General features: G+C 41.6%; 3 protein-coding genes across 8 annotated transcripts in view; 1 reads left to right on the forward strand and 2 right to left on the reverse strand.

Moving 5' to 3' along the window:
• The window catches only part of FAH (fumarylacetoacetate hydrolase), a 17595-nt gene extending 15512 nt beyond the window's left edge, over nt 1-2083 (reverse strand). Inside the window, exon 1 of the mRNA XM_054836325.1 lies at nt 1899-2083. Coding sequence (XP_054692300.1) covers nt 1899-1979 — 81 coding nt within the window. The 5' untranslated portion in view covers nt 1980-2083. The remainder of the gene's footprint in view (nt 1-1898) is intronic.
• A 3089-nt stretch (nt 2084-5172) lies between these two features.
• On the reverse strand, nt 5173-43382 carry ZFAND6 (zinc finger AN1-type containing 6). 6 transcript variants are annotated; one of them, XM_054836331.1, is made up of 8 exons: nt 43244-43382; nt 40213-40305; nt 17276-17446; nt 15963-16074; nt 13695-13795; nt 6760-6873; nt 6233-6279; nt 6011-6150 (listed from the first exon to the last, which is right to left on the reverse strand). In XM_054836331.1, the coding sequence occupies exons 3-7, from the start codon at nt 17424-17426 to the stop codon at nt 6245-6247; spliced, it is 513 nt and encodes a 170-aa protein (XP_054692306.1). In that variant the 5' UTR covers nt 17427-17446; nt 40213-40305; nt 43244-43382; the 3' UTR covers nt 6011-6150; nt 6233-6244. The 6 variants fall into 6 exon arrangements, with proteins under 6 accessions (XP_054692301.1, XP_054692302.1, XP_054692305.1 ...); XM_054836326.1 differs by lacking the exon at nt 6233-6279 and having other exon boundaries at nt 5173-6150; nt 43244-43380; XM_054836327.1 differs by lacking the exon at nt 6233-6279 and having other exon boundaries at nt 5173-6150; nt 43248-43370.
• Nucleotides 43383-70749: 27367 nt separating this feature from the next.
• BCL2A1 (BCL2 related protein A1) overlaps nt 70750-72089 on the forward strand; it is a 2747-nt gene continuing 1407 nt past the window's right edge. Inside the window, exon 1 of the mRNA XM_054837225.1 lies at nt 70750-71193. Coding sequence (XP_054693200.1) covers nt 70774-71193 — 420 coding nt within the window. The 5' untranslated portion in view covers nt 70750-70773. The remainder of the gene's footprint in view (nt 71194-72089) is intronic.

The raw sequence follows: 72089 nt of genomic DNA on the forward strand, positions 1-72089 counted from the left end.
ATCTTGCACAGCCACGTTATTTCTGTACCACGTCAAACGAGGCTGCCCTACGCAACCCATCCTCGTGCCATGCGAGGACCCCACGGCTTGCACGCAAACCCTAGTCTAGATCCTCGCTACAGGAACAGCTTCCCTCACGGAGGGTAGATGGCGGCTGCGTTCGCCGGGCAGATGCAACCCAAGACACAAAGACCCCGTTCATCCGCCGCGGCTCTCGCAGGGCCGGCGCCAGGCGCGTGCGGAGCCCGCGGTGACGGCAGGGGAGCAGCACGGACGATCCCAGTGCAGCTCTGCTGCAGCTGTACGGGGAGGGGGGGTATAAAAACGCTGCAGCGTTCAAAGACAAATTTCAATTATTCATGTCTTTAGGCAAATAAAGACCAACTAGTTATAGTCATTATGAAAACCAGCTTACCAAAAGGGAATAATCATCTATGAAAATCCATGCTATTAAACCTATTTTTTAACCTTTAATTTCTAAACAAGATTCCAAATGCGATAATAAGTATTTATTCAGCAAACATTCCTGCAGTAGAAAACTAAAGGTCACATCAGGTTAATCTGTAACTGGAATAGTCAGGAATGACATCAGCTACTTTAGCTTGAAATCATTAAAACATTGGGCTACTTTTAGACATTATTTTCCTAAATAATTTCTGTAAGTCCTTGCCTGTCTTTTCATAGGGTCTGAGGGAAGATGTTTTCTTCAGAGAACAGTTACTGGAGAAGGTGGAAAAATAATCCCCACTAGCTAGATAACAACGCACGCATCTAGGAAAAGATTAAACAAACCATCTCAGTTTTATCTTTGGAAATACCAGATCAGAAAACACAATCTTCTGGTTTAAATTCTTTTTTAAAAAAAAAAACCTGCACGGATAAGTTGAGACAGCAGAAACCAGGAGATAATCATGAAGTTTCCGCAAGCAATGATAAATAAATCCTCCGCTTTTTCCTTCCAGGCTGCGGCTCTTGGCTCGTTTCCCTTTCTGCAGGGGGGCACATCTCCGGGGCTCCATCCCACCAGGCTCCCGCAGGTGTGAGGTCCAGCCTGGCTGGGCTCAGTTCTCAGGAAAAGGGGAATTGGGAGCTACCTCCTTGGAAGAAAGGTTGAACCACACTTTCTTATGTGATCATAAAATACAAGGCCTGAAGCTGGCTGAATCCATAGCCTTTGGGCACAGCTTTAAACGTAACACACGTTTAGATGTTTAACGCAGCATTGCATAAACGTATGCCAAATAAAACACAACAGGTCAGCTGCAAAGACAGAAATGAAACTCGCATTTTGTGCCCTGGTTTAATGCTTTTGCAGCCACCAAAGCAGCTCGCCACGACCAGGCTCTTAACAGAGCAGACGATGACATTGGCTTGCAAATCCGGTGTTTTCAGTACAGGCATCACTTTTCCTGCACGTCAGTTTGCGCTGTGCAAGAGGGACCGGACGCTACAGAATTAACGGTAGAAGAAATAAATATCTAATGTGGTTTCTTAAGGGTGACAGTGTGATTACACTCAGTCACAGAGAAAATGTGGGACTGAGTTAAAAAGTCAGTGTAAACTGTGATGTCCCTCTTAGAGTGAAAGGATCTAGCACAGATTTAATGATTTCACAGTCCAGAAGTACAAACACTATGGTATGTATTAGCCAAAGTACTTCTCGTAAGTATTAACGCTTTTCATTTCTTCTGTGCAATCTCAAAGAAGCCGCCATCAGAATAACCCCATTAAGAAAAAAGCCAATGCAGCAGCTACGGTTTTGCTGTCAAATCAGAAAGGCTGTGCAAACATCTCAGGCCAGGAAGTTTTCCTTTATCTCAGGTTGCCGGGAATTTCTGCTCTTATTCATAACCTCTGAGCAATTACACACCCCAAGGACATAGTTTACTATTACTTACCTCCTCCTTAGTGGAGAAAACCCCATAGGGGAGATTTTGTAGAGGAAAATCCGAGTCCCTGTCTACCTGGATGAAAGACATGCTGAGCGCCGCGCAGTTCCTGCTGACGGACAAGAGCCCCCTCCTCCCGAGGTGCTGTGCGCCTTCCTAGGAGGAAGATCCTCTCCAGATGTTGTAACCCAGAGCACAGAAGCACCAAATCCCACCCTCCATCCTCAGCCCCAGACCAATAGCAGAGCCATCTCCATCCCACCCCTCTGCCGCAGCGGCCCCAGTTAATTAGTGCCAGAGTTTTTTCATGAGTCAGCAGCTGTTAACTGTTCCCAGCGAGGTAGGGACCGCTGGAGAAACAGGCTCTTCCTGCTCAATAAACCCTCACGTGAAACCAGGGCTGTCTATTTGACAGGTACGTGGCTGCGGGTGAGATCTGAGCAGACAGCCAAGACCAGAGGTAACTCCGCTCATTCACCTTCTGGGGGTCGCTTACGTGCCAGAGCAACGGTGAGGTGATCGTGCCCACATTGAGCAGTTCTTCCAGCAGCTCAGCAATCCTTGGGACACTGCACAACTTTGTGTGCTTTTTAGTTCTGTAATGCCGCACCTGAGTCCTTCCATTTTCTCCAGATAGTTCCAGCATCTTAAAAACAGAGATATATGTGCAACCAACCCTAAAGAGCAGGGAGGCTTGCCTTTCTGCTCCCAGCCCCAGCCTTCTCCCACCTGCAGCAGAAAATTCACCCACATCCAGGAAAAGTAGAAACCAATGAGGGAATATCCTTGAAGTTAGATCTCAATAGCAAAGACCACCCCTTTGCAAAAAAATGGTTAGATGCTTGTGACTGCCAAAGCCAAAGAACTGGCTTCCTGCTTTTTTTTTTTCCTTTTATTTGTTTTTGGCAGAGAAGACTCATTAGAAGTACTGCAGCAAGCTGTAGAGCCAGATATTCAGTGTAAGATGACACACCACCACTGACAAGAGCCCATCTGTGACAGCTCCTCACTAGTGGGGACACAAGCTCACATGGAGCCATTTGAAAAGGGTTTTTACTTAAATAATACAGTGCCTAGCACAAACTTCTGTACAATTTCCTGTAAAATTCCTGTACCTAAGGTACAAATCAATTCCAACAATTGGTAGAAATGTTTTTAATGCAGAAGTTTCATGCCAAGGTAATATAACTTGGGTGTATAACCTGCTTATTCCAAAACCAAAACCATCTTGAAAGCATGTTTCAAATACACACTGTGCATCTTGAGAAGACAGATTTACTTAAGTGTTGTGTAGTACTGTGCATGTGCTGGTATTAAAATGTTCATCAGCTAACCTCAAGCTGATGACACAAAATACAAGGCTTCGCTGATGATCTAGATCAAGCAGCAGATCAACCACCATGAGAACAGAGAGCCAACACCACAGCAAAGAAAGATGACACACAACTCTTCAGTGTGAGGGAAAGGTGGAGTTCCAGCCTAAACAGAGGCTAACATGAGGGCCGCAGACTCTTTCCCTGTCCTTAACTCCGAGCAATCTGCAAAGGGGGTTTATTCGATTGCTTTGACAGCAATACATGCAGAAGCAGAATTGCCCGGTGCTATCTGCCACAGCCCTGCAAGGAAAGCTTCCTCATGGCATGGCCACGTCTCCTACTGTACCATTGAGGGCCAAAAGAGCTGTTGCTTTATAACAGGTGGTGGTAAAGGGAGCACGTGAATTCCCAAGGCAGTCACTTTCCTTGTTCCTTCTTTTTTCTGGGACACCAGAAAATAAAAACAGGACTGGTTTTCCCCCCCATTGTGAAATCTTCAGTGTCTCCTGTACTTGGCCACAAGTACCACTGTCAGATGAAAGGCAGGCTGGAGGGGAGGGCATGTAGGGGAGAGAGAAGGACACTTCTAGGAAAAGGGAGAGAGAGAGCTTAGAAACATGGAAGAAGGAGTCAACCTGAGAAGAGAAGAATTAGAGAATAGGGAAGTAGCAGCAAAAGAGAAAGCAAACTGAGAAACACCCACAAAAGATGACGCTGCTGCTCTTCCACACTGTGCTGTGTAAGAGGAAGTTCAGCAAATGCTCTGAGGAAATACAGGATCTTTGACCCATAAAAAAGGGAGACTATTACCAAAACTTGCCAGAAAGAGGTATTTATTCCCTCCCTTACTATAAAAACCATGTGCGCTTCATAGATTGTGATTAAGCCATTTTTGCAAGCACAAGATACTTCATTTATTATTGGGTCTTGCAGATTACTTTCCATAGCTATCTGATAGAAAAAGCTCCTTCTGCTGCATAATGTTTATATGCTAAATGTAGTACTTTATCTACTAATTGCCAGCCATAGCTTTTAAAGAGCATTCAGAATTTTAAAGGATGTAGCCAGCTTTGATTAAAAATTTAACATTTTAAATAAAGCCACGCAATCTCATTTATTTCAGAAATGCTTGAAAGCAGTAGCAAGTCACCCAGTGAAATTTCAACTGCAGATCAGTACCATCTGGAGAGGAATTAGTTCTACTTTAGTGTACTGTTCCGTCTGGTGATAAGCAGCACTGGCTGAAGTTACCATGGTACTACATAAACCACTCAGCCTTTGCATTATATGGACAACCACAGTGGTTGAATGGTTGAGGCAGACTCTGACCTGACAAGATAAGCACTCTTAATTAAAAGAAAGTTACTGAGCACCCTCACAAGACAATAAAAGAATAATTCTTCCCACCCCCAAACGGGGATCACATACAAGCCCATAGATCAGCTAAGGAGCACATGGGAGGTGGCCGTGGCAGTGTTCAACCTTGAAGTCTACAGATTTCAGACCTCAGAAGTAAGGACATCTCACTGGAGAAACTGTCTCAAGAACCATCCTCTCACCTAACTTCAAGGAAGCCTGTGCAGTGCTGTGTCAGCTACTGGATCACAAACCCCACAGCAGTGTTTCCTAGAACCAGAATCACATGCACAGACACACAGCCTGCTCACATCTGTTTTACCTCTAGGCCCGCCCCCAGCTGAAGTATGTTGTCACAAGTGACCCCAACTCCTGCATGAGTGACACACACAGGAAGCACAGAGAACTCCTTGGGAAGAATGTATCAACGCACAATGTAGAACACTTCTGGGAACTGTAGCCTCTCTGATAATTACAGGTGAAAAGGTAAACATAAATCATAAGTTAGCTGGCATTGGGATATAGACGGTCTCTGTGAATGCACATGCTGTAAGTAAAGGAACCACCAATGAAAGGTCCCCATGAAAATAAAGCAAGAGAAATCCAAATTACAGATGCTAGTGACAGCCACAGGGGCTCCAATTTTTTTAAATTTTATTTAATCAAAGTTAAGACGTGGATAAACATAAATACAGCACAGGTACTTCAGATCATTCTTCATATTTGTGTACAGACAGACTGATGGATGTAATCCCAATGAAACCTGCAGTCAATGAAGTGCATACAGCCTTCCCCCCACACACACAAAAACAAAAACCAATTTAAAAAAAACAAAAACAAAAAACCACGCAGACAATCTCAGCACACACTCTCGTTACAAATGATTCATACATAAATAGGTAGAGGGTGCAAACAAGCTAATATGCGAACATGTATAACCTCTCGTTAATGGGAAAAAAACCAGAAGCAGCCATAATGATTAAAATACATTCAGTTACTGATAACTAGTTGTGCCATACAAGGCATTATCAAAAAAAGGAAATTGTGCTGCAGAGAAAAGCTATATACAACAAGAAAATAAACTGCAAAGTTAACGCATGCATGTTTTATCCTGGAAAAGCACAGCCCTCCAATATTTTCTCCACGTTTGTTATAAAAGCCCTCTGCACTCAACTAAAATTAAAATGATCTTAAAGGATAATACTTGTAAAGTTTACTTAAGTCTTCAGCCACAGAAAATTGCAATGAAAATAAATGTTCAGAGTCATTTTCAAAACAAAAAAAACAAAAAACAAAAGATCTATTAATCTGATGACATGCATGATTAAAAGGTCTAGGCAAGATACACTGCTCTACATTCCTGATGACTAAGGAAAAAAGCTCAAGTCAATTTAATCTGCAGATGGTCAGAGGATTTTGTATTCCAGCAGAAGCAGCAGTTCAGATCTTCTGGATCTTTTCCCCAACAACTACAGGATTCTCTTTTCTGATTTTCTCAGCAGCATCAGCTTTGTAATTGTAAGAGCAACTGTGTACGTCTGAATAACGGTGCATACCACAATACACGTTTCCACACCGACACTCAAACCCTGTGGATAGAAATATTAGCTTAGATATTTCAATATTCCTAATTATACTGGTTTGTTTTAAATCCTGAATGTGTTCACTCACTAGCAATAAATCTCAGTCACCAGTGTCAATCAGCCAAAGAGCCTCTGCTGCAGAAAGCATAAGAATCACAAATAATACACTTAAGTAATTACAGTAAGATTTGACTTGACCATTCCTTCCTATCACATGGTACACTAACACAAAAACACATTCCTGGAGATGACCTGCTCTTTTTCTTTGTTTATGAATCTTCACCCCACAGAACTCAAGTTTTCTTGGGCCTTTCACTGAACCACTGCAAAAGTGGTTAGTGAACAGCAGCAAACTATCATCCAATTCCTCAGCTAAGCAGACTTCCAAAGGGAAGTATTTGGAATTATGCATTTCACTTAAAGACAGAAAGTTGAAAAACAAAATAAAACATGAATGACTAAATCTAGCAAGAGCCAAGCTGAAAGCAGCTTTGACCAAGTTTTATTTCAAATCAACATCAAGATGACCATGCCCCATTTTCCCCTTAAGAGAAGAACCTTTCCAAGGTCCAAAGCCTAAACAAGTCTAAGAAAAGTGAAATCAGAATTTCTTACCAGTAAGTCCAACCTTCTTCCTGCACATGAAACAACGATTCTTTTTCTGTTTTGGTTTGTCAAGTGACTTGTCTTGTTCTTCAGGCGTAGGCTCTGCGTTCTCTGACACTGAAGCTAATATTAAAACAGTTAATAAGAACAATGCAAAAAAAAAAAAAGTCTGTCTCTCCCTTTCCTCTGTTTTAAGTTATTCTAAAGCCCACGTTGTAAATTTAGGTTCTGGGGTTAGCCACTTTGCTGCAGCTTCCACGTCAGAAGTGGAATGGATTCTCAGTAGTGGTACTGCAACTCCCTCCTTCCAGACCTTCAATCTAATTTAAGGAGAGAATGTGCTGAATGCTCAAAGTTCACAATACAAAAATATCATCATGAAACAGAATAATAAAAAATTAGGTTTAAGAGTAAGATTCAGTGCTGTCAGGTTCGGGAAGAGAATCCAACACCAAGCGTTTCCCCATCAGCATTACTAGTCTGGTTCCTAAAATCTGCTTGTAAAAAGCATCATATTTGTTGCAATCAGTTGAATAAAACACTCCCTTTCAAATACTGAATCAACATTATTTTTGCTGAAAGTTGCAGTACTAAGGCCACACAAAATGCAGTGTTTCAGAACAAACTCTACCACTGTGACGCTGCTGCTCTTGCACACCTGGAAAAAGCCTACACAAGGGCTAGTCACTACCTAGGGTGAGACACCACTAGTTGAAGATACATAGACTTACAGGGAGGGAGTACACTACCCTGAAACCCAGAAGGAAGCAGGTAAACACCTCATTTTAAAGACACTTTTGCTAAGACAACTTTCAACCTACTTTACTATTCTCTCACATCTAAAAGGGATAGGTTACAGGTTGTGTGGGAGAACATAAAGAAGTAGTCGTAGTATTTGCCTGACCCAGGTAAAAAAAGAAATTGGCTCGTTTTCCTCAAGTATTTGCACATTCCTTACATTACAGAACAGAAATAGAAACCAAAAAACCCAACTTAATTTCAAGAAGGGCTAAGAGCCAATCTCTGCCTACCAGCCATTGCTAGATCACAGCGGGACAAGTCTCCAGTGAGTAAGGTACACAGAAGCCAGGAGTATTTGCGGCAAAGACCAAAAACAAGCTCCAGCCAGGAGGAGTGGCAACGGAAGCAGAGCTAGAACCAATGCTGTAAAGAAGGGAATACAACAGCAAGCCCAGACGTTTGTCAGGGAAAAAGCTGCAGGCATCTCTGTGCAGCTGGACTTTTGTTAGGCAGACTGTCAGATGCAGTTCTGTGCTAGTTCTATGCCAGCCAACTGCTATACTGCACAACAATTCTGGTGGAGTTTTTTTCCTGTGCTGTTATTCTGAAGATTTTTTTCTTTTTTAAAGGAAAGGGCACTTTGCGCTTTTGCAATATATCAAAACACCATAGTCTATCAAGCAACATCAACAGGGAGCAATATACCTGACCAACCACCAAAGACTTTGCCTGAGTAGACAGTATATTGCAAAGGTTAATCTAGCTGAGATATACTGTTATACCTGGTTTAGTAAATCCTTTAAAAATCACCATCTATGTTAGAAGCAGAGCTTTTCTTTGTCCTGAATTTATAAGAATTGATAGTTTGCAAAAAAGGTTCAATGGCTTTAAATGGCTGTTAAAGGGCACATTTCTGAGTGGACAGATAATATCCAAAGGTTTGCAAGACAGGAATAAAAAGTAGTAAGGATTAAAAGATGCAAGATAAGTATCAGAAGTGGTAACACTGTAAGTGTTCATTTGAGTAAGTCTTATGCAGAACAGCCATCGCAGTTCTTACTAATTCATTAAGAAAGCTTCATGGCATGAATTTGTGTTTAGCTGGTGACATTCTCAAGTTTGTACTTCCTGTTGTAGCAAAATCCAGTTACCTCAATATAAGTTTTGCTACAAGCCTCTGCAACTATTAGCTGAATTTTGGAAAAACTGGCACTGTTCCCTGCATAACAAGGCTCTCCAATACACACATACTTAGATTTTCTTTGTGCATATGGCTCTCGCATTAAAAAGGTTTAAAAATATTTAAGGGATGCGGTTCACTGTAGAACTGAGTGGGAAGATTCTTCTACTGCTGCCACGAGTCACTTTATCTACTGTAGTAACCATAAATTTTAGAGCTCAATTTGCTTTGGCATAGAAGCCAGAGATTTGACTCAAAATCCTCTACAATAATCATGAATCCCCTAACCACTAAGCCACCTTCAGATGACAAAGTGCTGGTGTTTAGAGTCCAGTCCATAAGCTAGCTGTGACAAAGGCAATAGAAAAAAGCCAGGTAAAATGCAATACCATCCAGCTTGAAGCTCGCAGGAAACATGTTGCAGCCACTCCCGTACTTTGTCTGGATTCCAGGATGCTGCTGCCTGCTTTGCTTGAACTGACTCCCTCCCTTCCCCCAGCCTGGCCGTTAGCTGGAGGACAGAAGCACTGGCAGCACCAGTACAAGCTGCCAACTAACCAAAAAGGAATAAAACATAAGCGCACACTCATTTTTCTGGAGCTGACAAGTTGAGCTGGCCGCTAGAAGTTCCCAGTTTTACAGAGCATGTTCTTAGCTGATCAAAACAAGCAGAGCCTGGATTTCCTCCTGAAGGCAGAAGCTTTTGCTGCAGCTTTGCTCATGCCAACGCTGCTTGAACTTGGCGTACTCTCACTGACCGTGAAAACGGCACCCATGAGATAAAGACACTCCAGACCTTGCATCCCTGCAGGCACACCACAGCACTACGTGCATTTGCTGTAAGACTCCTAACATCTCATCTGTTCTCTCCTCTCTCCCTACGCTGGATGTTTTATGTTTATCGCCCCTGTATTACCAGGCAGAGCTTCTCAAAGAAAAAGGTTCCTCATTCCCCCAGGAAGAGTGTGAACAGCTACATTTACCTCTTAAGTGCATCTGACCAGACCTAGGAAGAAGAATACCCACTCCTCCAGAGGAATGAAATGTGAAGTTAATCCTAAACAGAAGATCACTACTTCCTAACATTTTAATACTAAATTGAAGTAATCAGCCTAAAATACACTGTTTCAGTGTTAGGAAGAGGCAAATTAAGTAAGAGCACACTTACCTACAGAATCTAGTTTTAAATCTTACTCGAATGTTTCTTCTCTCCCTGGAGCTTTCATTCAGTAAATCAGGATATCCTACATTATTTTCTATGCTTGTATCATGATCATACTCTACCTCTGAGCCCCTGGTACTGTCACAAAAATCTGAAGTATCCATCAATTGCTTTCTAGTTCTGTCTAGTGAGCTAGACCTGATAAGGTCCACTGAAGTTGATGCCATTAGTTCAACAGCATTCACCTTAGATCCAGGTTATCACCATGTAAAATTCTGTAGCAATTTACTTGTTTTAATATTGTGAGGGTTTTTAACTTAGTCAGCAATGACTGAATTTTTAAACTGTTTTACCTCACAAAAATCTTAGATATCTGAGTGCAAAACCAGGTGGTTTCATTAGAAGTCATGCACTTTTTAGCTAGTTAGCTAAATCTTACTTTTAGTATTTTGATTCTTCAAAATACTAACCACATCACATTACACAACTGATTGCATTTTGCAATGCTAATATATGGACCTCTCCAATTCAGCAATGAGTTCCAAAATCAGAGCAGCTGTTTTGATTCTCTGAAGTTTTCAGCCTCAGAGAGGCTAAAAGCTCACCATTATACTTTTAGCCCTATGTTCTTGAGTTGCAAGAGCTCCATAACATACGTGGTAGAGTACTCCTGCCTTCCATGACAAGTTGCATTTACCTTTAAAAACCTCCCTGAAATATAAAGCATGAATCCTAACCTGGATGGTTTTACAGTCATTAATCCTAAAGAAGTGAAGCACCTCTTCACCCACACGCAGGCTTGCTGGGAGGCAGTACCATTAATCTCCTGGCTAGCAAATAAGGAATCCTGACTGGCTAATCCCAACAGGGCTGTAACGTTGGCCAAAAGGTGCAACAGCCCATGAGGCAACCTAAAATGAGTTGGAGATATGCTCAAAACAGAAGAGAGCTGCTACAAAAGCTGGATTGTACCTTAATGCATTTCATTTTAGGTCATCATTAATATGTTCATGATATTTAAGAACATTAAACTTAAAAATAGTATCTATTAGCCACTACCTAGTGTCTGGGCTTTTTGCAGTGTTCAGAACCTACAAGCATTATGACACAATCACTAGATGTAAAATCTAGATTTATTAACATATTCTATAGTTTTCCGCTATTTCTTTTGCAATGCATAAATCCAAAGAACACAAATCTGAACTACTCTTTGGGATTTTTATCCTTTTGTTAGTTTTAGCTTGTCTGCAAACAGCAAGGACTGTGTGCACGCAGCTCAAGTCCCATTTATCTGTCTGCTTTAAAAAATAATAATAGTAATCTAAGAAAGCCTAACTACTCACCCAATCTTTCATTCATTGTTATTGTAGCCTAGTAAATGTTGTTAAATGGCAAATTAAGGGGACCTCAACTACATACAACTACAATAGACCAACTTATTATACAAGTAGCATAAAGCAATTGGCTCTAGAACAGACATCCCAATGAAGCAAGATTTTTATCAGAATAATACTGAACAAATGATCAAAGCAGACATAATTTCTTTTTTCCTCCCCTACATCAACAGAAGTAGCATTATAAACTCTTCAGTCTGGGACCAACAACCACAGTTCTGTGACTTTTTTCTTTAAATGCTACAAAGCCAGACAATACTAAATAACCTTGATTCACACATTTCTATTACATCCTTGTCAGCAGCCTAAAATTAAAATTCTGAATCATGTGGAGAAACAAAAAAACCCACAAACCCCACACTTTAGGATGCAGAATTGTGACATCTATTCAATGAAATCCATTTAGCATCCATTATAAGCTGCTTTCTTTACAAACTTACAGTTTCAAAGCAAAATACTTTAAAACTGGAAACACTAAATTTCCTGTGATTTTCAGCTAAGGGGTAGCACAGAAGCAACTCGTCAGGAAACGAGGCTGACCCTGCCACAGTGAGTTATAAATAGGGATTGTAATTTAGAACTGCAATTACATGGTGGTGGTGTTCCTAGTTTAGAAATCACTATGGTACAAAGAAAGGACACAGCTGAGTACTCTAAACACCTGATATAGGTTGATCCTTGACACGTATACTGTAAAATGTGAATACACCCCTGAAATCAAAGCTTCTAGTTGAGAAACCTATCTTCTCACAGGGAGAATTAGCTGTAGAGGCGAAGAATTAGAAGTAGCTTGAATTTATCTGAATGGATAAGAAGAGAGATGTTCCTCTGAAAACTTGCTGGGAAAAGTCTTTTCACAGGCCCAAGTAACCTCACAGTACAAGCATCAAGACAGGGCAGTAGGAAGCTCAGCTTAAAGAAGTTGCCTTTATATTCTCTGATATATGCCACATCCACATCAGCATAAACCTGCAGTGCAGTATTCACGTGCTTGACTGAGGTGTTCTACTTCTGAGGTTCCCAGAAAGGGATGTACCCGCATGGGATCTGGGTTATAGCTAGCACACAGCACATCCCTGGTTCCCCATACTGCGGAAGAGGGGTGAAAGTAGAACCGTATCTGTGCTACTCTGAGGCGTATCAACTCAAAATCTAGCTTGCAAACCTATGTCTGCTGTGCAAATACAAAGAACTTAAGCAGCATAAGCCTTTTCAGCACTTGCTCTTCTCAACCTGGGTAAGGTCTGCCATTATTGATCAGTACTAAGAACATGCCTTATGTGCACGTATTGTCAAAACCAAGACAAGAGCTGTCAGCTCCAGGAAACAAACTAAATAGCAGGTATTAGAACATATGTCTAGAATGTATCTTTTTAAGAGTAAATCTTTTCTCTGAGTTTTACAGCTACTGTTTGTGTGACTGAGGAGGTGACCTTATTCAGCGCAGTAGCTAAATAATGACTCTTCTATTCTACCCTACGAAAAGGGAGAGCTGAGGTTTAGAAAAGTATCTGAAAAGGAGAACTTTGATACCAGAGGTACAATGAAAGAACTTGTATTTAGCATGTTAGAGTGGAATTACATGTTCTATCTGTGGAAAACCCAAACTCCTATATTTAAACTAGTCTACAGAAACATAACTCTACCCAGTAAAGCCTTAGCTGCGTCAGCAGAACTAAAGGCAGAATTCTTACTGACTTACCTTTAAATACCTTTTATAATGTCTACGGATTACAAGTCTGAGCAAATTTTGTATACTATCTGGCATTTTTGCATTTTCCTAAGAAATACTATTAAAAACTCTTTAGTTTTAAGCTCTGCAAGCCTGCACATAAAAAGGAAAAAAAAGAGAAAAAACCTTTACATTGTACTAGCAATACAGATTTTAGGCCAATATATTTAAGATCACTCAGCCACTTCCCTTCAAGCAACCAGAGTTTGTGGTTTTGTAACTTCATATTTGATAAAGTAAATTTCAGTGGGTCAAAATATTACACCACTACAGTTCATAGGTGAAAGGTTCTTTTATAGGTGTTTCATGTTCATCTAAGAATAGCATTAGTATCTTGTAATAGCTATGTCATAACACCCTCTATCACAAATATGCTCATAAACTTCTGTGCCATTTGCTGAAAATGACTACTCTGAGAAGTAACAGATATTCAAAACTCTCACATGTAATACTGTGGCATAAAGACTGAACAGCAGATTGATTTATGATGTGCATTTCCAACCCCAATTAACACATTTGTTATGACAGATACTGAAATTGACAGTTAAACAATAAAAGTTTTCAGTTTAAGACGTGCCTTTTAAGAAAAGAAAGTTTATCCTTGGTTTTGCCTCCTGATTTCATAGAATATCTGGGTTTGAGAATAATCCATCTCTTGAACAGGTGTATATTAAGAACAGTCAGAGTTTTAAGAACATTATTCCTAAGTTCTCTCTCTGAAAACTAGGCACCAACCTTGCAAATCTTGTGTCTCAGGTATTGTTTTGTCCACAGCCGTACTATCCGGTTGGGATGGTGCTACAGATTCTGTTAAAAGTGACTGACTTGACACAGGGCTGGGGGGCAAAAAAAGAAGTTATGATTTTTATGAGGCATGTCCATGTTCTATACAGCATTCCTGAAAGACAGACAGTAGAGTACATCCTGATGAAAGACCATGCCAAAACATTTCACTCTGAAGTTGTTTCTGTAACCAATTAAAAATGTCGCAGTGTCTAAGAATACTGGACAATTTGAATTGATGAAAAAGTTAAACATTTTTGCATTCATATTGAATGCAATAAACCAGTTCAACTATAAAAAAAGGAAAAAACAATATTTTGGGGTAGTTTGGCATACCATCCTTCCACACAGAAGCAACAATGCAACATTCAATATACAAGGATTTTTATAACATAAGTCAGCAAGATAATTGTAGAGGAGCTACTTTTGGTGTTCTAGTGATACGAACAAGAAAATTGCAGCATGCCAATGTTTCCAGTAATAAAGCATCTGCAGCTGTACACAGAACCCCTTAGATTTTTGCAGCGTGAAGCGGTGCTGGCCAAACTTCCCAACCCTGTCAGCCATACTGCTAAAACCACATAATGGCTGAAAACTCAGATGCCCTGGACGGTTACGGGAGAGAGATTTGGTACCAGCAGTCACTTGCAGCCAAACTGCTCATTCAGCAGCTCTACTATGGAACAAGACAGAGCTGAAGTACCAAGTGAGAGGTAGCACTACCCCACTTGCCCAATTTGTTTCTCCCTTTCCATTTAGGGATTCACTGTGAATTCAAAAAGCTGTATTATCCAGCAGCCCAGGAACCAGCAAAGCCCTACCAGTAGTCCATGATACAACCAGGGCATTGGAGTTGCACTGTTAATTCTCAAGAATTGCATGTAGGTCTTGAACTGCACGTTTGGCCACCTACAAAAGGGCATTGCCAATTTACTAGATGTTTCCTCAGAGTATTGTAACTTTGAGGTATTACCAGAGACTGAAGCTGAATCCCTGCTTTTATTTTGGAAAAAAACACAAGTGACACTGATTTTTTTGAAGTGCAAGTCTAAGAGCAACCATCCACTCATTTCTCCTGCTACCAGTAATCAAGCCAGTGATCAAAGAGATACTTTTTTCCTCTTTCATGGTATTATAAAGGTTGTGTGAGAAAACAAACCCAAGGCGCTGTAATTGGTTCACCTCTGTGCATTGACCTGGATGATTTATTTTTTTTTTCTAAACACATACCAGCAGAGTTGCATCAGGGTGAGATACCTATTTTCTACCCCAGTTAGAAATTCCAGAATGGAAAGACCAAATATAGCACCAAACATGGCACCTAGCACTCAGTTTATATGCAGGATCCTAGCATGAGATAACACCTCCTATAAAAAGCTAAGGAGCAGAAAACAGCCTGAACAGAATCAGCCAACAATAACTGATGAAATCACCCTTGGCCTGTGTTTTACTACATTCTGATTTTTAAAGGAAAGTCGGAATGAACACTGCAAGTTAGCTTCCATAGTATACCACAGTAACACTTTTCACTCAAAAAAATTTCCAAAGCACTTCAGTCACTGTTGGTTGTTGTGTCATGCTAAATTGAAATGCAGTCACTAAATATAAACAAATATTTAGCTTTTAGAAATGGAGAGCACTTAGTAAGTCTGAGTGATTTACAAGAGGACGTTATGTCTCCTTGAATAATCCAGTTGGAAACTATTTGTTTAATAAGAAATCAGTTCAGTAGCACAACTTGTACTAAGATTCAGATATCTTTCCCCTGTTCTAGTAAGCTCCACTTTTCATGATAAAACTAGTTTGTTAACACATTATCATACATTTATTTATGAGAGCTCCAGTCAGCAGCTTTCTGCCATTTTACAAAATCCTCAAATTTTTAAGATGGGAAGAGCTTTCTTTTGGTAAATGTGCAAGCAAGTGCATGTTGTAGAGTCAGAAGACTAGCCAGACAAATCTCTGTAGAGCAGCATGAAGCTGGCAATGCTCCCATTTGAAGCTAAATTCTAAAGATGAATTTGCATTTGAATGGAAGATGTAGCTAACAGATCAGCTACTATTTACTGTGAGATCCCATGCTTTAAAGTTAGCAGTTAAACCTTACAGTTTTCCTAATCCAGGTCCTAGCATTTAATTAAGCAGCATCAGTACACTTCATTTAATCATTCTGATACAGATTTTTACATAAAAACAGAGTAACAGACAGAAAAAGCTTACCTTGGCTGCATAGATGGAGTCGATGTAGAATCTAAAGTTGACTGAGTTTCCTGGGCGCTGCCTTCTGTGCACTGAACCGGTAAGGACTCAGTTATACTACTGACAGAAGTTGCTGGAAGGAAGACACTAATGTAAAATGTGTTACACTACTTCCTGGGATTACACAAGTTATACAATGCAATTATTCTTCGACCCTCATGCCACCAGCCAGGAAAGTAATTGAATCTCAACCTGTATCATAGTGCAACATAATTTTACAAAAAGTATTTATGTTTGGCCACGTTTTGATCACATTCCAGCCCCAGGCCCCTAGAAGTTACAAAGCACAAGATTTTGAAGCTGGAGCTTTAAAATAGTTAGTGTTTTCTGCTAATTAAAGCATCTACAAACAGCTTTCTCAGCATAAACTGCAGTATTCTGACACGGTAAGTTTGTTTTTTGTTTAAAAAACAAAAAGGATCTGTGAGAAACAGTAATGTAGCATCCTAATGCCAACTTAGGATCCATTTTTAAGTTGTAGAACCCAGATTTCAATGGAAGCTATTGCTTCAATTTTAAAAGTCAAGTTAAAAGGGAAGTGTTCAAAAGTGCATTATGAGATTCCTTGCTGTCAGTATGCAGCCAAGCCAGAAGAGACATTTCAGGAGCTCCAGGGAAGCACTCCCTAACTCTCCTTCCCCCAGCAGAACATACTGAAGTTGAAAACATCAGGGTGAACAGAGCAGAGAAAGGGTTCGTCTTTCTGAGGGCACTACCATTAATTTAAGGGAGGAAGAGCCCTCAAGCTTTTTCTAGAGAATGAATGCAGGAAGACAGCACTTATTTCAACAGGAAATCTGCTTTATAGGACAGACCATAGTACATGGGGCACTGGGCCAAAAAGAACAAAAAGTATCTCTATCTGAAGTTAGGAGAAATTAACCTGTAGATATTTAAGAATAATCTTTCAGCATCAGGCTGCAGAAATTAAATATCTGTATTTTAAATGCTTTTCACAAACATTCCCCAAGCTAAATGTTATCTCTACTGTCAGTAATTTCAGGAAAAATATGTTGGTATAGTATTTTTCTGCATTTTTGCATCTTAAAATTGGAAACAGATTAACACAAAAGGTATTAGCAAGAGTCTACTTCTGAGCACAATAATCACAGCATGATTATATTATGAGCATTTCATCCAAGTTCGTTCCATAAGGTAAGATGGTTGGCACTAATGCTCCTATACTTTTAGTATTTGGTTGTGATCAGGAAGCAAGGTGCTGTCTACTGTGTCATTCCAAGTTGTTCAAACACAGGTACGTTAGTGTCACTTACCAGGAGGGCTAATTCTACCATTACTGTTCTGCCTTTGAAGATGTTCTTTGTAGCACACTGAACACATGCCATTTGTACGAGGATTCCCATAAAATCCGCAACCAGTGGAACAAAGCATAGGCACTTGGCTACGGTTAGTTTCTTGAGCCATTTTCCCTTCTTCTACAAAACCTGAAATTGAGACATACAACCCAGTATTTAGAGGCTTGAGAAAACCCTTCTTTTGCAGTTGACATTTGAAAATCTGGAATTTCCTATAGCTCAGCAAACAGACTTTCTAGAAAAGATGCCTTTTGGGTAACTCAATGCCCTTACCTAAAAGGTCTATAAAGTCCATCCAATAATACAAATACAGCCATATGTATGCTTTGCATGATCCGTGCATAGAGACCCTTCCAACCCCACCATTTTATGGTCAGTATACAGCCCACAAAGAAAAGTAATTTTAAAAAATATTGGAAGCCTTACTGCTTCTAGCAGCAAGTTATGGGTAGGGAGGGGGACACCTACACTGAACTCTTCTTGAAACTTGAACACCCAATACTGTGAATGAGAACTATAAAATGAAAGACAAGCATGGTAACATGCTTACTTACTGCATAATAATTATAATTAACAACAGTCACATGAATTCACAAGTTACTATTTAGTCACCATGTCCTTAGTGAAGGACAACACAACTGCTTACCACAAAACCTGTATTACGATTTTTCACATGCAAAAAGAAAATCATCCTTTTCAGTCAAAAATATTTGACTAGGCATATATACCTCCTATATATCAAATTTTGTGTGAAAATATACTAAAAATGAGAAATGAGAGATAAATATCAAGGCAACTCATAAAACATCCTTAGATTTAGTGTTCATAAACACTGTATTTTTTTTGTCCCTAGCTTGTAAGGAGCTGTAAACCTTATTAATACAAAAAAATTACACCAAACAACCATTTTCAACAGTGTTCTGATCCTCCTAACAATTGTCAGTGGTCTAACTTGTAAATCAGTTATTGACATCTATCACTCAGTGAGATAAAACTTTTTTTTTTGCCTTCCCCCTCCCTTTTTTGTTTCAGTTTTGAAAGAAAAATAACTTCCTCATTAAGAAACTAAGTATCTCAAGGTACTATTTCATTCAAGATCAACTTAGGTCTACCATTTTATACTTTTTGGTTAAAAATTAGGCTGAAGCATGGATAAATTTAATTCTTGCAAGTCAAATCAAAGACAAGCAATATTACTGGAAAAAAGTAATCTTTCAAGTAACATCAGTATATATTGCAAAAGCAAAGAAAATAAAATCCAGAGGGGAAGGGGTTTCAAGATACTTGAATATGTCACCAAGTGCCAAGTTATAAAACTAGATTAAACCTCAGTAAGAAGTACACCAGGGTAAAAAGATTTCATTTTACATAAGATGTATTTGAAGCCAAATCAAAATAATGGGAGACTCCTTTGTATTTTAGACAAATATCCTCTCACACCCATGTCCATTGCATTTTGTTTTTATTTCCCTAAAGCATATGAAATTGATACCTCAAAAGCAAACCTCTAGGTTGCAAAGCTAACAGCAACACAGAAACACTAGTCAAGTCTTCTGTTCACAGCAATAAGGTACACTAAGGATGAGAAAGTATTCAAGATACAAGACAAGGAAGATATACAGGCAGGAAGACAAAATATCTCTGATAGTATCTTACTCAGCTTCAACATGCAATTAAGCTTATTTCAGCTGTTTGACTGCACTCCCCCACCCCAATATAGACACATTTACTTTCCACATACAAAGCCCCCATTGACCTCAAACGACAGCTAAATTTGATTTTGCTGAAGTACTGTACTTGTAGCTGAAAGAGCACTTTCATTCCTGCCTTTCTCCAGACAGCCCTTTAGAATGAAACTGCAAGTAGCACATGTGGGAATTCAATTCTTATGCTGGGCCCAACATTCAGCAAAGCCATTTTTCAGGAGAATGTAAATGAACATGAGTTTTCTGTGCTTTGGTAACGCAAACCAATTTAAAGATGAAACCTTACGCAAGTCACTTTTGGCACAGAACGTTTAAGATTGAATCTATATTAGCCCTTGAAATATTCTGTCCAATGAGGGTTTTTTTAATTAGTCTTTCAATGTCACAATACAAGTATTAATCCTTTTAGACAGCAGCACATTAAAAGAACCCTACCACACTAACTTTCAAATTTACCATGATTACCTTTCTGTTCAACAGTTAGCTTCAAGCAGCACACAGGAACTCAATAACAGCACCAGTTACTGCTAATTTTCTTATTCCTCAACACAACCATTGCATTAGCACCTGGTCCCTTCAGCAATCACAGCATAATAATTTCTAACATGGACGTAAAAAAAGTCTGCTCCAATTCAATAAACAAATTGTGAAAGGTGCACAAAGATGCCCAGAAGAAAAACGAGAAAAGCTGGACTGAGTTCCAGCTAAGCGAGTTCCCAAGTTCATTAACCAGCGGATCCTGCCACCAGCCAAAGCACAAGCCACTGGCATGAGGCTCCAGAACACTTAAATCTCCAAGGGGAAGTGCCAGGGATTCTTCTGAAGAATTTTAATAAAAGCCACAGGAAGTGGAAAATCCTTCATTGGTTGCTAATATTTGGGGAATAAAATGGAGAAGGGATAGTATCAAACTGATGCAGTGTTATGAAGTCAAATGAGAAGAAGTTGAACCAATACAATACCTCACTGCATTCAGGAGGGGGACAACTGCATACACTCCCCCACACCAGTGCTCAGTTGGACCCTCACTGACTGACCCAATTAGTTCCCTGATCCAGAAGGAAGAAGAAAAAAAAACCTCCATCACCACCATTGCAAGTTTTCTGACATGTGACCAGGGAGGACAACACACATTTTAACAGCCTGTAGGCTGCTGAGATGGTTGAACTGTTCTATCTGAACCCTAAAGCCACAGAATGCCAAACCAGTATAATAAGCTCTTGCTCCACAGCTTCTCATTCCCTCTCCTGTGCTGTTCCCTCCCTCTCACATACACTGAAATGAATCAAGGAAGTGATCAAACTTAGAAATTAGTTTTAACAGACTGGTTTCCGAGCTTGTGGTTGACACGTGTGCTGTTTGGGCACGAGAGAGGATCTAGCTGAAGACACACGTAGAACCACTTGTTTCAGCACAAGAGCGGGCTTAAAGCATTAGGAGAACCACTAGCCAAAACCAGGTAATGAAAATAAGGGACTAGAGATCCAAGTGCTGGCGGTTCTTGCCACTGCACTTCTGACATGCCTCTCTGTCCACATCCACTACGGCAGGAGGGCAAAAGCCAAGATGACACAGCACTGTGCCTCGGGGACTTCTCGCTCGGGCACCGTAGGAGTCAAACAGCCACAAGCAGAGCAGCAGGACTCTGTCCCTATCTCAGCAAACATGAAAAGCAGGAGATCACTGAACAGATGTTTTAGGGGGGAGGGAAGACCTCCCCCCACCCTAGTTCTTGGCGCAGCTTCAGATGATTTTTGTTTCAGAATTGCCCATAATTCTTCATGCAGGAAGATCTACAGCATTGCTGAGCCCAACCATCACATAAGCCAGTAATGGCAGGCTGTCAGTGAAATTGCAGCCTTGGAAGCACTGTGAAAGGGCTGAGCCTTCTCTTAGCCCCAGCCCCTGCTGCATGCCCCCGCCTCTTCCTAAAGTCAGATCAGCTCATCCATCTGATGGAAAAACAGGAATATTTATTCTGGTGGACTGGAGGGCTTGCTGATCTGACAGAAGACCAACTCTAGAAAATTGACATACAGTGCAAAGGAAGTGACAAGGCTAAGAATAGGATGACCCTTTTTAGGGGCAGCTGCCCTTGCTGAGCATCCAACCTACCATACAACAAATCCCAAGTGCATACCCTATCCATAGTTTCAAAACTGGTCTCCAAGCTTGGCTTCAGTACAAAACTTGAAGAAACTTCATAGCTGAAGTGACAACAAGGTCTTAGGGTCAACATGGCTACATATATGTCTTGTTTGGTTTGACATGTCACAAAACAAACATGGAGCTTGGAAAACTGCTGGAAACACCTCTAAGCTCTGCCTGTTCCCCCCCTGAGCTGTGCTTGCAGAACATTCAGAGGGTCATCCCATCACTTTGAATGCAGAATTGATTAATCTTAAAGCAAAAAAACTAAATTCTTTACAGTATATTAAGCATGTTCCGTGCTTCACTTTACACTACAGTTGTATAACCAGTTGTACGAGCACTAAGGAGAAGGAAGCATACTAGAGGGAAGGGCAAGAGCCTTAAACCACCTCCCTCAACGCAACCTCAGAACATTCACTTTGTTGAAGATTATGGAATAAATGGCCTCTCTTATTACCTAAAAATTGCTAAGCTTAAGCTGCAATTACATCTGATAATTTTCAAAAATATTTATTGTCACTAGAAGCATGGTAGCACACAGCTCTGCAGGCCAAGTCCCTCTTTTCCTATGAATTTGGTGCTTAAAGTCTACCCATTCCTGTTACTCCTGTCATACACAACTTCACGCATCTAATAAGGCCTGCTTACTGCTGCTGCTACAGGTCGCCCCTCATCAGTGCACATCATCAGGGAGTATGTTATTCTCCGTACCAAGCAACAACCACAATAAATCATATAAAGGACATTCCCAATTATAAAATGTATATAGAGCTGAAGCTGTGGAAACGCTAACGCAGGGTAAGTCTTTTGGACATCAGGTTCTCTGCGAAAAGAGCCGCCTCTTCCAATACTCTGCAAAACAAGTAGCAAAATACTTGTGTATATCCCTTCCCCACAGAGCAGATACCAGTCTTTTTTTCTCCCTCCTCCTCCTTTTCCTTTTAATTAAAATGTTTATATGCTACCAGTTTCAAATAACTGATACCCTAGCTTTATAGGCTTCAAATGTTAATCAGTAAGATCAGAGAGAGCAGCATTTAGCAGGATTAAACGCACAAGGTTTAGGAATAATCTCTTCCCCTCTGCTTCAAAAAGAAAAAACCAACAAAAAAACCCCAACAACTCACACACAGAAGCCAGCTTCTCTTCATCTGTCTTCCCCAAAGAAAGAGGTCTCTTGAATTTTAGTTGTCCTCATACTTCAAGTTGCGGTAGGGAAAGTGAGCAGACCCTCACATCCACTGCCCCAACTGAAGTACAGTCCTGTCTTCTGCAAACACTCCTAAAATTCATGACTGGTATGAGAAGGATCCCTCCCAAATGCTAACACTGAAGCAGAGGAGACCACCCAAACAGCATTCTGCTTCAGCTGCAGTACCAAGCCAGACACAGTTTGAACCATACTTGATGCCAGCTTTGAAATGCTTCTCAAAGAGAAAGCAGAGCATTTAGTGTAAGCTACAGTCTTCACTGTCAAAGATCAACTGATAAATTTCAGCTGATGCTCACCTCAAAGGATGAATCCAATTTTTAACAAATGATTAAAAATATTTCCATCACCTTTGTAACAAAGCAGTTCAGCACTGATTTAAGTAGCACCAGTACTAATGGTCATTTTCCCCTTGTGCTAATGAAGCAAGGAAGAAACTGCAAAAATTGTAATTTGTGCTGCTTAAAAATATAAAGCTTCATCCCAGGCAAAAATAAAAGCAAGATATGAAGTTGTGTTGACAAACATACATTTCATTTTACAACATGTACTGGTACAGATATCTGATACCACTTGTATCACCATATGAAAAGGCATGTTGGTATAAAAAACAATAAACAAAAAATTGGAAATGCATTCCTCTACAGGCTTATCAACACAAATGGCAAATAAAGGCCTAAGAAAAGACCTCTGTTGAATCTTGCTGCAGAAGTTACCAAAGCAGCAACTATGTTCAAGGATAGTGCTTCATAGAAGAATTTACAGAGACGCAGCTCCTCAGGTGTCCTGCTGGAAGCAGGATACTGCGCAAGGTATAAAGCACTAAACTCACAAATTAATAGAAAGTTACAGAACAGTCCTGTTTTCAGTCCATCGCTCACTTCCAAAAGACCCCAATTTACATTCACTGAGCAGTCACTTGTAGCTGCTTTAAGGCATTACCATGTCCTGGCAACTTGCTATGGAGCCAAGAACTGTCAGATCTGAATAGGGGCCTCACAGCCATTACAGTTCAGCCCAGCTTGCTGGTTGCAGTCATTTCATCTCCAGCTCACCCTGGCTAAAACACTACAGCTGGTTCAGATTTGCCAGCATAGCTACATGTGTAGTTACACTCTGACCCAGTTTCATCAGAACGCTTTGAGTTAAAAGTGAATATGGTTAAGGCCCAACTATGCGAGCAGATCTGTAAGGGCTCTGACCTCTTTGTTCCTGGAGCAGCAGAACACACAGCTGCTGCATTTTTCAAAACACAGGAGTTATCCAACTTCCTCAGCACCAAGAGAATCCATGCATTTTAAAGCTTTCAATTCATTCCAGTAGGCCTCCAGTTTTCTTCCTGCTCACAACTAAATACAGTTTTAAGTTGCAATTTGAACTACTGAAGTAGAATTTATATAATGACTTAATATCAAAACCAAAACATTCAAACTAGTGACCAAAGACTTACATAAGATGTTCTCTCAACTCACTTGACAAGTCATCCAATATCTACAGTCTATTCCTGTTGAACAGCTTTTTATTTTTGTTTCATGAATAGACTTATTTTAGGCTAAAATCAAGCACTTCAATATTAGACACTCCTAGGAGAAACTTTACAAAAAGATGGAGAGAGTTACAGAAGTCTTTTCTTCACTTCTAAGCAGTCAGCAAGTTTAAATCCTTCAGTACAAGAATAATAAATAACTAAAATGTGGACCCTCAAGAAAGCTGCATTCCCTGTACAGTACAAATCCCAGATTTAATATGGCAGAAAGACTGAAAAAAAAAAAAATCACACTGGTGGGGAAAAAAAAGCCACACATATGAGAGAAAGTGCAATCTCAGAAGTGGCAGATGGACAGAAAAGAGTTCAGATCTTAGGGAGGGAAGACACATTAGCAACTTTCATAACTCATCTAAGCCAGAATATCATACTACCAATGTTACATCATTATACAACCCAGGAACACTTGGTATAGACAAAGCCTCTAGTGTTAAAGCACGTATATTGCTCAACTACAGCTGTCTGCTCTTGTACTCAAGGTTACATGAGGAACAAGAGAACATTTCACTACAACCTCTTCACTCTTACTAGGCAAGAACAAAGACGTACAGATTCTATACTGATATCAAGAAATCACTGATAATAAGGATTCAGCTTTCTATGCTTGTCTGCATACACTATTAATAGATGTTACTTTGAAACTGTAATTACTAATTGTGGCCACGTTCAACCTTTGCAAAGTACGGATTACTAGAACCAAAAGATTAACTGCTGTAAAACAGGGTACCTCAGAAACTCTCATTCATCTCATGCAAATGCATCACATTACTTGCAGTGACCGTTTAAAGTCTACAAACAAAAACCAGAAGTATAAGCAAGTTTTTCTTATTTAATTTCCAAACTTTTTAGTATAGCCATCATACAAAAAAATAAGGGGGGGGTGATTCCGTGAAGTTCACTACTCTACTGAAGATTAATCCTAAAAAAATGAGCAATTTAACAGGTACATTTTATTGTCTAGTAGGAGGAATCATGTTTTGTTTATGTGGGATTTCAAAGAGGCAGGGTACAGACAAAAGGAGTTTCATGAAAGTGTTGGAATTCCAGAAAGCTGCCACACAGAGCTATCAGCTTTCACTACGGGATGGTTGGGTTTTTGCAGGACTGACCCCTACTTTATGCTGGAGCATCTGGTAACTGCTGCAGCACCTAAAAGACTAAATGCAGCACTCTGTATACAGCCTTCAAGAATTTTCCCCCTATTTATCACGTATTTCAGTTTGAGTCTAAAGCAGCAAAATACAACTCAAGATGCCAAGGATTATCACTGTTAGTACATTTAAGCATGTACATTTGGACTACTTAGTTGTTCAAGACTAACACTGCAGCACCACCAGAATTAGGCCCTTGCATATGACAGTATCTAAACTTTTTGAAATTGAAAAAACATCATTTTTTCTCTTCGAAAACTTAATAGCCTCTTACTTATTCCCCAGCATCACAATACACTTGTAGGGAACCCCAGTTAATCCAGGAAACTCCAGCCAAAAGAAGTACATAGATGCTTTCAGAAAGAGCACCACTAGCGTGTTCTAAGTTTCCACCTCTTCAGTGACGACTATCAGAAAATCTGAGCTGACAAAGCTACCTTTTTGGAGAGGTCAACCTGAATGCAAGTGGAAAAAAAAAAAACTAAACCAAAACCCACAGGCACCACAAAAGTCCCTTCTAAGGTTCAAGAGAAGAAACAGCAAATAACCCTTGGAGCTGGACACGCTTGTTTACAGCAAGACACAACAGGGACCTTCAATAAAGATAACTAGTTAAACATTAAAAGCACTGAGAGCAACACTGTAACTATAGTTGTTCTGTACAAAGTAAAGAATTTCTGGGTGAATTACAGACCAAGAAAAGTGAACATGAGAAAACAGCATGTCACATGTTTCAGGAAGCTGTTTTTGTACTGGTATCTCTGGGAGAGTCATGGTGAGGCAAGTCCAAGAGGCATATCTGAGGAATGCAGAGAGGACCCTGGCCAGCTGACCTACCAGCCACGCTGTCCTACCCAAAGCACTGCATGTCCATACACAAGCCAGAGGACAGACCAAAGCATTTTTCTCCCAAAATGTGAGGTTGTACTTACTCAGTTTAGCCTAGCCAGATCACTCAAGACTTAAGGCTAGAGGCAGACGGGCTCAGCAGGTCCACTTTTGGAAGATGGTTGTCTCTATGACAAGACTGCCACAGAAACCTTACACGAAGTTACACTTATGATAGAACATGCAACCACTAATAGAAGAGCATAGTTTTAGGTAGTGCTTGCTCTGGCGTCTCTGCTCAAGAGAAATAAAAATTCAGGAGTTACACCCATTAGAAAAATCAAACCATCTCAGTAATTGCTTGTCAGCAGTCTGCTATGTCAACTTGCACAAACCACAGTTTCCATCACGTGTAGCTGAACTGGTGTTGAGCTGGGCTAGTTGCAGACACTGCTTGAGGAGCCCTTTTCTTTCCTCTAGAGTTTGTGCTATCTCATAGCTGTACTTCAGCATTAAGGTGCCTAAGCCAAAGACTGCAGGAATCCTCAAGTTGCTCACCATATTTCTACACAGCCCTATAAATTTAGAGTTTACTTGAAATCTGACAGATTACTTATCTTTTGTAGAGCATTTTAAAAGAAGACATTTCTACTCTGAAACAGGCAAGACAAGAGTACATTCTGCTTTCTTTGGAATCATATATTGAAGTTGGCCATTTCAGAAATCAGAGGTTGTGTAAAATTGGAATCAGGAGATTCTGAAGTTCTTTACATTCCTTTAAGATACCAGACCAAAGTTTAAGGGATGCAGAAGGAGGGCAACTCCATAAACTATCTTTGATGCTGTATTTTAAAACAGGTTTGGCTTTACAAACTGATGAAAAAATAATCTGCAAGAAGGATTCAAACACTTACAAGATTACCCATATAATTACTGAAAGAATAGATATAGATTCAGTAATCGCTTCTTTTGAGCTTCAGTGAATAAGTAATCTTCTCTCAATACAGCATAAGTTTCACTTATTTTAAGCATATCAAACCCAGAAGAGATAAAAGCCGCTTTAACACAAGTTCCCAAAATAGACAGCTTCTTGTTAACAAAACACCTGTTGCTGAGAACCGACAGTAAGCACAAAATACATTATAATTTGTTTTTGTAAACAGCACTATGTAGAATTTTAATTAGCTTCTAATGCTACAGCTCTACATGGGCCTAATGCTAAGGGAGGTCCTGCTCTAATATCAGGGTTCCTAGCTGTTAATAAATAAAACTATCATCATCATCATTTCTGGCTAGAGCATCTTGAATTCAACTTAACTTCCAAGAACATTGTGATTATCATGCATGATGTCTTGCTCTATTTAGAATTATGCACTACGTCTAATTTAAGTGTTCAAAATTATACAATACCCTTACTGTGGTTTGATGGGGAACTCAACCTAAAGCTAAAGCCTGACCAAACAAAGAGGGTATTTAAGGACAAGTTTTCAGCAGAAGAGGTGTAAGTATGATGTTTCCCTGTGGCAAAGCTGCATTCTTCATCTTTTGCAACGCACTTAAATTTAGCCAAAGGACTCAAAGGTGCTACTTTATTTTAGCCCTAATGCTATTCTAGGGGGTTCTGTTGTTGTTTTTTCCTTAATTATTTCAATCACTGGGGAAGCCAGGTTACATGATCCCAAACTGGGATGTCTAAATACTAAAATCTATCATCCTGCACAAAGCATAGAAAAATACTATACAATTGATCAGCAGCCACCATGCTGGGCAACTGATATTTATCCATCACTTTAATATACTGTCAGAGTTCACTGAAGATACAAATATACCAACTGGTCACACTATGAAGTTTTGCATCTTTCCTTAGTTTTCTCTCAACTGTCACCTTACACTGCCTGAAACACTGCAAGGTGTAAATGTCCAAGTGCAACTAATATACATGTATCCAATATATATTTATATACAATCAATGCAATGGTTTCATGATGTAGGTAATTTGGGGCTTTAGATACTTCTGTCACAGTGTTTCTGGGTCAGGAACTGCTTTATCTTAAAGACTTCATTCTTCAAAAGCTTGGACTGGTTCTTGTATCTGGTTTATGGTGCAGCTCTACAGCTCTGTGCCAGAAGAGTCAAGGTTAACAGTGTGCTGCAGGAGGAAGATGGAACTACCTAGTTAGTATCAGAACTGAACTCTACAGCATAGCCTGACTCATAGTACAAGCCAAGGAAAAATGCATGCATCACTAAGAGGTCAGAGTAAAAATTGACACAAGGCAACTCTTTCTTAGCCTTATCCAAGATAGTGTCAGATTCATAGAAAGGGCTAAGGAACGATGAGAAATTTGCAGAGCATAAGGCACTCTCCTTTCTGAAGGTTTCCAAAACTAGACCACTTGCTCAGATGGAGAGGTCGTTACACTGTGTAGAAAAAGCTTAAAAACTACTGGAAGAAACTTGATTGAGGACAACTGGCATTCTTCCCACTGCCATTATGGAACAGAAAATAGGTTCGGGTTTTTTTATATTTCTTTCCTAAGCCCATACAGAACAGACTGCACATATTTCAGTTTCTCAACTGATGAGAAAGCCAGAGCTGACAGCTTTCGAGTAAAAGTCTGCATTGCAAACATTGTGCTTTAATCACTAGGGCATGCTTTTTACCTACTAACACTCCAGGTACAACTCTGTAAACTGCCTTTCTGATAACCAAGTTTGCTATTCATTCTGTTTTCAGACAAGATTGAGCTATGTGAGCATGCATTTCTAGTACAATGTCTCCCCCACTTACTGCCCAGAGCACTTAGATCAGCAAGTCAAAAGCACAATAGCCTATAAATAGCATGGCTGGATGCCACCGTCTCCCTATTTATTACGATAGTACCTTTGTACAGAGTTCTTTTTACAATTCTACATAGAAAAATACAGCCATAAATGGCTCTAAGGGAGGGACTTGTATCCAAAAGGGCAAAACTGTTTAGTGCCATGGGATTCCCCCTTTTTCCTCAAGCCACGTAAACAGAAATTTGCATTTTTAGAAGCATTTTGAACAATAACTCTTCAAGTACATTTGACTTCTCTTTTTATCCTTTTGCCATAGTGATTGTATTCTGCTAGAGAACAGATCGACACATGACAGAGTAACAGCACTTTCTAGAGAAAAGAAAATTCGTGATATAAAGGAGAAGTAGACACACACAGAAAACACAAGCCAGATCTTCAATTATTTTGCTTGGCATATTAAAGCCTGTATCACAGTTTAGATTAGATGAAGGGGGAACAAAATCTGCTCACAAGATACTGAGCCTCAACTGTCAGCAAGGTATGGCTTTCTATCATGATGCTCATTCCCTTCCATTCACAAACACAGCCCAATGGGGCTTCTACCAGGAAACAATGGAAAAAGAGCACAATATATTCCCTTTTATTACAGTATAAAGTCAGCAACAAGAGGGAGATCAGCAAAACCAGTGCCCTTCAGCTTGGCCTAAAGATGCATTCACAGGCAGCGCAGCTTCTGCATTACACAAGTACTATGTCCTTGCTATGGCTTGAAAAATAAAAGCTCAATGCCCTAATGCTATCTCCCAGAAATCTCTTCTATCTCACACTCCTTTTGTGAGGACAAAAGGGCCTACACTCCTGTTGAGGAATATTTGTATCCCTTACATTAAAAAAAAAAAAAATCACTAATTTTAACCCATAACCCTGGGTTTCAAGAGAAGACTTTCCCATTTTAATAACTAACTTGATGCTGCTTAAGGAAATCCAGCAATATTGCAATGAGCATTTTATACTGTACATGTCATCCTGCCTAAGTTCACCAGATAGAGCTATCAGGCCATACAAAGAAGTTTCAATAAATTCTTCATCTTGGGCCTTGACAGTCTGAGAAATTAGGATGTCAGAGCTGCAGCAAGGACAGAGGTATTCCTCAACAGAGCAGACTGATATTTCAAGCATTCTGATTGTGCAGTGGGGGATATGAGGTAGCACATAGAAGGATAAGTAGGTAGCAGCTAATCAGGGATTTATTTATATACAGAATGACTAGGTATAAACTTAAAACCATGGGTCACAGTCACATTATGACTTTGCAGAATAACAGGCTAATTCTTGCAGTAAGAGAGACCATAAGTAACAGTCAAAAGTTTCATAGACACTAAGTTAGAGAAAAGCAAATGCAGGAAGGCAACACCATCAACTGAGAACCAGAGTGTGAAATTAGACTTTTTGGTGTTGTTTTCAGAAAAATTTTCTAAAGCCAGTCGATTACACCACTGCTATGCATAGGAATTTTAAATCACAAAGCACTAAGTCAACTTTGACTAGACTTACTAGGAAGGCAAACATGCACAGCTGACAGGCCAGTCCACAACAAATCAAATACTCCTTGATCTCAGCACTAGTCTCAGCCCCTGCATGGTTTGTCACACTCAGCTGACAATTTGTTTGTTATGTAACTAATAATACACCTACCTTGACCTACTGTTACTAATGCTGCCTTCCTCCTCTCCCAGGATACTTTAAACCCTATGAATACACGCCAAGATTCAAAACAATCTTATTGAGCAATTCTAAAGTCTATTCCCTAAAAAAGTTCATTAAGTCCTTCCATATTACCACAATTTTTTTTTTTTTTTTGCAAGTTAGTAATCAAATGTTTTGGTATCATAAAACACTAAAATAATTACTTTTCTAGTTACTTTTCCACCAGGACAATAACATTTGATAATTAATTCTAATTAATACCTACAAAATCACTTTATTCAAGGACTTCACACCAATATCCAACAGTACGTCATACAGGATATCTGGATAACCCCAACATAAGAAGTCCGGTGAAGTTCACTTAGAAAACTCTCCTGTATCAGCAACAAAAGCTACCTTGTAAGCTTCTGACCTGACTCTGAAAGAGCTAGGCAGGAAGAACAATCTCCAACTGTTCCAGTTTAACACTCAAAACACAGCCACTCCTCTTGCCCCACCTTGACCAGAGAATCATAGAACAGTTTGGGTTGGAAGTGACCTTTAAAGGTCATCTAGTCCACCCCCCCTGCAATGAGCAGGGACATCTTCAACTAGATCAGGTTGCTCAGAGCCCCATTCAACCTGACCTTGAATGTTTCCAGGGATAGAGCATCTACCACCCCTCTGGGCAACCTGTTCCAGTGTTTTACCACCCTCAGTGTAAAAAATGTCTTCCTTATATCTAGTCTAAATCTACCCTCTTTTAGTTTAAAACCATTATCCCTTGTCCTATTGCAACAGGCCCTGCTAAAAAGTTTTGATAATGGTGCAGATTCTAACACAAGGTCATTCTGTTGCACAGAAAGCATTCTGCTACATAACACTACATTGCATTACAGGCCTTAATTCTATATGATGATTTTAGAAAAACATCTTAAATTCATATAGGAGGTAGTAGAGAAACGATTTTATCCTTCTTCACAGTCTCATCTCTCTCCTGCCACCCCATCCTCAAAACCAGCATGATCAACAATTCAAATGTTTTCTTCTGACAATCTAACTCAAAGATAACCTCTATGTAAAAAAGGCATGAATGTCTGATTTAGGTACAGAAGTTCTACATTTTTGCCTGTAGAATCAGTGGTTCTTCTTGCCTCTCACCTCCAAATATAATTTAAAACCTTAAGTGGAAAATATCTGCCTTCACCACGCAATATTCTGCTTTCATCAGCCCAATTACATTCAATGACACACACATGAAAACCATCTAGCCTTCTCCCTTGTTCAAGCTAATGGCTAAACTTAAGCCATTGGCTAAAATAAAAAAAAAATACACACATCCAATGCAAAATGTTTAAACAAGCTGCAAGCACCTCACTTCTGTCCTCAAAAATACTCCTATTAAGCTCCCACTCCAATTTGATTTATTAAGTTTATATTTGTTTCCTTAATCCTTCACATAGCTAAAAATGCATTAGCATCATGAATCACAGGACACACCAGTCCAGTGTTGTCTTAAACCCTGGGCTAGTTAAACTGTTCAGGTGGTTGCCAGGGCCTGCCAAGTCAGCCATACTGTTTATAGTTTAGTTCTCCAGATACAGGATTATTACGTTTCAGACTGACAAATACCATATCCTGAAGGTTAGAGTGCTGTGATACAAATACATCCTGACAGGGCAGAATGGCTGAGCAGGGGTGGTCTTCAGTGTGGAGACAGTTTAGACTTCTGCAAGACTGCTGAACCATTAAGTTAAAGGAAGAGCTGTGCATTGAATAAAACTGCTGCTTAAAAAGGAGCTATTTTTAGGAAATACTCAAACACGAGTGTTCATTTGTATAAGTAATACTCAAAAGATTGTCTTAAGTTGATCTAAATGGAGCAGAAGATGGATCAAGTTAGGATTTAACTCAGTTTATCTCAATGCATAATTTAATAGCAAAAAAGTTACTTTTCAAACGAAAAAACCCTCAGTTTCTGTCAACAACTGAAGAATGAGCAAGAAAACACAAGTTGATCAAGGAGAAATTATTTTTACACTGTCAAAGCTTTGTTTTTGCTAATCTCTATTTAGCTCAAAAGCCCTATAAACACAGTTGGAAGAAGGGATCTGTTAAAAATATATCACCCCACCCCTTCAATTAAGGGCTGAGAAGCTTATGACACATCTGAGACATCCAACAAGAACAGGGAAGAAGGACTTAATGTTCCTGATATTTCTAAAGGTAAAAAAAAAAATAAGCAGGTTTAAAAATCCCAAACATTTCATGCCTCTCTTAAATGGATTTTAAAGCAAGAACAGATCCAAGCTATTTTTATTCCTTTGTAGGTCATGTGTAATTAACTGCTTATTTTCACAAAACCTTATTACAGTGTAAACATCACTGGCCAGATCACCTGCCCCACCCAGACTGAGCTCCACTCCACAGGAGGCCAACTATCTCCACAAGGAGAGCGTGTATCTGCACAAGAGGGCTGTCCCTCCAGTACCGATCTGCCCTGCAACAGCACAGCCTCAACCATCATCAGCTCCCAAGCTTGCCCCTTCACCGTGTCTCTCCTAGAAACTGCGAGCAAACTAGTTAACAGGCCTAACCCAACGTCTGAAGCTACGGGCAGATGTCTCTTTTTGGATATAGCTGAAACTCTCCAAGATGACATTATTTCTCTCCCCCACTCCCTTCTGCCTTGGGCACACAGCAATTAAAAGAAATGATCACTAAACCACTTGGGAAATAGGGGGAGGAAGAGGAGGAAAAGAGCCAGTTGGGTTGGCTCGAGCCACTAATTTAAAACAATTTAAGTTAGCCTAGAAGACTTGGCCTCCAGCGCTCACACGACCCACTCTGCTGGAAGCATGGCAGGAGGCCCCTGGGTGTAGCAGTGGGCACTCCACGAGCAGGGATCTGAAGCCCACGTTGCTGTTTGCAGGACGGACATCTGCCCTCCCTAAGGCTCTGGGCATGTTTTACTAAAATCATCCCATGGGAGGCATGCAGCCTTCTCCAAGCAGTATTAAACAGAACCAGAGCATAGGGTTACTGTCCCAGCACATGGTGGGCCACCCACTTCACGACACTGGGAAATACCACCAAGCAGTCAGTGGACCACAGAGCACAGATCCCCTTTGCCTCATAAACAGGGGACATAAAATTTCATCCTGCATTTTGTATGCAGGTTTACAATCACTTTAAGAATCTCTTATTCACATCAGAGATGTACATTCCATCCTGGCACAAGAAGCAGACACATAAATCCCACAGCACACAACACATTCACAGTGTTTAAGATCTGCAGATGGAGCATGTGCAGGAGAAGGTTTTATGAACAAGCACTGGAACAACCAATCTTCACGCAGGGACAACACGGGTCCTGCCAGCGACGGCTTTGAATGCAGGCAAGAAACATTTGCTGCAGCCTGAATACAGAAGTTGTACAGCTGTGCCAGCAAAGTGGTATGTTTATCCTTTAGGGCAGATTTGCTTTCTACAAACAGCCTGCATTGGAATTGTATACATGTGGTGAGAAAGTTGAGCATTTCACTTCTGTGTTGAATAAATCAGGAAAATTGGTCCCAGATAATACATCTCTCCTAAAGTTGGGGGGTAGAGGGGACCCAAGAAGAATGGCTACTCAGTCATCAAGCAATATGTTGCCACACATATTCAGCTTTTTCCCCTGTTGTTAAGCAAAACTAGCTTTTGGCATAAACATATTTCATAGCACACAAATACCTAAGTTTGCTTCCTTTTGTTTAAGAAAGTCTAATACACATACTCATAAGTCTATAGAAATTATAGCAAACAATACTATTCTTTCCCTCACCTCAGACATCTGATCTAGCCACTCAGTCTAGGCCTAGCATCACTTGTAAGTTAAGAAATGAATCAAAATTAAGGTTAAACACTTACGTATGCCAGTCTTAAATATTTCCCCTGACACATGAGATCTGGCCCACCTCTCAGCTAAAAGACTATAGTCACTGCTCATTCTAAAGTAGTATTTCCAGGGTTTAAATACAATCTAGAACTTTTTTTAAAAAAAATGTCATAAACAGATAAAAACAGATAGCAAGAGTGAATTAGTAATTCAGGCCTATAAGCCACTTGAGCATGGCAAGATGCCAGTGTGTAAAGACACTTTGACATATATAAAAGTAATCCATATCCAGCATTTTGGGAGAAAACAAAATGTCTCAAATTAAAACTGAAAGAATGAGGTATACTTTAATAACCACACTTGTTTACATTCAGTAAAGGTCTGAGCAATTGCTTTCCACTGCCATTTAGAAGACTGTTGCTCAATTTTCACATCCATTCTTCTATCATCTTGACTAATCATATAAATCCCATCAAACTCAACAAGTATTAGGGCCATGAGTATTTCTTTCCAATTCTCAGGAGCGGCTGTATATAGACACAAGTGTTTCTATAAAAAACAGGAAATATTTAGGGAAGTAAGAAAATATATTCACCATTCTGAAAGCATTGTTCTGTGCGTGGTCTCATCTAACATACTTGTCAAAGAAACAGAAAGGATAACAATTAAAAGAGTCTCCATTCTCATTAGAAACCCTTTGCTTCCCGACCTACCACTTCCTGCTCTCCTCCCTCTCACCCTGTCCCATGCCACCCATGACAAATCTTTCTTTTCCTGTTCCTGAAGACCTTTCAGATGCAGAAAGTGTAACTAAAAATACCATCTATGATAAGTCTGGTACAGAAACTGAAAATAATTTTCCCTCAAAGTAAACATCTGCTATTATCAGGCAATACAGTATTCAAAAGAGATTCTGACCAATTCCAAAGAAAAAAAAATCTGCTGCTCCCCCTTTTTTTTTTTGGGGGGGGGGGGGGGGGGACGACACGGGGACGGGGATGTGGGCAGGACACAACTGGAAGGGTAGTAGCTGCAACACAGGGCAATAACACTTAATTTTCCTGCCTGTGTTTGTAATCAGAGCTCTGACAGACCCAGATATTCTGCAAAACTCATTAAAAAGAGAAAAATTGCAATGTTTTACATATAGTTTTCACATATCTTTGTTCTAAATGCTAGAGATCTGCGAGACATTCATCTCATCAAGAATATACAGACAACAGCACAGCAGTCTTCAGTGATACAACAAAAGACAATTTAAGACAAATGACTTAGAGCAAATGCTATCACTGAATAATCCCATAGCAGCTGTCATAATTAGTTAGCCCAAATCTCATCAGAATCAGAGAAGTCAGAGTTAAAATCGAGCTCTCTTCCTGTAACATTGTGTAACTCCAAACCAGCAGCATTATCCTCGCTATTTTAGAATTAACATTTCTTCATAAGATAAGGTGGAACAACTCGATCCTTCCCCGCAAAAAAACCCGGTGCAAGCCAACAGATGACAAAAGAAACTCGGTCAAGTTTGAGCCTCTCAACACCTTATTTCCTGTCTAAAGAGCCCTTTTGTTCTGCTTCCCTGCATAAATGTTAATATTCTGCCATCATTACAAAACGAAACAATGAAAAAAAATACCCCACGCACATGAACTTCACTGCCCCAGAGGGTGAAATAACGCCACACGACGCGATTAGAACCGGAAAATTCCTACCAACAAAATCTCCACAATTTTCTGTTTGCTTCACCCCAGATTAACTTCACTTGAAGCTGTACTTCGGCGCAACCTAGCCTGGACGCAGAGCCCCGCCTCCCCCGCTCCTATTGGTCGATGCGAGGGAACCCCGCCCCTCTAGCCAGGCTCCGCTCGCCGATTGGCGGAGCGGCGTATCCATTATTTAAAGAACTTTTCCTTGCTAGCAGGTTAGGCTGGGAGGGTTAGAACACCCTGGGCAAGCTGATTCTTAAAGGGACAGGACCCCGCTCCCGGCTGTGACAAACTACAACCTTCGGCGACGCGTCGCCCCGAGCGAGCTCCACCGAGTGCCCCTGCGAGCGGCTGCGGCCGGCCAGACCCCCCCCCCCCCTCCCCGGCAGCCCCTCCGCACCTCCCGGCAGCGCCGGCCCCCGCGGGGCACCTACCCCTGGCCGGCACGCTGCTCTCCAGCCGGACGGGCTGAGGGCGGAGAGGAGGAGAGCACCCAGCGGGCTGGAGACGCTTCTCCCGCTGCAATTACACAACTGCCGCTTGCTCCGCTTCCAGGATAAAATTAGATGTGGGTTTTGAGCCCATCCACTCGTAAAGAGTGACTGGAGTTACCCTGGGAAGCCGGACACCCTATATAAATTAGTAACCCCGGCTAAGAATACGTTGGGTTGCCAGTTGCAAAGACTCTTCCACCAATGCAAAGGATGAGTCAGCAGCAGAGGAGCTCCGCAGGAAGTGGCTGTCTCCAGCTCACAAGGTACCATGGCTTCTGCCAGAAACTTTTCCTGCTTGTTCAGGCTTCACTCGACTGAACAAATTTGCAAGATACCGTTCACATTCTGACAACGAACGTTTCTCACAGCACAGCTTCCTCTTAACACGAGGCAAAAACCTGTCATCTAGATTAAAAGTGTTTCTTTTTCCTCAGCGTAAACACTGATGTAGTTCCCTACCCATCTATCAAGTGAAGAGCCTGGAACATGCAAGAGGAGTAAAAACAAAACAAGGCTTAATAAATGTTTCACAACTGCAGATACGACACCTCACTTGAGAAAAACTTTGCCCCTTTCCAAACAACACAGGAAAGAGCCAGAACGCAGTCAGTGTTCCCTCCTGCACCCACAAGGTATCATCATAGTTACACAAGACTTATCTGGTTAGCAAGGTTGCCTTATATAAAACATTTTTATGTGTTTAGTGTAAAATAACTAAAAATATTAAGCTAGAAGAAGATATAGCACTTGTCAGCATAAGCACATTTGGGTCGTTTTTGTACTTGTGCAGGGGAAGAGAGGAAAAACTCCTCGTTTCTGGTTCTCACCACCTTTCCTCTAGCCAGTGCTGGGGCAGCCTGCCTTCCCCTACCACCTATACCACAAAATGGGTATCTGTTTAACTTTCCTAATGCAGATTAATCAAGTCCAAGACAGTTTAGCATACTGCTTTACTACTAATACCACCCAATGTCAGGAAAATATTTACAGCTAAGTAGTCCCTTGAGCTGTGATACACACACACCAAAAAGAGCATTAAAAACACCTTCAGGAAGGACACGTGATTCCTCTAAAACAGCCCAATAGCACATTTGTCTTACCCTCTATTTTAGAGCAAACTATCTTGCCACAAACCCAAATAGGCCTGAAAACCAGCAATTAGTACGGTTCTAAGTTAATAAGTATGAAACACTACAAGAACAGAATTAACAAGATTTACATAACTTCCCCTACAGAAGCTAAAATATAAGCTGAAAGAACCAGACCTCAACCCTTGCACCTGAATTCAGTGCCCTGCAAGAGTCAGTACTGCTAGAAGTTTACCAGGTCCCCTGAGGATAACCGTGAGGCCACACTTACGTGACGCTTTTCTGACCAAACGTTATCTAAGCAACAAAACCAAGAACATAGTTCATGCAAATAAAACATACCAGTAAAGCATCCTCTAAGTATCTCAGTAACCAATCTTGGAAAGCTTCAATTTAGAGCACATTAATTTTAGGCCCATAAAAACAACAGCAGAAGTCACAAGTCTTACCAACCAAACTGCCTAGTGCTAGAAGACGACATGCCAACCCCCAAGTCTGTGTTACTGTTTGGCTACTTTCGAAAGGGGAGAAAAAACCTCAAACACATTATCCCAAAACCCTCCAGCTCTATATGCCATCACAGAAGTCTAGCTACCTCACAACTGTAGTGGTGATGAAAAATAATTTTTATCATCAAACATTCTACACTTCAGCTTATGCTTCTGTTACACAGCAGCTCCTTATCACTGCCAGGGAGAGGTTTCATCCCTTTTTCTCCCCACCTTTCCCCTCCCTGTCATGCAGTCTGGCCCACTCCCTTAGCCCAGCTCTGGTGTTCATCAGACCCTTCCATCTGCCTCTGAGTCACTGATCTGGCAGAAGTTTGGCCAGTTTCTGATAAACAAGAACATGGCTTACTCAGAGCAAAAGGGGAATGGCAAAGCAGATTCTCCTCCATTCAGCACTGTGACTTCCTTGATTTGCTTACCTTATCTCATTTAAAAACAAACAAAAAACCCCACACGACACAAAACTATCATACTAACAACGTCCCAAGAGTAATTTGCTATCCTCACAGAAGTAAAAGATCCCCAAAAAGTCTGTGAAGTGGGGTATCAAGACTAAGTTCACAGCTGAGCCTATCTCACTGGACTAGAAGTCATGGGTAAACACATCTGTACCTAGATGTTGGTAAGTCAGATAGTAACTTGAATACCAATTTTCTTCTATCCCATGCTGAAGCTGAAGGAGATCCAGTGAAATTAGACATTAAAATGCCTAATTTATACGCTCAGTTTCTGCACATAAGCCACCTATTTTCCCTGTAAACACACACACATTTTGGAGAAAACGCAGAGGCACCATTTCAAGGCCAAGGTTCAAGTTATGCCTTTGCTACTCTTGCAATATCTGTAGCAATACAGAAAAAACCCAAACTAGCAGATTGCAGCTGCAAGTACATTACATAGGGAAGCTTTGACAGCAGTGTGAAAAAGATTCAGTTTGCTGCTACTGAACTTTGCACTGAGGACAGTAACAAGAGAAAGCACCTGACTCTCATTTGACTATTGTAATCATGGAACAGCTAAAAGGCCATTTGTTCTGTAATCTTGCATATACAGAAGACAGCAAGTTTGGAGGACTTGACAGCTCAAGAGATCAAGAACAGAGCCTTTCATCTTTAAGTCACCAGTTCAAACAGAGACCAGAATAGTAGTGATCAAAAGCTACACGTGATGGCTGTTCAGGGATTAGATGAAGAGATGGTTACTCGCTGTCCAGTTCCCAACAGATCAGTGTGAATCACAAGAGCTTTCTTCACAATTTGGCACCTGTTTTTCACAGTCTTGAATACATTATACCTCCTGGATTCTGTACACATTAATAAGTAGCAAAGCAACTGAACTGCTGCGTACACATACTGAACTTGCATTGTAGAAAAAGGACTTTACCCTCTGGATGTCAATTATGTCAGCGCTATAGCATGTGCTGAATTTATTTATTATTTTTAAACAATTAGAGCTCTGTCTTTTAGCTTTTTTATTATTAGAAACAGCTTTAAAAGTAATATTTAGCTTCCCATTCCTGTCTCACCCTCAGACACTGCAGTCCTGTTTATAAACAATAGTTCTCATAACCTTGCTGTATATTTTTGCAAATATATCAATTTTAAAAGTACATTAGTATAGGAATTTCAAAACTGTCATTTGAGAAATTATTTTGAGACATTACTAATCTTTTTTTTATCAAACATAAACAACAAACATCATAAGGGCCACATCTACATAAAGATGGAGGAAAAAATTTCCCTGTACGATGAAAGAAACAGTCCTTTTCATATTCTTATACATTCTTCAATACATCTGTGCAGTCTCTAGAAAGTCAATTAGCAATAGCTCCTTTTCAACCTGACTTTAGTTTTAAAAGCCTGGCAAAAGTACCTGGAAATTCCAGGTAGGATAGATAAGATGAAAACAAGTTCAGAGTATATGTCGACTGAAGGTTTATTGTCCTGCTACGAACACCACTACCAAAACCTATTGTCTACACAACCCCAGCAATACATCGTTACATAGTTCTTAGTAGCGTATTACTACCAGACAATGAAGTTGCTGATGAAAAGCCAAGGTCCTAGAAACTTCAGTATCCTTAGGAGTAACTAAGGAGGCCCTTGCATACAAAGAATTTAACTTGGTATTCCAGGAGTCTAGAGAGCACAACATACCAGACTGATGAGATTTCAGGAATCTTGAAGAACTTTGAGATTTCTCTTGCTGCTTTCAATCCAAGATTTACTGCTGCACTGCAATAATCAAATCTGGAAACAACAAAAGGCACACGTGGTAAATACTGGGTCTTCATCAGAGAAAACTGGTTAGTTGTCTGCACAGCAGTACAGATGCACCAGACCAAAACATATTTCCCTGCAAGTTTTAGCAGCTATCTCAGACTACCCAAAGCTTAGCTACCCGAGAACTTATTAAAGTTCATCCACATTTTAAGTTCCAACTGCTTCCTTCTACGCAGGGAATAAGCTATTAAGACAATCGCTTCCCCCTCACACCTCCCGTTATCTCCCGGTCTATAAAGCTGCACATCCTTAACAGGTCTCACTCACTCTCAGCGGTTGCCATGTTGTTTTGGGGGGAGTGGTGGTGTGGTTTTTTTCTTGGGCGAGGTGGGGGTGGTGTTTGGTTTTTGTTCTGTTAGGGTTTTTGTAAATCAGGACATGGAATTATATCTCATACAGCTGCACCACCGAGGCCACCAGTGATAGATGGCCACATCACTCGCTTCAGTCAGAGTCCTTGAGAAAGGATCTAGACATTTAAAAAGACTTTTCCTTGACATCAGATATCTCTCGGGTGAAAAAAAGTACACTACAGTTTCCATTGAATTCAGCATGCTCCAAGTACATTTCTATGTAATCTATAATACTCTTTGCAGCTTAAATCAAACATCTTGAATGGAAGTCATAGCCTATTCAGTATTTTTTAAAAAAAAATATATATAAATAGCTGCATAGCTATTAGCTGCCAAGAAAATTAAGCCCAAAGTTTGTATACTTACAATTCTATCAGAAATCAGACTGATTAATATAGCTGTGACAAAAGGACAAACTTTCACAGAAAGAAGGATTACCTTTATCTGTAACCATGGCAACTTTTCAGTAGTTTGTGTTTATGCTACTCTCCTCCCGATAACTTGCCACTCTCTTTCAAACTATTTATATAAGGCTTTGAATGTGCCACCTGAGACCATAATGTAACAAGCTGAAATGTAAACTTACATTCTCAGATCACACTCTTAAGTTATATTATTTAACATACAATGTTGTTCATTTTTGCCATAAATTTATGATTAGTTAATAAAATTATTTTAATATATTATTTTAACATGATTCATAGTTGTGTAAGACAAAAAACATTTTAGGAGGCATCCTATGAAATACATACAAGAGATAGAGAAGAAGAAATTTTTCACTACTGAAGAAGTTATCTGGAAAGTAGTAAACCTCAAGGAATTATGCCACTGATATACGTCAGACTTTGATATCCAGTATCGTAAGGAACAAAAATCCTCCCAAAACACACTATTATTTTGGCCTGAACAAATACACAACAGATCAGAAAAGAGCCAATCCCCTTGTTCTAGGTTAGGTGATAATTAATACAAAGAACAGGTGTAGGTACCTCAGAACTAGATAAACAAATCAGGCAGAATTCAAAGAGCAAAGCTATAAAAGTTAAAGGAGAGACAGGAAAGAGACTAAGGAAGGAATTGACATATTTGCTTCCTCAATTGTTGAGTTACTATCATCACAGCACTCTGTGAAAGGAATTATTTCAGATGACATCAGACAAACAAAATAATTTGTTTGGAAGCAGAAGGAGGAAGAGAATAGTTTGTTTGGGTTTTTTTCCCCCTAAAGTTCATAGGGCAGCCTACCAAGCTGTGCCCTTCTCTCTTCCGTGTACACAGATAGTTTGGCACAGTTAAGATGTGAGCATAGATCCTTAGAAGAATGAAAGAAACTCAGCACGCTCTTTACTCCCTGTAACTCTTATGCAATGACATCTATTATAGGACAAGTCTGGACAAACATCCAGGGAATGGACTTCAGAACACAATGGTGTACTTTAAGTCAGTCCACACTGGGGGAGAAGTAACTACCGTCGGTTTTGCTGAATGCCTCCACATTACATCAGCAGATTTGGTGGAAGCTTCTGCATTTCGTTGTTGCCGCTGTTACTGGCAGTAAGATAATTAGTGAGGTTTATTTTTTTTAAGATTCCCCCATCCTAACATCCTGTGGAAACAAGAGCAGACATTCATAGACCCTATCCATCACTCCAGATGGACAGAGCCTAGAAGGAGGTAAGACTGGTTAAATTTCACAGGGCTCCCCAGTGAACACAACAACAAAAACTTTTCATACAATAAAGCGCAAAAGAATGACAGACTGCATATGCTTAAACCCTTGCTTTAACTGGAAGGGTGCAACAACACAAACTGCATGTTGCTTCCTGAATACTCCTATCCCCAAACCAGCCAAAACCGCTGCACTGAACTTATCCGAGGTGCAGGTACGCACACCGACTGCGGTTGCCACCAACAGCCGCGGCCCGGGGGAAGACAGGCCCCGACACAGAGGCGACGGGGAAGCCCTCCCACTTACAGGGCACCGCCGCTAGTTCAAGTCCAATCGCCCCCAGCAGCTGGGAGACCCGCCGGCCGGGGAGGCCGACTCTGCCGCTCCGCCGGCTCTGCCCTCGGCCTCTCCCAGCCAAACTAAAATAACCCGGGGGAAGGAGGGGAGCGGCGGCGGGGGCCGGGCGCCCGCCCGGCGGAGGGCTGGCGGCGCGCCGCGGGCCGGCAGGCTGCCTCTCCCCTTCCACCCAAGGACACGAGTACAAACACCTCTGCCCTGGGATGGCTCCTGCGCACGCAGCGAGGAGCTGCCCGGAGGGGGGTGGGGGGAGGAGGAAGGAACGACCAAAAAAGGGAGAAAAAGAACCCCGGGGCCCTGGGCCGGGCCCGGCCCCGCCGTCGCCCCACAGCCCCGGGCCCGCCGGGTTCGGAGGTCGGGGGGATGGGGGGAGAGAAGCGGGATGGTGGGCACCCTCCCCTCGGCCCCCCCCCAGCCGCTCCCCAGGAGCGAGCAGGAGGCCGCCACCCCACCTGCCCCGCCGCAGAGAGGAGCCGCCTGCCCCCAGCCCGCCCGGCGGTCCCCAACCCAGCCGCGCTCCCCTCACCTGCCTCCGGGCCCGCCGCGTCCTGCCGCCGCCCGCCCGGCCCCGCCTGGCCCCGCTCGCTCCTCACCAAACTTTTTTTTCCCTTTCTCCGTGTTTCGTTGACCCTCAGAGTGACGCGGGCGGGCGCTGATTGGCGGAGCCGAGGAAGGGAGGCCGCGAGGAGAAGGAGGCGGTGCTACGGCCCGCGACTAATTACTACCCGGAGACGGCGGCGACGTGAACCACAGAATGCTATTTAAAGGGACAGCGGCCTATGCCGTGTTTCCCCCCCGCCTCCAAAGTGACCTGAGGCGAACGCGGGGGGGGAGAGCGGGGCAGGGGGCGAGAGGGCAGCCTGCCACCAGCAGCGGGCAGGGTGAGCGGGCGAGCCTAGAGGGAGTCCGGCCGGTGCAGGGGGGCTGCTCCCCTCAGGCTGGGGACCGGGGCCTGCGGTGGCCGTTGCGGGGCAGCCCGTGAGGAGATGGCCCCCTCACACCCGCGCGGTCTCTCGGCACGTTGTCCACTTTTCTCCCTCCACAAATAAATTAATTTTGCTGTAAAAATCCCGTGTAGCTGCCCACTGCTTCCCCCTCTGACCGGGGGAGGTGTTTTATAATCCGTGAAGGAAAAGGTTTCCTGGCAGAGCGGGTCTCTCTTGCGTGAGCTCTGTGCTGGTCTGTGCCTCACCCGCGGGCCCCTTGCCGGTCACCTGCTTTACATCCCCTGTAAAAAGTCAGCTGCTGATCTTTAATCTCTTGTTATCTACAATATGCCACATGACTTGTTTCTGTTTGTGGGTGCTTTTGGTTGGTTTTTTTTCATTGTGGACTCTGAGACAATACACCACAGCTTATTTTCACACAGAACGTTTGCACGTTGTACCACTATACACAGTCTCACCTGATGTCACAGGCAGCTGTAACCTATACCATGAAGGAAGGTTTTAAAGGTGAGATTTAAGGATGATGAGTGACTTGGTAGCTCGAAAGAGATAGGAAAGGAGGACAGGATTCCAGAGAGATGACACAAGCCAAATAAAAGAGGAATTTTATCTCTTGATAGTGGAGAGGAGCACATCAAGACTGGAGGAGTTGCCAGGAGGTGAGCTGAGTTTGTAGAGAGTTTTGGAGGAGGAAAAGAAAGTGAGCAGTTGTGAAGCTCAAGGGAGGCCAGAGAAACTGAAGATTGGTAAAACATGTTTCTGTTTCCTAGGGGAACACTGAACAGACTTTAACATTTTTGGTCTTTATTGAGCAGAGGAACTCAAGACTATCCTAAGGAAGGCATTGCAAGAGGACACACAAAGATTTCAGCAAAGATAAAGTCCAAGCAGAGATCTTCCATTGGTAAGAGCTCACTATCACCAATGTTGTGAGCCGAGTAGGTAGATCCATAAACCTGGCAAAAGAACTTAATGAGATGAAGGTCCCTGGTTTTTTTTTGAATATATGAGCTTGAATAAACACCAGAAAATGCTGGTGCAACCAGCATGGAAGTGCTAACATAGCTTTACAGCTATTTTGGTAGAGATTATTCACTCTTGGCTGTCTTTGCTGATGCAATAAGTCTTCCAAATGCCAGGTTGCATGAACAGAAGATGACCTGCATTGCATGTGGGTATCACAGCATTCCCCACAACATTATTTGGAGTGCTTTCATGGTCTTGGCAGTAATCATAAGGAGCTGTGGGGAGTGATGATCACATTCCTCCAAGCCTCTCCATGATCATCTTTTTTTATATGATTTTTTTTAAACCTTAAATTCCCTTTGGTTCATCTCAGACTGCTTTCTTTGTGCCAGGTTTCATCTCATGATTAGAAATATAGATGCAGGATAGTGGGGAGGAACATTCACGGTGTCTGTTTAGAAAAAGGCCAGCTGATTCTTTTGCAGTTGTGAGCAACCAGCGCAACAGCTGGCAGTACAGCAGCAGGAAGAAAAAGGGAAATGCAAACAGTGAACAAGACGGACACCTCCTGCCAGGAGTTATTGACCAGCAACACATGGTGGAACAAATGTTAAGTTATGGCATCAAATGTCAAGGGGGGGGGCAGCAGAATGTTCAGATGTGATCTTGCTCAAGTTGTATATGAAGCTCGTCAGTTTTCTGATGTGCCAAAATGAGAAAACTCAGTTACAATAATGCTGGAGTAAGTAGATTTCTTGAAGCATTCAGAACCAGTATGTTTGGTACGGTCAGAAGCTGCCACAACTCAAAAAGGGCAAACAACTGGGAAATAGGGAACACAAAGCTTTATGCCGTCTGCAAAAGAGCCAGTAGTCAAACTGTCTCTGAGAGAGAAAATTCATAAACAAGATGGCCAGGCTTATTCTTGGGGTAGAACAAAGGATGCAGTTAAAAATTAAATGTACATCTTGAGCCACTGTGAATGGAAGACATAATATTGAAGAAATAGCATTCAGTTTTCTCGTTTGAGGACCTGATAGGCTAAAAAAACACCCCACCTTGCTAAACTCAAGTAGGATAAGGGAAGAGGGAAGTGTCTAATCGGAGAAATGACTAAACTGCTAACCACCCAGAGAAGGGCATCCTTGACTCCGAGAAAGGGTCAGAAATGAGCTATAGAAGACAGGAAGTCAAAAGTGACCCTGAGCCAGCAGGTGAAAACAGAAGCCTGTTTTCTGTAGACCACTGCAGAGAAGGCGTTAGAGACTATTTGTCCACCTTAAGTTGATAGGAATAGTTTTGATTTTTAAGAGTACACAAATGTTCAGCAGGACATAGGATCGCCAGAACCACACGGAGCCTGATATGCAATGGGATGTTCATCCTCATGGAACAACTTCATTCTACCAGGCATGATTTTGCTTCGACAGAGCAGTCCAAGAGAAGCTCCAGATGATTAAGTAGGAGATCCTGGTACAAGCTGAAACACCCAAGAGGGAGGTGAAAGGTTTCCCAGCTATGCCAGTGATTTGATGATGTATGGCAAAAGGGAACAACTGGTGAACACGACTTCCTCATTTATAACATCACAACTGAAACAGTCTTTATTGTCCTTGACCTGCATTATTTAGATCTGCCTGTCATATTTTAAGACTCCCATCACCCTGATATCATAGCACAACTTCTTTTCATATTTTAAGAGCCATCTATTCATATATCTCTAGAAAATGTTGGCACAAATTTTCTGAAAGGATTTTCTTCTAATTTGTACTCCCTTTTCCCAAATCCATTTAATCTATCTGCTAACACCGAGGACCTTTTTCTTTGGTTCCTTTTATGTTTGCTCTGCTATAGTCGCTTGTTATATCTTTTGCTAAAGCTTTAGAAATCACTTGAGGAATCTTAGTAATGTATTCATTTTGAGGTAGATTTATCTTCAGTGCTGGTAAATAGAAAGTCTTTTCTTCATTTCAGTGGGCTTTGGATCAGGTGTTTAGTGTTAACATCATTTCAGTTCTTCTAATCTAGTTGTTTGGGGCCCAGGATGCAGCCCCTGAGACTGCTGAGATTTTCACCATAGGCTTTAATGAGAGCAGAATCAGCCCCTACTTCCTCAGAGACAGCCTATAAAAATCCAAAAGAAATAAGCATAAGACTTTCTTGAACAACCAAGTCTTAAATTTGATTTTATTTGATTCCGAATCTCACAGATTTTTGTCCACAGGCACTTTGACCTCTGTTCTGTGCCTTATCCTAACAGGATGAGCTGGAGTTTCAGTTACCCAGGCCTGCTGGAAATGGTGCCCAGCAGTCATTTGGCAGTGGCCTTTCAAGAGCAGCAATGCCAGCTCTCTATTGCAATGCCCACATTCAGAGATCTGTAGCATTAGAGTCCAAATTCTGCTTGTATTTGCAAGCCCAGAACACCACTGACTTCAAGGGGCTTGTAGGATTTTAGCCAAGAGCACAAATTGGCCAAGGATCTTTTCAGATTCCCTCATGCTTCTGTTTATATGATGTTAGCATCAAGAACTAACAGCATGCTTCATGATGCATTTTACTTTTAAATTACATAAAGGATATTTACTGTGCCGGCGCTACGTAGTTTGCAAGAAAGATGCACATATGGAAATGAAAAAACACTGATTACCATTAGGATTTCCAGCTTTCAGCATTCATTTTTGAAAACAACCCAGGGACTATTTCTCATCATAAATGCAGAAATGAAAATCCCATTTCTTGGCATTTATGTATGGCATTCTGGAGTCTTATTCATCAAGTCTGCTGTGAAAATGGTCAGAATAAAAAAGCCTCGTAATATACAAAAAGTTCAATACTCTGCTTTTATTTTCTGTATACTGGTTTCCCAGTCAGAGGCATGAGTCCATCCCTAAAAATAATGAATGTTTTTCTGCCTCTCAAAAGGTGGGAGAAGAGAAGGGAGATCAGGGTAAAGCTCAGTGATGACCAAGGACAAGGGGTAAGAACACAGATAAAGGTTGAGAGTGAATGGATCAAAACTGTCAAAGTGGGTAAGTGGGATGCCAGGCAGAGCGTGCGGGACAGTGCCCGCTGCTGCCTGAGAGCATCGAGTGGCCAGAGCTGCCCTGCCCAGGGCGATGGCACCCGCTTCAGATCCAGCAGCTCGCTGATACCCTTGGAGCTGCAAAAGGGACCCGAGAGCAAACCAGCTGCTCAGCATCTTTCTGAAGCAAGGAGCAGCGTAGGATGGAGGTCCTCCACAGAGCAGAGCTCCGGTCTGGTTCTAGTTGGAGCTACTGGGCTGCTCAGCATCGTTCAAAATGAGGCAGATTATTTTGCCACACGGTTACAAATCTGGGAGCTTCCTTCTAGATAGCCTTGTTTAGAAATCTGGGCTGGGGCCTTTTAAAGCCTTTAACAACTCCCTACTTAAGCTTTTAATATTCATGTTAAATAGTTCATTGAGCATGGCCTGGTATTCAGGAGAACAGTGTGCCATTGTCCACCGATGAGTAACTTTAGGCAAAGGAATTATTTTGTACCTCTGTGCCTTTTCTTCTCCTGCATCTGCTTTGTCTGTGTAGATAGTAAAGTCTTTCAGGGAAGGAGTGGCTCACACTATGCGTGTCTAGTCATCAACACAGCCAACTCCAGTCTCACTGAGAGCCTCTCTGTGCTCCTAACAGTAGCATCTTAACACGTCGGCCTCTGTATATGCTTGCCTTTCACCCTGCTGTAGAAAAGGGGGTTTAGGATTAATGACTATATAAAACAAAAATCTGGAGTCCTAAATTCTGTAACATTAAAGTATCCATATACCATGCTTGCATAAACCCTTGCACAAATAGGTCACTGTACAGAAAGCTCAGGGGCTACCAGCTGCTCTGGCAACCAAGTGCTAAATTGTGAGTATAAAGGGAGCAGAGATACTCTAACAGGACAGCAATATTCCCTCGGCCACTGAAAAGTCTCCATGCTCACCAGAAAGCTGGCCCTACCTGACTCTGCTCTAGTCCTTGCAATTTAAGGGGAGCAAAGATCCTGTCGTCAGGGCAGCCCTGCTTGGTGATCCCTTAATAGCAGCACTCCTTCCCAGGCCTTTAAAAGGCAGCAGAATTTAGTGCATCCCTGAGGGTGCTCGGGGCCAATTTTTGCTTTTGCAGCTTTCTGTTGCCTCCACTGCATGTAGCAGAGCTCTCGGCTCATACTGTGTCGCTGGATTCTTGGATTTAGTGGGCTGTTCTGTGTAAATAATCGTGGTGCCTGGGCACATCCCGGTGTCTAGAAAGCAAACAGTATGCTCGAAGCGTCTGTCAAGGATCTAGATACAAATGTTCCAAATGAGAAAAATGTCTGTTCATCCGTCTACCTGCCTGCTTAGGAATGCCGAGAGCACTGGACTACTACGGGTTTGACGCTCTTGTTTGTTCTGTTACTGTCCATCTGACCTTGCTATTTCAGACAGGCTATTTGTCAATGCCAGAGAAATCTGCTGCAGCAACAGAGGGAATATCTGGTGTCAGTGTTTTCCAGCTCCTTGAGGGAACTACCTCATTAGAGAAGCTAAAACGTCGCTTTGATTGCTTAGAAGCAAGTCATTTGTTTTGCAAAAATCTCCAAGCAGTTATTCACTTCTTGTAAAATTATAATGCCTGAAGTCTTTTTTCTAAAGCAGTCTTGAATACTGGAATGACTTGAAATTCGCAGCCAATAAAAAGTTTTACAGCAAAGCAGATCTGATCAGTGTTTCCTTAAGTGAGACAATTAATCTTCTCTGTCAAAATGTCATCAGATTTTGGTGGATTTAAAAACAATAAAATGTTTTACTGGAGAAAGTAATAAAAGAGGACATTTCTATAGCTTCACAGATGTTCATAATGCATTTGAGATTTTGTATGCTTGCTTTAGGAAATTTGGAGCCGAGACTTTTAATATACCTAGAGCACATATTTTTGTCCCATAACATCCAAGTATTTTGTCATGATCAGCTCTGAGCTCTCTCATAAACTTTGGCAGAGGACATCAAGCTGAAATGGGATGACTGCTGTCCTGGTATTCTACCTTCGGAAAGAAGCCTGTTGGAAGATTGATTGCTGTGTCTGCTTTTGGGTAGTTCCTTTCATTCAAGGATCCTAAAGCAGTCACAGAAATCCCTAAGTCTTCCTAGCCAGAAATATGACACAGCCTTACTGCTTCTCTGAAGTGTACTTTACTCGTCGTTGTATGGCACCAGGAGGGACAGAGTCCATCTTTTACTTCCGTGCTGGCAGTTTCCCAGGGAATTGCTAGTGAACACAGGTTACAGACCACACCGCCTGCGCTCTCTACATAGGGAGAAGGAAGGGCCAGGAAAAGAGAGGCATCATGTTCCTGCTTTCCTCTAACAGATGGAAATCCTGTGGGAACCATCACATGTGAGCAGCTCCTACACAGCTGTAGCCTACGTGAGGACCGACCACAGTGACACAGAGAATCGAGGAACAGCAAAGGCCTGCCCGTCCTCATCTCATTCCCACCCAATCCCTGCTACATTTTATAAACCCAGATCTGGTCCTGCTCACATACTGTTTAATTTAATCTGAAGAAAGTCTGGAGCCCGATTCCCTATGCTCTCTTTTAACGTCTTGTACACTGTACAGGACACGTTAAAGACACATACTAGCAACTTATCAGTTACGCGTAGTAAATGCCTGGTGGACTTCCTGAGCAAAAGTACACGCAGAACAAAGTTGAGGATTTGGATCATTGACAGGTCTGTGGTTGAAGAGAAGTTTTGTCTTAACATCACACTCACAGGCACATTTGGGATCCTGCTGTAAATGACTTAGCTAATGTTTCTTAATGCACACCAGTTGACTTGGAACTTCAGAGGTCTCTGATTCCTCCTTTCTTCCCCATGACCCTTTCCCCTCTTCATCTTTCTCCCTCTTTGCTCTTCACATTCCTCTCTTCTGCCGCCCTATGAAGTACTTACTACTGACTGGTGGGATTATGACATAGTTGATAAACAGAGAGATTATGACATCCAAGCAATAAATCACACCTCCCTCCCGGCTTTCTTCTCCCTGCTTCTTTCTTCCTTTTCTACTTCTCTCCTAAAAGAAAGAGGGAAATTGTGACATTAGAAAGAAGCATCTTCTCCCAATCACCCCTCTTGGAGGGGGTGATTTTATCCTTTTGTTTAAACATCTCTAGAATATGTGATAATAAATTTATGCCCTCTCAGTCTTCAATCTTCAAAATGAATACATGATACAGATATTTTCACAGTAATGGCCATTTGAAAATATTCTGACATTTTACAAGCTTGCAAAATTTTCCCTCCTTTGGGAAATTGGTGATTATCAGACTTGCCACAATAAACAAATTCTGCAGAAAGAGAGCAACATATCACTGTACAGAGCTCCAGACTGCAGTTGATTATTTTCCTTTGCTTAGCAAAACCCTGGTATTTCTGAAAGTCACACCTCCTAGAATATAGTGTCCCACCTGCGAAGATATGATGGGTTCCTGTGCACTTCAGTCATGAGAAAGTTGGGGTGTGTAAGTAATTCAAGTTCTTCATAAACACTGCTTTAATAAAATCTACTTTACATTGTGCTTTGCTTTCTTATGTAGCATTCGCTAGAATCTGCCCAGGAATATTCATCTTACCTATTTTCTTGTCCTTACTGGTACAAAATAATTTTTACACACACCACACCAAGCTTACTTGCAAAGAATAGTGCTTAATATACTGCTGTTATTTTGCTGACATACCTAATTATATATTGAATATGTCAACATTAAGTTACGTCTAAATGAGAGGCATTGATGTGGCTGTTATGTAATGTAGATGTACTCAAACCACCTTACAACGAAACTCAGACACTGCTACCAGCGTAGCCATTGAGCCACATGGACTGCAAAATCAATCAGAGTAACTCAATAAATATTAGAGTCACTAGCCTGTGCCAAACTCCGTTTTTAACAACTAGAATACTACTGGTAATCAAGCCAGCTCACAAAGAGCCTGCCCAACGTGTCTACTTACACAGCGGTGATCACAGCCTTGAGCCACGGCTCTGGCAGATGAGCACTGGTGGGCTTAGGCGCAGAAGGATAAGGTTCATCATCCCCCTCTGTCTCCGTCTGTCTTCTCCGTGAGAAGTTTCCACCGTCACGGCAGGGGTGGGAGAAAGGGACGGTAACCTAGCTTATAATTCAGCTGGCCCAGTTCACAGCATAAAGCAGTGGTGGAGATGCTGGACTATGAACTGTGGCACAGACACACAACCTTTTGTGCTACTTTTATGCTGGTGTCAATAACGTCCAGCAGAAAATACTGAGAGAAGCAGTGATCATTTACAACACTACTGCTGAATGTGCAGGAGCTGATCTGCCAGAGCCCTTGCTCTTGGAAGAGAGGAATTGGGAGAAATACAAACCATAAAACGGAAGGTTATCTACTAACAAAACATTCCAGTGTAGTTTAAAATCAATATTAAGCCTTGAGTAAATCAGAGAACGCAGAGAAAATAATAAACATTGAAGACCTATGTATTAGTCCATATCTAACACAAAAAAGTTACTTCTTACCCAGGATTTTTTTTTCTCCAGTGCTACAACAGATTTGCTGCATGGTCTTGGTCAAGATGCGCAATTTCTCTCTGCCATGGTGGTAGATAATACTTCCCTACCTTGTAACAGCTTGTGTTGCGGGTTGCTGAGTGTGAAAGAGCACTCAGTAGATAGGATTATATCAGGCCCTGAAGAAGGGAGAGGGCCTGCAAAAGGCAGGCAAAAATGGGATGAATTCAGTTGTTCTTGGAGGCAGTGGGAGCTGAGAGTGTGGCAGATGCTCAGGCATCCTCAGGCTCAGCTTCTTGATAAAGAAGCTTTTCCCTAACCAGCATACAGTATTTACTCTCTTAATACTCAGTGGACAAATTGATTAATTGCAAAAAAAAAAAAAAAAAAACATTGTTTGATTTCTCATTGGCACTACTTGTAGAAAATATTTCAGTGAAGTCAGGACTGATTCTTCTCCTGAGGAACGAGTTCCTAGTAAGGTCCTGGGAAATATTTGAGTAAAATTTCTAATGCACCAGGCCCTGTCAATGATGGGGTGACAAAGGACAATACTGCACAAGCTTTGCTTGTCTAGCAAAGCAGAGTAGTTATTAAACATGCAGGGGCTGCACCAGCCTTGGTGGTGAAGAGTCCAAGCACATAGTGACAAAGATGGAAGAAGATGGGGTGAGCGTTAGCAGCTAGCTGGGCACACCAGACCTTACAGCGTTATGTATATTAAATTGAAGAAGGCACAATGGGAGACACTGGAGAGTGCCAGCATTTAGGAAGACACCAGTACTTTGAATTCATTTGATGGCTAAATCAAGTGACATGTTTTATGAGTGGGCTTTATACCCTTTAAAATGATTTCCACCTGTTAGCAGTGTAATAACAGCAGACAGAGCAGAACACCAACAACAACCACTTCGGTGCACAGAGAAGAATCTCCCACCTGCGGTCGAGTTCCCTTCCCTGGCTGTTACCTTTATTGCCTTATGTATACCAGAGAATCGACACTTCAGCTTTGCAGCAGCCTTTGTCATGTCCAGGTAATTAAAAGAATGCCACTGCACCTGGTAGAGCTATAAAAATGTCCTTATAAAAGTCTCAGCAGCATTTAATATTTTATTCATTGCTACGTTGTTGTGTTTTGCCTGCAGTAAAACAGCCTCATGGAAGCGAGACACTACCACTGAGGGCTAACAAACATTCTCCCTTCAACATGTTATGTTAGCTCCGTGCCTTTTTTTGTCCTTCCAGTTTTGGATCCTTGTTTTTAACAATCTTTCTGCTTTCAAGAAAGAAAAAAAAAACCACAACAGACAATATTGAAGCTTTCATCCCTTTTCCATATGTGGAAAAGGCCGTCTGAAAAGTTTATTTCCCAGTGAAATATATTCCATGTTTTAATCTTGTAATGCCTGAATAATTGCCTTGCATATAACATTATCTCTCCTGTTAGTGACTCAGGAACTAGAAGGAAAAATAAAACAAATTTTAATATATACAAAATAACATTGATAGTTTTATTACAGAAGGTGTAGGAAGCCAAATCGCACAAAGCTATTAAAGGAAAATTAGAAAGTTGCTGACACAAGCTGTTCAGAAATAAATTTTCAGGTCCCCCAAAGCCACACGACTGGCTTACAGACTTTGGGCTTTCAAAATACAGGTTCAGTGTGTTCTTATGTGTCTTCACTTTTTGATGTGCTGGGGAATCACATGAAACCAGCTTTATTTTACATATATGGAGGTTGGAAGTTTCATAGATATTCTTGAGTGATAACATGACTCCAGAATTGAGAGATTTCAGAAAATCACCACCAAGGCCACATAGCCAGCAGTTACGTTGTAAGATTTAGCATCATTAGTCTAGTCAATTCTAGCAAACGAACTGATGTTCTCACATCAGATCCCTATAGGCATGCTATGTTCTTCCATCCAGCAACCTTGTCTCAGAGAAAAAGGGCTCTATCTAGGATTTACAGACATCATCTTGCACAAAGGGAAGAAAAAGCAAGTTGGGACATCTTGAAATTCCCATTATGTTCTGTATACGCTCAGATCACCTATAAGTACATAGGCAGTACGTCTGACTCATCCCCAGATCCTGGATGTGAGTGTAAGAGCCCCAGGTGGAGATTGTGCCAACAGTGCAATAAGCAACATGACTAACATCTATCACATGTAGTTTGTTTTCTTGTCCTTTTTTCCACGGGAAGGACCGCGTGTCTTGGCAGGTACTATTAGCGCTCTCTTTGTATCCAAGAGCGGAAGCTCTAGGAATTGCATCTAGCAGAGGAAGCAGAGGGTGGTGATGTTTGTGACGGCCATGAGCCCCTGAGGGGATTCATTATTTACTTGGGCATGGGGCCCGTCCCCTACCCGGACAAGCTTCACCATCATTTTGCAGAATCCCATTTATCCGAGGGACGTGGCTGCCAGCTAGGTGTTTAGTCTGATGATCTGGGAGATGGGGTATGCAAAGTCCAGCATCTTGCTGTAACGCTCAAAATTTACATCAAGAAAAGAAAAAAAGGAGGGAAGGTTTGGAAGAAGAAAATTCAGTGTAACTGTACCAAGCTGCGTGAAGGCGAAGAGATGAAATGAATATGCCAAGCCCAAGCCAAATCGGTGGCACAGTCAGCCATAGGCTGGAAGTGCAGTCTCAGGGGACAGCCCGCCCTACTGTGATTTTCATCCCACACCAACCCATTCATACAATTTTTTAAAAAAAGTCTCAGTGAAAGCAATCTATACTTTCTCAAGGAGTTTGACATATCCAAACACTGGGTCATTGTGCTGATGTGAAAAGCAAACCCCTCATTCTAGATAAAAAAGGGTAGGAAAAAAAAAAAAAATCACTCAGTTTCACTGAGTACATTCAGTGACAGCACCAGTATTGCCAATTCTGACCATTAGGTCTTACAATATTCCCTGTTTTTCTGAAAATAAGAAATTATGTGTAGCTCATGAAAAATGAATGGCCTGAATTTCCAGCCTTAATGGTTGCAGAGAACAGCTTGAAAACCTGAAATGGGTGTGCCTCACAACCTTAGAAAACCCAAAGGCAAATTGAAAATACGCATTTTATTGTTTTTGATCATCCTTGTTATTTTAAGTCATGCATGACTTTTCTTGGAGGCCTGACTCACAGCTTTTAAATGCTCATATGGGGCTGCAGTGTCCCACGAAGAATGAAATGCAACTGCAGGAGCTGTACCCAGGTGAGCCGTACAGGGCAGCCAAGCGTTTTGTATTTGCCAGCAATTCCTGTTTCATGCTGGCAAACACGAGGAGTCTGACACTCCTGGCGTTTTATGGGAGCAGAGAAAGTTGATGAAGAACAAGGCGAGGGGAGGAAGGATTCCTGCCTAATGCAAAAATAGGTGAAAGTTGATCCTGAGGAAAAAAAAAATAAAAAATAAGCTGGATCTAACTGCTACCGCTGTGTTAATGAACGGTTGGGAAGACAGTGAGGGAAGGCATGTGTTTATATCGCGAAGCTGGTAATAAGAGATTCTTGTTCTCAACCTGATTCTGCCACTGACTCATCCAGCAGGGATAGGCCTACTTCAGTTCTCACTTCAGAGCAGATTAGACTTAACCATAGACCCAGCTGCTGTCACATTTACGCTTGTTGAGTAACACTTTCGTGCCTGGTGACACTGTTTGTGAAGAAAGAAACTCCATAGTTCACAGAACGTGAATGACTGAGCCCAACTGTAGAAACAGAAAAGATAAGAAGCATCCACAGCACAGAGGTTTAAGCTTTAAGGCTTAGCTGATCAGGTCTGTGCCTAATGTATCTCTTAATTAGTTGAGCCATACGTAGATATCAGGATCAGCTACTGATCTGCTTCTCTCCAGGCTTCCCCTTGGGAGAAGTGCGTAAGGACTGAGGAAGGTTTGGGAGTTGAGATTTGCTCAGTCGGCAAGCCCACGGAACTTGTCCCGAGTAGCCGGCAAGGTGATGGAGGACCACCTAGCCCCTCTCCCATGCTTAACTCTGAATCAGCAACAGAGAGGGTGAAGAATTCACAGTATCTTCGTGGGGATGCTTCTAAAAATCCTTGTACTTAAGTCTAAGATGCTCTGCTCCAGAACTGAGATGGGTTTGGAGCCCAGTTTAAACCCTGTTTGTAGAAGTTCTGCCAGCCTTGAACACGCACAGTGTGCTGACACCCAAACTCGTCAGCAACCACTGACAGCGCAAAAGCATGATTCAGTAAACCCTTCCAGGGACATTTTTTCATGCTTAACCAAATGTTTCATTGAAAAATAAAGTTTTAAATTCAATCAGTTGCATAGATCCCTGGACATCATTTGTTCAGGAAATTATTTGGTTAATACTGATGAGTATTATCAACATGAACATATATATTGGAGGTGCCAATTAATATATCTGCTTTTGTCAATGCCTGCACTGAGCCATGCCTCCATTCCCCTTGGAGGCATCCTTTGTAGAATGGCTGCAGATCTGTCAATAGGCACTAGATTAGAAACTAAATCTCATAGAAACTACTGTTATAATTGTATTATATTTAGACAACATAACCACAATAAAAAGTGAGCTTTTCTCTTGACAGCCCCTCAGACTTCAAATAAACTATAAGCAGAGTGAATTCAGGCCAATGCCTCATTTGCGCTCTTACAGAATCCCTCACATTTTTACTTCTGATTAGAAACATTTTGCATCGTCTTCCTTTGCTCAGTGATCTCAAGGAAAACATTGCTACACTTCTCAATTCCTAAATTATCTAGTTCACATTTACTGTCATTATTCCAATACACAAAAAAATCAGGCTGGGCAGCTAAAGATCATCCAGTATTAAACACACACTTCAGAACTTATAGCTGCCATAAAACCCTCACCTGCATGCTTAGTGGCTCAAGAACTTCATGTCCCCCTTTCATTACACATCCATAACTTACAGCGACATAAAACCACATCATTGTTTTCCCTGATAATTTTGCCATCCTGCTGTTTTATGAGCCAGTCGGTTGGTCTGTGAGTACGTGCACCAGGTACTGCACCTGGACGAAGGGATTGGATTATTGCCAAATAAAACAGTCAGACTATTATTATGGCTAATATGCAAGAAGTGTTTGCAATGGGTTTTTAAATAATCTTCTACGTTTATATTGCACCATTCATCCTGAAGAGAACCGAGGTGCTGTGGAGGCTGATAATGGGTCTCTTTGCTCATTGCTAAAACATAACTGCTGCTAAGCTGGAGAAATAGTGACCATCCTGCACAAACAGCGTTACGCAAGTGCAATAGGTAATGAAGCAAACAATAATATTGCCATTTGAAATTGCAAGCCAATTACTTGATTTGGAATTTGATGAGGACATAAGAACTGATATGCTGCTGCTTGTACAAATACACCCCGAAGTATTTTTGGGTCGTTTCATCACTTGCGAGTGACGGCACTTCCACCAGCGTTAGGTTCCTTGTCATCACTCGGCACACTATCTCCAACTGAACTCAGGGACAAGATGATGACTTGAGCAACAAAAGTTAACTTCCAGTGGCGCACAAATTTCTCTAGAAAGTTTCCTGAGCAGTCCAGGGACCAGTGAAGTCCAGCTCCCTTTGGCTTAGGAGAGCTTGAGCATACACAGCTTTACTCACTACAGTCCTAGCACATGGTATGCGTGGGAAGGTGCATGACAGGCAGCCTTCAGCCAGGGACACGTAGGCGCTTTGCTGATGTCTGAGTTGTAATGCAGATAATAGCACACTATTTAACGACAGTGAATCTCTCCTAAATGTGGTAGGAGGATATGTAACATTTTACTGGACTTAGAGAGATGCATCTTTAGCGCATTCCCACAGTCTGCTCTAACGTCTGCCTTGGGGCTGACTCTGCCACGTACACTTAAAGGATAGGAAGATCAGAGCTGAATATGGGGCAGGTGAGAAATCCTTCTATTATGTCATTTGTGTATTCACTGTGTTGCTACATGTAGTTATGAAAAGACTTAGTTATTATCTGAAATAGAAGGTAATTCTTGGCAGACTGTCCATATCATGTTGCCTCTATATAACCATTATATGAATGGAACTGTACTGCAAGGGAAGACAACTGGTCAGACCTTCCCTTTAAAAATTATTGCCCAAGGCAGATGGGAAGTACCAAAGCAGCATATACCAAAGTTGAAATCTCGCGTACAGGGAAGATACTGGAATAACTCACTATAGCAGCAGAGAGTGGTTTGTGTCCTAATAGGATCCAATGCCAAATTCTTTGCAAATTAAAGATTACCTAGACCCTACAGTTGAATGTCATTTTTAAAGCCAGGAGTCCAACTTAGTCACGAGTTGCCCAGCTGGACTCTGGAGATTTAGGGTAAGAAAGGCACATTCCTGGCAGCAGGATAAAAGCTGGATTCACAGTTCAGGCTTTGTCTGCTACAGTGAGCACTGATGTCCCAGGACATCTTTATCTTAACACCAGTCTCCTCCCCTCACTTACAGTACCGGGTATTCGCACTGCAGTGCTGTATTTTCTCTCTGGCTCCCATGCATCAAGCACTGTATGTCAAACAAATGGTTTCAGATGGCACTTGTTTTCTGTGCTTAACTGAAATCATTACACAAATTATTTAGCAGGGTGCACAGGGATTTAGCAGTAGGACTCCCATTAACATGGCCAGACATAGATGGCTAAATCTCTGCACTAAAATTTCCCTGCACAGTATTGCCTTAATAATCTTTTTAACTTCAATAGTTTGTTCTGTCTATACAGAGATGCTATAGACAAACTGAAGGTAAAGCTTCCCAGATTGTAATCGCTCAAAAGTCAATATTCCCTTTCTTCAGGTTCCTCAAGCCAGAAGAAGCCCCGTGATGTTGCATGACAAAAGCACAATGTGCCAAATTAAAAGCACTGTAATAGCTGAAACCAACTGCTATCGATCAGTCCTTTGTAGGCTGATAACTCAACTGCTCTCTGGAAATAAATTTTTACAAATTCCTTAGGAGTCAACACTGACTGATGCAATCATTTACTCACAATAAGAAGAGATAGGCTGTGCTGACTCAGCATTCTTCCTAATATTTAAATACATCAGAAGGTAACAAAGTCCCCAACTTTAATAAAGGGGAGATGGGGACTAGAGACATCAATATTAGTTTATGTAGGGTTAGAGAGTACAGAATAGCTTGTCACAATATCCCAACTCAACTCAAGTAACTACAGGGACATATAGGAACATGGGCAAAAAACCACTACCAGTGAAAGTATTTAGCTTTAACAGTGAACTTCTTCCCTATCATTTTGGTTGTTTAACCAGTGAACCTGCTGCAAAACATCCCAGTGGTACAGAACAAACTCCCCCTGAATGTCAGACAAGTACCTCAGGGTGGAAAGATGGTTTACAACACTACTGCACCACCATTCAGATAGCTCCAGAGTCACATGCAAGAATCATCTACTGAAGGCTCCGATGGATGAGTGGGATTGATTTACAGGAAGGCAGCAAAAGAGATTTGCCTCTGCTGTAAGGATGGCTCAACTCTCACATCACAGCTACTGCACCGCTCCAAACTGAGACCCAGGGCATTAAGGACAATTGAAATCGGTGTTCGTCCACCTTGATCCATCAAGCTCCAGGTTGCAGCAGTTCAGATTCTGCTTGATGAACAGCCGAGCTGTCTTTCAGCAGGGACAGGGCGGAAGGAGGGAGGGGTGGGAGGGAATGACTTCTGGGAGAAGGAACCACAGCAGTTGGTTGCAAGGCAAGTCATCAGCATGTGTGAATCAGAGCCCCCGTTCTGGATTGTTAGATCTCTGCAAAACCATTAAAAGGAATGAAAGTACAAAGCTGTGGGGGATTCATCTAGCTAGCAGAGCCTGTCTTAGGTCAGACTTACGAGCTACACAAGAAGCTACTAATTGAAATTCTATGGTTTATGTTGTCAGAGAGGGCAGACTAGATGATCCGATTCAAATAGCCACGCATTTATCAGAAGAACCTATTTTGACCTTATGCACATCCAGTTACAAGCTGGCTAGTGTCAGTATAAAGCAGAGGTGACACACTACCAAGTCACGACTGCAACACCTGCCTGAGGAAACAACTACATGGGCTACAGGGCAACCAGCCCAGAGCATAGCCCCTTTGTACCGCTGGCAGCTAAGAAAGAAATATTGCATTTTTGCTTGCAACCTGAGCACATTTGGTCTGGACTCAGTGAGAGCAAATAATCCAGCACCTTGGAAGTAACATTTTCACTGAGTCGCTTTTCACAGAGGAACACCACTTCCAGTGTATTATTGGGGTTGTAAATATTTGTCTCGGCACTCCTACCTTGTTAGTATCACCAGGAATCAGGGAATACTTTTGCCAAAACTGAACCCTATTCCAGAGTGCTTCTGGACCACACTGTTACCCAGCCCTGTTTCCTCAGAAGAGGATAGAAATGTTCATAACTCTTTAGAATCGAGATAGTAGCTTTACAGGTTGGATCCTGCAGCTGCGTACTACCTCCCTCCACACAGGAGGATGTGCCATCAGTAAAACTTGTACATATGAGGCTGCAGGGTAGGGCTTTAAATCTGCAGGAAGGAAGAAAGAAGATTGGATTGCATGGATGTTTTAGGATGAAAACATTAACGTCTCAAAGACACACAATAGCTGGAGATCCCCAATGCACCTAAAGCACCTCCTGATTTCACAAGAGGCCATGGTTAATGTAAAGAGCCTTGTCTGGCAAGGAATTAATACAATAAAACCCCAGATATTTTCTTTGTTGGGTATCCAGCTGGACACCACAAACAGAAAACCTGACTACATCATGCAAGTGTGCTGTGCTTTTACCTTCTAAGGGAGATCAGTTTCTATTAGGTTACAAGTTATTTAACTATAAATGTAGTTTATTGCTATTATAGTTATTTCCAGTTTTCCATTCGGAAAACATTACATACTAACAAAACTATTTATTTATTTTAAACCAAAATTTTTACCCTTTTGTGAAATCTATCGTTTTAAACTGTTTTGGAGAGATACACAACAAATTAATTTAGTACACTAAGCACTAAAGAATCTGACCATGACTGATGAGGAATCCCCTCACAAATTGACTATCCAGAAAAAGTGATTAGCAAATAACAAAGGGCAGACAATGTTGTTCTACACTGATTTCCAGATTATACAAAAATAGCTTCTATACAAGTGGCTAAAAATGAAAAACATTTTCAGGAGCAAGTACCTTGGATCAAAGATCAACGCACAAGAAAACAAATTGCCTCAGAGTGTGGTAACACAGTTTACTAGAATAATTTTACAGCTAGCAAGCCACACTATGAAAGAAGAGTGATTTGAAAAGATGAACTTGATAAAACTCTCTTTCAGATTGCCTCACAAGCACTCAGTCTTTGGTGACTTAACCAAAACATATGTCCAAAGAATTATGAGTTCTACATCTTTGGCATCCCTAAGGCAGATCTATCTATTTTCTACAGCATCACGTGGGAGAAAAATGGGATCCAAGAGGTATACACACACATACATATATATTATATAAATGCCCAAAGCAGCAACTCACTTTGGAAATGCCACATTAGACTATGTATTAAAACCAGCACCTAGGCTTGGCTGAGATCAAGGTCCCAGCACACTAGCTGCTGTACAAATAAACAGCTCCTCTGACTTTCAACAAAGGACAGAAGAAAACAAATATTAGGGCTCTGACTCACACACAGATGGCAAATGACTGGAGTGATGCACCTTTGAGTCAGCTCTTACCTGCTTCAGCCCAGTTTGGCTTGTGGCCACAGATTTGTTGTCATCAGTAGCCCAAGCTAAGCCATCCCAGCATGACCCCAACCCACTGAAGGACACACAGAAACCCCCTTTAATGTGCCTCCTTGGGGCAGCTGCTAAATATAGACAAAAGACACACACCTGAATGTAATTCTCTAATTTCCTCTATTTTACAAATGGGGAACTGAGTCACAGAGAGACCAGGAGTTTTCTCAAGGTCATGTGGGAAGGCTGCGGTACAAGTAGAAAAATTAAGTTGTATTTGCTGAGTCAGCAAACCTTCTGGAGAAGCCCATCCTGCAGATGGGGAAACCAAAACTCAGAGAGTTGAAGGGGTCTGTCAGGCCAGAGGAACACCACACTTTGCATGGAATATAATGACTCCAGATTTTGCCACCTTTTGTAGAGAGCACTGGTCCCTGCCAACACATCCAGCTAAGGATTGAGTTGTACTCAAGTGAGACGACAACTCTCGATCCCCTGTAGGTAGGCAGGCAGAAAAATGAACTCCCTCTGGAACTGCAGTGGCCATTTATTAGCTCAGGAATATAAAGGAGGGATGTAAAGCAAACTAATTATGTTTTGGGGCTTTTTGGATCTGAGTTCTGAGTTGCAAAATAGATTGGGAATGGCTGTTTATTGTCAAGCCTCCAAAAGGAGATTAAGGGCGAAGGAGAAACAAGGATGTTGCTGTTATTTACGTTGCTTGAGCACTGGCCATTGGAAATGCATTTCTCATTGAGTGATTAACAGTTATCCAGCACAAAGAGCAAATAAAAACCTTGTCTAACTCGGTCAATCCCATTCTCTCTGGTCTTGCTGCATGAAATCATGTGAAACTGGCTGGTTTATTTACTGTCACTCCCTAATATCATTAGTCTGCTGTGATGTCATGTTTCAAAATCAGGAATAATTAAGAAAACATAAGAGATCTTTAACTAAAGTTCTTTTCTCTTGAAAATCGATAACTTTAGGCTTCATTTAGCTCTCTGTAGAAAGATTCACATCCCTGCACAGATGAAGTTACCAAAATCAATAGAGCTTTGCTGAGGCACAGGGGATCAGTCTGTGCAGAGCTCCTCTTACTTCATGAGCAAAGCACTCACTGCTGGGTCCAAGCTCCCATCTGCATTTGGGTTTAAAAAGGTTTCTCGCCTCTAGAATACACTATGAAAGCCCTTGATTAAGTCATTATGATGCATAATTCCCTGGCATGCCAAGAATCTAGTCCCAAATTGATACAAAGGCAAGTCTGCTAAGGGCGAATGGGCATTCCGGGGTTTTATTGTGAAAACTCAGAATGACGTACACCGAACTGCTGCTATGGGGTTTGCTTGCTGTTGCTACCGATAGCCATTAAAATGCCTCACAGATTAAATGCAATCATCCTCACTGTTGCCTAATGAAAGACTATCGCAGTCCCACTCCTGCTGTTTTGTGAAGCCAGTGGACTTTGTGTCGGCTCCGCACTGCCCAGTGAGCTGGGGCAGGAAACTCCTCCTGCCTTTAACGGGTGAAACACCCAGCACGAGACACCCCTACTCCCGCCATTTAGGTCCTGCCTTATTGCCTTTAACAGCACAGATAGGTAAATGCTTTGCATTGCGATTATTTGAAAGGGTCTAAAAGAACTTGGCTTTCTGAAAGAGAGAGCCTTTTAGGGCTGGAGCAGGCACCGGTATTAGCATCGTTGCTAACACGCTTCCAGTGTCGGCGCAGGCTTAAGTCCCTAGATGAACCGAGAGCTCTGTCGACAGCCATGGCAGTGAAGCGATGGGCAAATGTAATTCAAAGCACAGAGCACTGTGAAGTTCTATGATTGAAAAATGAGCTCAAAAGCAAATTTCTTTCTGCTTTGGTTAAAGAATGGCAGCAGGTTTGGATAACTAGTCATGGTAGCATCAGCTTCCTTCACACTTATTTAATGGGACGTCATTTTACTTAAAAAGATTGAGAGGATAGTATTACATGCTCAGACAGCACAGCGATGAATGTGGTATAAATACCTGGGGAGACAGATTAGTTAGCTATTTCTGCTCACGGCCTTCTCCTAGGAGCACAGAAATGCCATCTCAGCGTGCTTTTTTGGAGGATTAGAAAATCATAATAAACACAAAGATAAAAATATACCATGGGAGTTACAGCGAATTTCTTGCTATAATTTGCAGCAATTTACACATAATCATTGTGGGTCTGAAAATACTGCACAGTGCCAACAGCAGACTGTCTGCTGAAATGGTGCAAATCAGAAGAATGTGAAATGCAGTTTGGATTTAAAAACCCTCCAGAAGGGTTGTTTAAGATATTAGGATCACGAATTCTTCCTTGCAGTTGACTTATGCAGGAGATTTTATTCTAGTATACGCAGTCCAGTTTCTTAGGCAATAGGTGGATGGAATGAGTTTCATACCGACTGCTTTTAGACTTCAGAAAATTCCTACCAAATGGCAATGTAGTCTGTGTCTTCCTTGTACGTTAGATGAAGGGCTTTTTTTTTAATTAAAAAAAATAAAAAGGCTGTAAACAGTAGTCACTAGCACTACAACATTTTCATGCACATAGTCACTTGAGAAGGTAATAAAATTGTAGCAAAATTATTGAGTTAGGATTCAGAAATGTGTTTTAATATAAATATTTATCTCCAGCATATGAAAATTACTGAAATCAGATTGCACATTAATTTCCTTAAACATAATTGCTATTCAAAGATCTGGATTGATTATAAAAGAGGAAAATATCTGCACACTGCACATTTGTATTTTTGTCCATTTTTATAACTTAAAATAATTTTAAAAAAAATTGAGAGGGGAATAAAAACAAATATTCCCCCAGACAGGAACCCTGCATATAAAACAAACTACAGGTGAGTTATGAACCTCCATGAAGAGTGATTTATAGTAGAAATACTAGTGTTGCTACAACCCTCTTTTATAGGGTCATCGACAGAGGGGATATCGTAAAAGGGGGATAAAATGATTTATTAAAAGAACACATTATCTTCTAAAGGAAAGTTATTTAATCTATGAATCACTAACACTTGACCCAGTGCAAAGGTTTCTAGTAGTAACAGGCAGAGATGCAGGCTTCATTGAAATAAGGGAGACGCACAGAAGCAGGCACGCTCCTGGGAGGGCTGATGTAGAGAACTGCAAACCTCCGAGGCATCCAGGTAAATTGTACCTGGTGAAGTGAGCTTGAATTTTAAAGCAAATTGTTTTAAAAACATGAGATACATAAGCTTACCTTGGAAAATCAAATAGCAAAGAATTTAAAAGCATGCCTAAGTTTAATCTGTTAGTAGCCTTATTGAATAGCTGCAATTTTTTTTGAAGGCACCTAAAGGAACTGGGCACCTATATCCTATTCACTCAGTGGAAACTCTTTACCTAAATCTTGTTTGTATTTTGAAACTCTCATCCAGTGGGACTCTCTGTATGCTAAGTAAGGCTCAGATACGTTCCTGAAATGCTGTCTCATCACATTTTGAATGTCACCACCATTTAAAGCAGCTTTAAAGCGCTGGTGCAGTTGATGGCTGTCTCTCCTGATGGCATTATGTCCAAAGACACAGATCTGAACCCAAGCTGCAGATCAGTGCACAAATGGGCTTTGCACATGTTCACGTTGCACCTGCCATAGCAGCATGAACCAAAAGTCAAGACCGGTCTTGGCTTTTGGGATTGGAGGACACACAAAGTTTTGGTTATCGCGTTGAGGTGAGAACTCTTGACTTATTTCATGAATACTCAGAAGAAGACTTTTTTGGGGTTTTTTCCCTTCTGGGAGCATGTATTTTCAGCAATGAAGCTGGCTTCAGCATACAGTCTTCCTGCTGGGATTTGCAATATCTTGCTAAGCTTCTACCAAGACTTGACTTGTTCATGATCCATTGTCTGGGAAGCTGAGGGATCTGTACTTCTCTGTGTCTTGCTGCTGACAAGGTATGACTATTGGTATAAATTCTCCTAATCCTAGACAAACATTTGGAAAGGCTTACGGGAATGTAGAACAAAACATGCGTCTACACACATGCATATGATGACACATGGCACATGCACAGTGGAGCAGCGTGTTTGGCTGCCTCTTGACTCATGATGAGAGAGCATGGGATCCAGAAGAAGCCAGGTTCTGAGCTGAGATGAGTTACCAGAGGAAGTGACAAGGCAGCACCTGAACCCTGAGTAACACAGCCAAACCTAGCCCTTCCTATAGTCCCTCACATTGTCGGAGCGCTATAGAGGAGTCATAAGGGGAGCAGAATGGCCTGTCAGAGAATTCTTCTCATCTTTGGGCAATGGAGAGCCACACTGTGCATCTTCATATGATCCATCCTCCCAGCCTTTGCTGTGTGCTACTTTGGGAGCAGGACAGAGCTTGTGCCATATTGCTCAGCCCTCAGTCATTCAGAACTGCACCACAGCTCAACGGTAAGCTGGAGTAGCTACTTGCTTTAGTTTATGTTAGGGGCCACTTTGGCTTTCCAACTGGCCCAGAATCTCTCAGTTGGCCCAGAAGATGCAAAAACCAGCTACATCCTCCTATCCTTCCTGGAGCTTGTCTTCTGTGCTCCATCCGCATCTCCTGACATACACAGAATGTAAGCTGGCTCTAAGTCTCGCCTTCAATTGCCACAGGATTTGAGGTCCAGGATCCCGCTACAGATATTTCCTATTCTGTCTCCATCCTAGAAACATCAGGAGATGGGCTGAAGATTTTTAGAATGAACTGCCTTCAAAACTTCTTATAGAGATGACCTTTCCAAGCTTTGAACAGGAGACTTTGGTGCTTCCCGGCACCAAAATTTATTATTTTGGATCATTACCGAGGTTGAGTCCCAATGCAATGGTATTTTAGTTCTTTGCTGCATACAGAACCTGAAAGCACGCAAGACTTGAAGAGCTCCCAGGAGGTAACCGGGACTTCTGTGCCGGGCTCCTTTCTCTGCGTGCAGCCAGGCCGGCTGCGACTAGGTGGCAGCACTCCACTGGGCAAACCGAGCTCTGAGTTCAGCAACAGCTAACCACTCCAGCGCACAGAAAAGCCAGCTTGCATGTTCCAGTTTATAGGGAAATAGAGGGTAAATAAAAGTCACTAAAGCCTCCTGAAGTCTTGTATCAGGGATGTGCAGGACAGATGGAAAACTGCAAGTGAACCGAGGTGTTCTTTTGCAATGAAATGCAATACCAAGCAAAAATCACCCTGGTTTGGACATCAAAAAGGGAAGAAAACCAGAAAAAATTCTGCAATAATTTTCTCAAGGCCTCAGACTGTTCCTCCAGACAAAACTCACAGTTCCCACATTCACCTGGAGCTGGAACAACCCTGGCAAGGCAGATGCAGCACGAATAGCTCAACGAAGCTTTTGTCATTTTGGCTTAGTTTTGCCTCGAACACGACGAGATAACATCGTCTCTCACAAGTCAATTTTATGAGGATCTGTCAACTCAGTTCCCATCTGTTCTGGAAAATAAGCCTTTTCAGGTTAGGGTAGGATGTGGAGTCAAATCCACAGAGCACAGATTTAAATTAAAGTATTTAAAGCCCCTTGCTGCTGCCAGGTAGTGAGGGCAGGGTTTGCATTTTAGCTTCTATGTCAAGCTGGTTTCTGTTTCAAACCTTTTATTAACACTTACCATGCATAAAAGACAGGGTATATACAGCAAAGAGGAAAAGAAGAAAGAAGCAATGCCCTGTGTGAGAATACACTCTTTGCAGCACTGGGGAGATACAGCAGGTAGGAAGAACAGCAGAGATTCATTAAGGTAAAGGTATTCACTTATAACTGCAAAATAGGAATAAAATGTTGTAGGAGAAAGGAAGGCACTGCCTAATGTAGAAAATGAGAATCAGAGCATTAGAGTGGCACGATACAGGCAAGAGATCCCAAAGCTGATTTCTTACGGTGCTCAGAGCTGACCATTAGCGCTTGGGAAGATTAGGCCATGCACTCTGGTTTGACCCTTTACGTGTGTATGTAGATATATAATACTGTCGTTGCTACTAAACATCCAACACTTGGAATTGTATCCTCTGCTACACACTATTGAAAAGCAAATGTGTCCAACATAGAAGTCGATAAACCTGGGGCAGCCTCAACAGCTACGTCCAGAGCTCTGGTCACCAGTGTCACAGCTTGCTGTTCGAGATGTCTGCTCAGAGCTGCCACCTCCTCCTGGGAGCTGAGCGCTGAGCTTCCCATCACAGCCCTTTAAGAAATCGAGAGACTCTAAGTGGCAGCATTTGCACCAAAATTGCCAAGGTATTAACATTGATTTCTTTCAATAATGGTGACCTATTCATAGCCTTATTTCATCGCCCTCCTCAGAATCCTGAACGCTCCACTAATGAAGAAACATCTGCTGCTGCCTGTGCTCTGCCGCTGTCAATGGTGAAGAAAACAAAATTTGTCTCCTTAGGTATTGTTCACTGTTCTCATATTCAGCTATTACTTTCATTCACAAAGAATACAAAAAGCTTTTCATTAATCAATTATTAAGAGAGTCAGGAGTGATCTATAACTTCAGACTGTGCTATATAGAAAAAGGATTCTTGTGATTTTTCTTCAAGTACCCGTCTCAGCCCTGTGTGCAGCGAGCATCTGACAGGAGGGAAGCTCTCTGGGTAGACCAATGCCTTCCCTCTGCCCCAGAAATTTCTGCCCAGATTTAGCTGAGTTGGGAAGAGTTAAGGACTGTCACATCTTTTTTTTTTCTTTTTTTTCTTTTCTTTTTTTTTCTTTTTTTTTCTATTTTCTTTTTTTTTTTTCTTCATTTGCATTCCTCATAAAATGTTGGCAGTTTGCTGAAATCACTGAACATAACAAAGGCAAAGCCAGCCTAACAGCTCTGGCAAAGCAGCAGCTGCAGGTATTGGACAGAGGACACCTCTGAACTTTGAAAATGAGCTTTGGTAAGAACGTGAGTGTGTATGGAGGAGGGGAGAGCGAGCTTCCCACCCCCAGCCCATTTCCAGTCCTAGCATCCCATCCTTCCCTGGGGGTAACATCTAACATGCGAGGTTTTCCAGCTCACGCTGCCCTCCTAAACCCATTCTCTCCCAAGGTGAACACAGCACCAAGCCACTTCTTCCTTTGCTTCCAAGAGAAAGTGAGGGAAATATTTTCCTGAATCACTGAAGTGATTGATGTCTGTGCTATGCTGGTGATAGCATGAGGTTTCAAACCCCACTGTGCATGGAAGATTACTGTGTTATTCTGAGCCAGACTCACCACATACAGAGGGAGAAAAAACCTGAGAAGGAACTGTAAACTACGCTGGTCTATTCAATTGGTTTCTGCAAAACTGTGATGTCAAAGCAGGACCATACACATTTTGGAGGGGCTAGCTAGGCTTAGCAATATACTGACATCAGAGCTGTATCACACCCTAGATATGCTTTGCTCCAGTACGATTAGGTGCCAGTGCTATCCTGACATCTGAGGCTCGAGCCCTGTGCTGGCCACCAGGCATGCAGGTTTGCTCATGTTCCATAGATCTGAGCATCAGGGAGCGCCCGGGACTGGAAATGGGCTCACTGCCATCCCTGGAGCGAAGAAAAGCTGATGGTGTGTGGGGCTGGGAATGCCTTTCGCTTTCAGAGAAGGAAGAGGTGTGAATGAAAGGTGGGTAAGAAGTAGAAGGATGAAGAAAGGGAGGTGGAGAAAGAGAGGGGTCTCCAAACATCAAATTGCTTGCTGCTCTGAAGGCTTTGCAACGGGGTGAGGTTCTCTACAGACACATCCTGACCCTTCAGCAAGACCAGGTTGCCTCAGGAGAAGAGGTTTGTAAGTAAAGAGTGGGCTGGACAGTCCCACTCCTTCTCCCAAAAAATAACTGCTTGACTGAAAATTTGAATCTAAGAGCAGTTGTTGTAGGTATCACAATACTTCTTTGTTAGCTGTCCTGAAAGATTCAGATGGTATCGCACATCACTAGCTTGGCCCCGTATTTTCCACCGCATGTTCTGACATGCTGACTGCATTAGCATTGTGTTTTATACTAATAATGTCTTTTACAGCAGAAGTCCCCATGGGGGAAAAAAATCTTTGAAGCTACCCATTCGAATCTTCAAAGGAGGACCTTGAAGAGCACTCACAGAGTGTGGGAAAGTCTGGAACAGGGGATAATGCTATAAAGCTGGCTTTCCCCTTTTTCCATCCATACTTGTACCACTGTTGCCTTCCCACTTTTTGTAATTATGTAAAGCTCCCTGAGTGCTGATGAAAGTTTATCCATTCTTCCATCCTGTTGGAAATGTCTCCTAGTTTATTCAAAAAGTTGGAAACCAGAAGTAACCCATTAACCTGCAACAGAGATTGCAGCCTTAACCCCTGGCAATGAAGAGATTGGGGTGGGGGAAGAAGGGGGGGGGGTGCTGCATGCTCCTATAGCATACACTTTTTAGGCATGTTTTTTCAAGCCAAATGCCTAACCTTTGCTAGCATACACCGTTCTTGGCATTTTGTAAGCCAAATGCCAAACCTTTGCTAGTCTTACTTAGCAGAAGTTCCTAAGAAATGCCAATTTATACTGCTAAAGAATGTGGTAAAAGCTGGTAGATTTTGGTTGTGGAATCATAGTATTTAGAGAAATAATAAATCACTCAAGAAGACATGTTTTCTCCCCTTAAGCAGACGCTTTTTCTTTCATTTCCGCTGTGACATATTCCACAACCCACACAATCGTTAAGTCATTAGGCTTTAACAGGAACTTCTGTGGTAAAAGCAAAAAATTCCATCAAAACCAGACGATACAAAGTTGTGTGCATGTTCCGTGGCTGCTCATTACTGACTCTGATTAAGAGCGGTGCACTGCTCTCTGTGATTTGTCCTAAATGGAAACTGCTGAGTTCTACTACGTTTATTACTTAGCTCAAGATTATCTGCAGTATGTGCTTCAGGAATCACATCGTGGGCCAGCCCAAACCAGGGTTGCTCATGTCTTGCGAAACATTGCCTCTTCACTGCAAGATCAAACTGAGGAGGCTCTCAGGCCATTCTTGGACAGGATTGATATTACCTCTGTTGCTGTTGCCAAGAGAATTTTCAATGGTGTCATGGAAGAAAAATTTGCTGATGGAAATACTAACTGGGGACGAATTATGACCATATTTACGTTTGGAGGTCTTCTCACTAAGAAGCTTCAAGAGCATGGAGTTCAGCTGACTGGAGAGGAGAAGGAGCAGATTTCTTATTTCATCACAGAGTACATAATAAACAACAAAGCCGAATGGATAGATGCGAATGGTGGCTGGGTAAGTTTCTCATTTCCCACCAAAGTCTAGATGAGGAGATTTTGTTTAATTAAGGAAAACTATTGTTACAGGCACTGTCAAAAACATTTTATTCAGGATTTTATTTGGTGGTTTAATATGTGATGTCTGGAATGGCTCCTTGAGACTTACAGTGAAAGCTTTGCTTCTGCTTTAAATAGAACAATGCTGAAAGAGAACTTTCATTTTTTAAAAAAGGCACTTTCTGTACCTGTTAGAGTTGAAACCCTAGAGTTAGTCTTGACTCATAGGATCATACGATAATTCAGTTTGAGAGGGACCTTAGGAAATCATCTGGTCCAGCCTCCTGCTCAAAGCAGGTTAAACTATGCATGCCCATTATTAAATCTAAAATTAAGTGGCATCCTAAGGTTAGTACAGCAATTTTGCTTCCATAGAGGAGCTGGTCCAAAAATGCTGAAGTTCAAGGTAAGGGAAGAATACACAGGTGTGATCCTCACAGCTGAAGTCAGTACTTTTGCTGTAGATTTCAACAAAGCCATTATTTAATCCCCCAAATCTGTTTAGCTTAAACAAATTTACAGGTAAGTGCAATTGGGGTTAAATCTTTTCCGTTTGGACTGAGATAATCCCAGAACTTCCATCTATCAATGGGCAATGCTGAGAAAAGCATTTGTCAATATGTGGATTATTTTGCCAAGCTGCTGAAATTCCCTTCTGCCAGCAGAGAGGAGATCCCTTTTGGTTTGGAGAGTTTCATCACGCCAGTACTATTTTCTTTTGCAGTTAGGGGAAGCTGAGTATCTATGACATCGAGGTCAGTTATTTCCCTGGTACTTTTTTCCTTTACCTATGTGGAAATGTTACTTTCTCTTTCCACCCCTCTCTCATCCCACTTCTCTTATATTTCATCTTTG

This window comes from Grus americana, chromosome 10, assembly GCF_028858705.1.
Source record: "Grus americana isolate bGruAme1 chromosome 10, bGruAme1.mat, whole genome shotgun sequence".
Classification (NCBI taxonomy): domain Eukaryota; kingdom Metazoa; phylum Chordata; class Aves; order Gruiformes; family Gruidae; genus Grus; species Grus americana.

What these genes read in the sequence shown, in the direction of transcription:
- ZFAND6 (XM_054836326.1), bottom strand. Translation starts at nt 17,426, where the DNA reads ATGGCTCAAGAAACTAACCGTAGCCAAGTGCCTATGCTTTGTTCCACT. An exon ending in TGGTAGAATTAGCCCTCCTG is followed by an intron (nt 16,075 to 17,275) that starts GTAAGTGACACT and finishes TCTTCCTTCCAG; the next exon opens with CAACTTCTGTCAGTAGTATA. An exon ending in TGAGACACAAGATTTGCAAG is followed by an intron (nt 6,874 to 13,694) that starts GTTGGTGCCTAG and finishes TTTTAATATTAG; the next exon opens with CTTCAGTGTCAGAGAACGCA.